A 72,089-nucleotide genomic window follows, 5' to 3' on the forward strand; every position below is an offset into this window, starting at 1 on the left:
CATGGAGGCCACTTATATCCCCCGGAGCGGGAATAATGGATACCGGGCGGCCCTTCCTCGTCGCGCCTGCTATGTGCTGGAGGGGCTGGCGCCTGTGTTCTTCCACCCAGGGCCGGGTGAGGAGGACGAAAGTGAGCAGTAATGGCAGCGGAGCCCCGCTGCAAGTTGTCCCCGTTGGGACCACCAGTACAGTTAAAAGTTGTGAATGATAAGTAATCAACAGAAGATGTAACCTGATTAGCACTTTGATTAAACCGGCCGTTGCCGGCAACCAGTCCCCGTAGGGACTTCCTGCAACCGTTGCGTAAGGGACTTCTTACGGACAAGCCCGAGAACTGGCAGGGCAACCACAAACTAGTGGGATGTAAATAAAAATGTTTTGGCTTGATACCGTTACCGCCTCCGGAGAGGCTGATTTGGGAGGATGGGCCTGGAGGAAAGGGATGGCCCAGGCCCGCCACTACCGTAACCAGTGGCGATCCTCCGGGGGTCCAGGGGTCCCCATGGATGTGGGTCCCCTGAAAGAGATCGTACCCGCTCGGGCAGCCTGGTGATGGACTGGGGCAAGGGGTGCTGCCCACTTTTTAGGAGCAGCATCAGGGCCAGGTTGTTTGGGTGGGAGAAGAGCGAAAGCCGTTACCGTTTGCAACGTTTAAGAACTGTACCTCCCGTTAAGGGAAGTTTTATACAAAATGCTTGTTTTTACTGTTTTTATATGTTTTACCCCTTTTCTACAGTAAACAACCGGTGATGGACACAAGGGGGTGGGCCAGGCGGTTGGTCCCGCCCACCAAGGAGTTCACAGTCCTGGAGGTGGGAAAAAAAAAGAGAAGTCAGATCAGTTTTGGAGAGTGAAGTGGTAGTAGAGGAGACTGACCGTGTCCGGGTGCGTGGCCTGGGCACATACAGCAAGGTTGGCAGACGGTGGTGACCGTCTGCAGGAGAGGCTGATTGGAGTGAACCGTAAGGACCGGGAACGGGCGGTGGCCCGACGGTACTGGATCTGGGAGCAAAGAGAAGCCAGCACCATTCGGCAGGGCTTACGGACCCTGACCAGGCTAGGAGTCGCCGTAAAACCGGTCAAATCCGTTAGCGAAGAGAACCTCCGGGGTTTCCCAGCAGTCAAGACCCGATTGAAGGCAACAGCTCAAACCGTGAAGGGAAATACAGTTCCCAGGGCCAGAGCCTGCGGGCAAAAGGGGCTCCCTCAGCATCCATCCAAGCTGGGGAGCGGGTTACCGGTGGGAAGCAATTGGAACCGTGAACACAACACAGGTGCAGGGAAAGGCAGTCACCACCAACCTACCGGGAGAGCTACCGCAGTCGTCTGTGGGACCCGTCCATCCAGCCGTTTATTTTACCGGAGACTTTGCATTCGTCATTGGCTGAGTGAGTACCACCGTGCCGTGTGGCACAGCGCTGCCCCCGCGACCCTGCACCTCACCGGGCCCCGTAACCCGCCTGCTATCCCTCCCTCACCGGGCCCTGGGACAACCAACCCCCCTACCCACGGAGGGGAGAAAATAACATCCAAGCTGCTCCCTGTCATCGCTCCCGGGATCCTCGTCCAGAGCAGCGGTGGTGTCACAACCTCACCACAACCGTGGGTGGCGTCACAGACAATATCCCTAAACCAAACCACCCCCTTTCACTCACGTGCGAGGAGCGCCGCTCGAGTCCCCGGGATCCGGCCCACTGCTCGAGCCACCGAGCAGCAGCAGCAGCGGCCGGACCCGAGCAGTGGGTGAGCGCAGCGTCCCCCCTTCCGCCCGCGACAATCAATACCGACAATACCTGTGGAAGGCTGCAGTCCGAGAGAGTAGTAGTCAGGCAGGGTCAAACCATTAATTGAGGAACAGGAACAGAATCGGACGGCCAGGACTTAATCAGAAAACAAGCAGAGCTGAAATGCGGATCGGGCAACGAGGTACATAAACAGCAGGCAGGAGACGTAGTCAGGAAACAAGCAGGAAATCACAAAACAGAACTGGGTGGAACAGGAACCAGAAGTTCAGAACTATGTTTGGCAGTGGTCAGCGGACAGGAGGGGCGTCTTCCCATTGGTTGTAGCTGAATGATGGTACTTCAGCTGTGAGACAACCACCACCTACAGTCAGCCAGTGGTACTGCAGATCTCAAGGTAACCCAGCCCAGTGGATGAGCGGAACCTGCGGCCACTGGCGCCGCTGGCATCAACTCCTCTCCCATCACCAGCACTATCTACAAAAAGGAACATGGTGTCACCTGGCGATCGGAGTACAAGTTGCTAGAGCGGACTCCGGTGGTGACGTAACAGCCGTGTGCAACAATGATGCAAACCTGCTGGGTGCGGCCCTTCGCCAGGGCAATGTGACACACGTGCCTTGTATGGCACACGTGTTGAGCCTGGTTGTCCAGCAATTTTTAAACCACTATACCGGCCTACATGGCCTTCTGCAGAGGGCACGCTCGCTATATGCTCACATCCACCGTTCACACCCCGCAGCTGAACAACTTGCATTGCTCCAGAAGTCTTTCGGTCTGCCGGTTCACCGCCTGAAATGCGATGTGACGACACGCAGGAATTTGAATCTGCACATGTTGCAGCGTCTGTGGCAGCACCGGCGAACCCTGCTGCAATACGTTATGACGTATAGCCTGGGCTAACGAGATCCAGAGGTGGGGCAGATCACGCTGCTGCAGTGGTCTCAGATCAAGGACCTATGCACCCTTCTTCACAGTTTACAAATTGCAACGAAGATGTGTAGCGCTGACGATGCCATTATCAGCATGACAATTCTGGTAATCTACATGCTGGAGCACACTGTAAACAGTATTCAGAGTCAGGTGGTGGGACAAGAGGAAGGGGAGGAAGGACAGGATGAGTCACATGCGGAAGGGATAACAAGATCTACAAGGTCCAGACGGTCAGCAGCACCAAGGTGGCAGGCATGGGATGATGGGGGGAGAGGGATTAACAAGGGCGCATAGTAGCAGCCAAACTGTTGAGGAAGGTGCAGGAGCCCAGCAAGAAATAAAGGACGAACTGGCGATGGGCATGGAAGACTGAGTAGATGAGGGAGAGCTTGATCACATTTCTGTTGTGCGAGGTTGGGGGGAGAGGGCAGAGGAAGGAAGCATGATTCTCACCTCGCCACCACCAACACAGCAAGGACTTGGTCCTCCTGGATGCGCAAGAACATGAGCGCCTTCTTGCTGCACTACCTACAACATGACCCTCGGATTGGCCGAATTAGAAGTAATGCTGACTACTGGGTTGCCACACTGTTAGATCCCCGGTACAAGACAAAATTTGGCGAAATAAGTCCTGCCATAGAAAGGGGCGCATGTATGCAGGAGTATCAGCAGAAGCTGGTACGCAATCTTAGATCTGCTTTTCCACTAAACACCAGTGCTGCACAGAGTGAATCTCAACGCTTTGTCATGGCTAGGAGGAAATGGTCTTTTACTTGTCCCCATCTGAGGGACCGAGGGCTGGCTGCTGTGTAGAGACAGCGTTGGTAGGGTGTCCCTGCAGAGTTGCAAATTTGGTCATATGCAAAATGAGTGGAAAAAGGCCAGATGCTGGTGGAAAGTGGAACAGGTGTGTTGGAAAGGGGAAAAAAGTTTGTGTCCGTGGGTTTGGTGGTTAAGCAACAGTAACATCTGCTGAAGAAACACCATCTGTTACGGGGGGACTGGCAGATTTGGATAAGGTGGTATATATCCTAATCGCCAGTCAGAGTCCACCGTGCTCCCAGATGGAAAAGGAGATACTGGCAACCCGAAGGTTAAGCGGAGGATACAGAGCTGGGTGGCTCTCAAACTAATATTAGCCTGAACCGAGTTAGACGACACTCAGATCTGGAGACTGTGAACCCTGTTAGCGTCACAGAGTCCACACACCCAGCCCAGGAACTCCCTGTTAACAACACAAGGGCCATTGGGTATGCTGTCCGTGTGCGTAGGGGCCACACCTGTGGACAGCAGGCGGAGCAGCAGCAGTAGCCCAGTTAATGCCACTGTGCTGCACTAGCAGGACTGGTAGGACAGGAGCTGGTCGTAACCGTTCTGCCTTAGCAAGTGTGGTGGCGTCCTGCATCGACGCCCTATCCCTGCCTACCTCTGGCCTAAAGCCGCAATGGGTTCAACACATGGAGGTGTGCTCTTTCGGAGCATAATAGAAGACTGTGCACCTCCTTGTTGGCTCCAGCCCCTTTTATAACCTGGGTCCGCCCCAAACCAGGGTGAACCACAATGCACCTCCAGGAGCCAATAGCAGAGTGCCACGTCATCAGTGACATAACCAGCTGCCTATCCAGATCCGCCACTTCAATGATGACTTCATGGCAGCCACGTCCCAAACACCTCACCAGTCATCGTCTGACGAACAATGATGAGGTGCCAAATCATAGGGGCGGGCCTCTGCGAGCCAGTCCGAAGTGGCCACATCATCAGGACACCTGATGCCCTCTGGACTATCATGGACTGCCACCTCACGGACATGGCCAGTGAGTTCCTTAACTGACCTAGCCTCTGGTGCACTAAGTGCCTGAGCATGCTCAGTAGCCTGAACAACAGCCTCAGAAAACAGACTATCAGCTTCTGCATGCTCCGTAGGCCCAACACAGGACTTAGACACAGCACGGAGTCCAAGTACCTGTGCAAAGAGGCTTTTCTCACTAAGTGTGGGAGCATGACCAGTAGCACGAACTGAGGACTTAGCCTCAGGAATGGCACAGTCATGCTGAGCATGCTCACTAGGCAAAACACTGGACTTAGGCTGTGTCTGGGGTAAATCGGCACATGCATGCGCACTAGCCGTCTCTCCACACTTAGACGTGGAGGAGAAAATTGTGACGCTCCAGGAGCGCTGATCCTGTTCGGGGATGCCACAGTGCTCTTTCAGCAGGACAACAGGTAGGTTACGTTTTACTATCTTAGTCGTGACGTCACTCTCGGTATTTGCGGTCAGGAGAATGGGTGACCGCCAGTTTAACGAGCGTCTAGGGCTGGTGGTATTTGCAGTTAGATGGTATGGCCTCCCGAGATTGAGGCTGGCCCCAGGGGCTCGAGTGTATGTGCATGGAACCACAGGTAGCATAAGAACTCACACACAGTCCAGAATGTCTTTCACGGTTTTTACTCACGTTCAGGTGTTCACTGTGAGGTAACCCGGGCGATGCTGAGACAAGTTGCAGGGAGAACCAGGTATCCTTCAGGCTGGTCCAGGGGTGACTGTCAACTCGCCTTCCTAGCCGTTCTTGTTTGAGATGACTTGAAGTACTGCGGGAATCATCCAGGGAAATCGCAACTGCCTTTTCTCCCCTTTCTGGCCCGTTTGCTGGCAGCGTGGACCAAGTAAAGATGGCTTCATGCCCTGTCTCAGTTATGGGCCCTCTCGTTGCTGCGGATGCTGTGGACTCTGTATTGGTTGGTGAGGTACATCCAGTGCCCTCACCGGCAGATTTAGCAGCTCAAATAAATGGATTTCTGCTCTAGGGACCTGTTTCCCCGTGCAGACCTGGTCTACCCAAAAGTCCCCGTACTCAACTGCCTCGCTTGAGGTGTCTTTCAGGCTGACTACTTGATAGCCGTTCTCCCCCGCTGACAGCCACTATACGTGCAGTGTCTGACTAGTGACACCGCGCACATCCTCCTTCTGTAACTGCACACTGCGCTTCCTCACTTCAGACTAGCTCACTACTCCCTCCTCTCTGTGCCTGCCTCTGGAACCTAGCAACCAGCTTCTCTACTGCACCCCATGAATGGAGGTGGAGGCCATGCCCCCTCCTGGGTCTGCCCAGGGTCCCTTCAAAGGTATTTGTGAGACCTGGTCACTATGTGTCTGTGTGTTCACACCCTATTCCAGTCTTTAGGATTACCTGTTTGCACTCACCCAGCGTGGGTGCAGTACTCAGTGGTGCCTGACCAGGTCAGGGGCACCACAGAAGCAGCCAGCTGGACAACCCGAGGCACGGCCAAAAATGGCAGCTGACGCCTGGGTGCAACTGGAACCACAGCAGGCTGCTTGCGTCTACGGCGGCACCCATTCATAACACCAACTACCAGCCAAAATAAGAGGTGTATTTCTTCCCGTGGATAATCTGATATGATCGCTTTTTTCACAGACACAACCATCGCTACCAAATGTAGATGAGGCACCAAAAGAGCAGGTGCTTCAATGGATCTCAAGTGCTCCATCAAGTGGCCTCTCCTCCACCTCAACTTCAATATCCCAAATACTTCATTCCTTTGTGGTGTGAACCCAATTGCACTTGCTTCCTAACAGCTCTCAAGTTTCCACCAGCCCTGCTGAGTATGGGGTAACAGAGATGGTTGAGTCTGCAGAGCTGTTCAGGCACACTATAGCCTGGGAATCAGAGGTCTGCTCCAAAGCTGCAGTGAGTCCAGACAAGGAAATGATGTGCACTGATGCCCAGAAGGTTTATGTGTCGGATCCAGGCCTCGATGAAGAACGTTCTGAGCATAATGTACACCCTCATTCCCAAACTATAAATTCTCCTGGTGGAGACAATGGGGAACATGCTGATGAGACTCAGATACCTGATTGGAATAAAAACTTTACTATTCAATCAGGGCATGAAGTGGTTGGCTAGCAGGAGTCAGGACGAGGGGAGTGAAAACACACAGGGTGATGATGATGTTGGAGACCCCACTTACTGTCAAACCACAGTCAGCCAGTCGATGAGGTCAGCAGAGGAGGTGGAGGAGGATGCTACTGACAACGAGGTTAGGTTGCGTCTTCCTGGACAGAGACAAACTACTGGAAGCATGTCAACAACTGAATCCTCAGCCACAACTCTGCCTCTGAGCAGAAGTCGTGGTGGCTCTGCAGGTCGCATGGGCTGTAAGCCTTGCCTAGCCTGGGGCTTTTTTTTACATCGCAAAAGATCACCCAAGTCATGTCATCTGTAAGATTTGTCACCAATCTCTAAGTAGAGGCCAAAAACTCACTACTTTGAGTACTTCGTCCATGAACTGTCACAAGGATATGAAGTGATAGCGTGAGGGTGTATTGATGAGCTTTATCCACTGTCAATGCAACATGCTTATTTGCCGCTCATTGTATGCATTGTTGCAGACTATCCACAAGGGGCTGCTGTTTTTTTGCATCTGCCTTTGACTGTTTGGTCACTATAGCAATAACAAAACGGTCTTCGGCTGTGGACTTGGAGACCGGAGGATGTGCTGTCTGTGAACTGAAGGAAAAGCTAAAGGTGTGCATTACAGCAAGTAGCCACCGCGGAAACACTTCTGTGGATTGTGAGGAGACTCGTGTTGGAGTTTGGTGAGGAGGACCATAACACCTGTGAGCAGCATCCTGTGCCGGAGACCGACACTCTTCTGGTGCTGTCCATACTGTTTACCGTGAGAGGATCGTAAGCTCTGTATTTATGGAAACTGGACAACACAGTACCCGGATATGGTAGGCTGGGCCCAGACAGTAATGCATGCACGCAACACTTTGTTTTGTTAACAAAACACATATCTGTTCTGCTTAGGCCGACTATATAGATAAGACTTGCTGCCTCTGCTCTGTCAATTTGTCAGTTACAGTTAAAATCCTAGAGGGACAGCAACACATGTTTGCATTGACTGTTGCTTTACAAGATTTCCAGGACTGTGTTGCTGGGCTGTATGGTTTGAATTACGACTGTTACCATCTGCCTTATCTGTGAAGCTTCACCTAACAAGGGTATTCAGGGGGTTAATGGTTTTTGTCTATGTTTAGGTAGATAAGTTGTAAGCTCTTGTGATGCGCCACTGGTAAGTCGTGTTCGCACACACAACAGACACACACACACACACACACAATTACTACTGCTACGCAGAGGGATTACCAGGTAGTAGGCAACTGTGTAGACAGTCCCTTGGTTAGGCAAAGGTTGGTGAGAAGGGGGTATAAATCGCCATTACGAGTGTCGCAGCCTAGAGGTGTAGGCTTTTGGACTTGTGAATAGATTTTTCTATTCTTTCAGTTTTATGCATGGTTGTTATTGTTTTTTTTGTAAAGTTAAACAATCATTTATCAACCCAACTGCCTAGAGTCCTTTTCCTAGTGCGTGATTTTGCTGTATACTGGGGAGCCCACCCTGTACACTACTTTAAATGAAGCATACGTTGCAATGGGACGTTCACTGTGCTACAATGTGGCCTAGCGGGGCAGTGCAACCAACGTCTGCCCCATCAATGGCATTTGTGTGTTCTTCATCCTCTGTGACTGTGGGGACAGCAGTCACACATGCTTTTTGACGCTGACCTTTCACCCCTTTACCCGCAACAGGCAGTGTGATTGGCAGGTCATCAGTTGTTTTTGAAGTGGAAACAGCTGCTGGTGTCGAACTCTCTCAGTCATCGAGAGAACCACCCTTGGATGAAGGCAACATTATATCCACGCCTGCACCTTCTTCACAGATTGGTTGGACTACCTGCAGTTAAAAATTGCGAAGCAAAAATGGAAAGGTGTGTAGAATGCACAGGTGCTGTAGCTAGCTTGACAGGAGAGGAACCCTAAAGCGGGCTTTACACGCTAGGATATATCTAACGAGATGTCGGCGGGGTCACGTCGTAAGTGACGCACATCCGGCATCGTTAGTGATATCGTAGCGTGTGACAGCTATGAACGAGCAGAAATACTTACCTTCTCGTTCATTGTTGACATGTCGCTCATTTTCTAAAAATCTAACGTCCGGTTGTTCAATGTTCTCGAGGCAGCACACATTGCTCCGTGTGAACACAGCTTACCTACGTCCCGCCAGCAATGCTGAAGGAAGGAGGTGGGCAGGATGTTTACGTCCCGCTCATTTCCGCCCCTCCGCTTCTATTGGCCAGCCGCTGTGTGACGTCGCTGTGACGCCAAACGTCCCTCCCCATTCAGGAAGTGAATGTTCGCCGCCCACAGCGAGGTCACTTGGAAGGTAAGTACGTGTGAAGGGGGGGTTACAGCATTGTGCGACACGGGCAACAAATTGCCCATGCCGCACAAATGATGGGGGCGGGTGCGATCGCAAATGCGATCGCACGACATATTGAAACGTGTAAAGCAGGCTTAAGTTAGTATCCCAGATAATTTTTGTATGCCCCTAAAAGTGTCAGCACTGTTTGCAATTAAAATTGCGTAGCAAAAATGGACAGGTGTGTAGAATGCACAAATGCTGTAACTAGCTTGACAGGAGAGGATGCTTCACTTTCTCTCCCTGCCAATGAAACAATGCCCCAAGGAATTGCCTGAGCTGATTTTGCCAGACGCTGTGATATAAACCCCTGCACAGCGCTGGCACAGACCTGCCTAGCAAAAATGGCTATGAACGGCTGTAATGTATCCCTGAAAAGGGTTGAAATTACGAGTAGTCCCTAATCCCTAAAGCGATGTGGAGATGGCACTTTATGTCTATAGCGCACACAGCAGCAGCAGCGGGAGCGGAAAAGGTGACTGTCACCCACCCGCAGCAGAGATAATGGCGGCGAAGGGGAAAATGGCCGTGTCTTATAGGGCAAGGACATGTGACATGCACAGCCTATGACACATGCCCTTGCTTGTCTGACAAAAATCCACTTTGCTGTGTGTGTGTCTGTGATTGGCTGACAGCCTGGCACGCCCCACTGTACGCGCGATTAGGGAAAAAAAAAAGGCAATCGCCATTCTTTCAGCACTCTGCAGCAGCACTGATCTAAACCCCGACCCCCGCACACTATACGCTGAATTTTGATAATATCATGATTCACAGTGACTCACAGTATTACAGTGAAAAGCCAGCTAGTAACTAGCTATGCTTTTTGGTGATTTGGTGATCAAGCCCTTATCGAACGCTAACCCAAACTGCCGAACTTGAAGCAAATCGTTCGAGTTCGTCGAACGACTCGAACACCCCCCAAAATGACTCGAACATGAAATTGGAGAACCGTTCGAATCGAACATCGCTCAACTCTAGTCAGGACTGAACAAAGACATAAATGTGGTATTTATTACAGTGACATGGTGGTTTAATAAATAAGAGGATGATGTTTAGTAGTTAGAGATGAGTAAGCCGCCCGAAATTCGGTTGGGGCAGAAAAGCTCGGTTCATGGGGGATGTTCAGTGGTCAGCTCGGGGGGAATTTATAGTTATCCCCTCCCCCTGTTAGAATTTGCATAAGTATTATACAATCGGTTTAATTTTTGACTTGCAGGACCTGTGCTGAGGTCATACCCATGTGACCAGAAGAGGCAGGGCCTCAACCAACAGAAAAATGTTGCTTTGTGGTATCAGCTTTGTTGGATGAGGCCCCGCCCCTTCTGCTCACATGGGTATGACCTCAGCACAGGTCCTGCAAGTCAAAAATTAAATTGATTGTATAATACTTATGCAAATTCTAACAGGGGGAGGGGATAACTATAAATACCCCCGAGCTGTCCACTGTATAGAAGCAGCCTGATAGTGCCAGTATAGCATTGGCTTTAGGTTATATATGAAAATCCTAATGATTAGTTCCCTTTAAGGCTATGTTCACACGCTGCATTTTTGCTGCTTTATTGTACTATTTTATCATGATTTTTTTGACCCTCCTAAGCTGCGGTCACTCAAGAAGCTGATGATTTTATAAACTTTACTTTCTTGGATTTAAAAACCTAAACAGCCGAGCTGACCGCTATAGGTATGTAGAGAATCGGCCTGATAGTGCCAGTATAGCACTGGTTTTAGGTTATATACTGGAGAAGCCAGAGGCGCGTGAGGCCATTTTTTTTTCTTAACTTTATTTGCAGATGTTTCTGCAGCCAAATACAGTGCAGCAACCATCCACAAGGTTTAGACACACGAGATTGTGTCATTGGCTTCCTAAGTCATATGTCTGTCTACATACAAAATGTGGACATACAGAGTCGGTGCCATTTTGTGAATGTAAAACATTCCGGAAGGTGCTGCCACCGATGCTGCTAGGCAGTTAGCTTAGCTAGGGGTTTAATAATAGGTAAGTGAGATAGATAGGAGAGCCATAGTGTAGAATAGGGACATGCAGTGAAGGGAAAGCTGTGTACCACAAATCGTCATTTCATGATAGAAATAGGGATTGGTAGTTGTCAGTGCCTGATAAGGAGTTCCCAGTGAAGGATCTAAATAGGTATTGCTACTTATTACTGCTTGCTCCCAATTAAGCACTGAAACACATTTCTAGATATTGTTAGTTAGTAGTGTTTGCTATAAAAATGCTAGTGAACTACGTGAAAAGGTCTTGGCAAAATTCATTGCCTGCTCAAAATTACCACATTGCTAGGTATTGTTAGTTAGTAGTGCCTTCTCTAAATTTGTTCGTAAACTATCTAAACATATCTTGGCAGTTTTCATTGTCTGCTCAAAATTACACAGTGAACCACATTTCTAGGAATTGTTAGTTAGTACTGCCTGCTGTAAATTTGCTAGTGAACTAGCTAAAAAGGTCTTGTCAGTTTTCATTGCTTACTCAGAATTACACAGTCAACCCCATTTCTAGGTATTGTTAGTAGTGCCTGCTGTAAATTTTCTAGTGATCTAGCTGAAAAGGTCTTGACAGTTTTCATTGCCTGGTTAAAATTACACAGTCAACCACATTTCCAGGTATTGTTAGTTAGTACTGCCTGCTGTAAATTTGCTAGTTAACGAGCTAAAAAGGTGGTGATAGAGGCCAGATGTGTCTCAATACTCTGGATTTGTTCCCTCATGGATATGATTGCTTTACGGAAGTGATCGACTGTCAGTGTTATAAGACCGGAAAAGCATGTTTTGAGGAAATATTCAAAGTTCTTACAGTAGTTGGGTTCATCTCTAAAAAGGGTAGGATAAATAGGTACCCTCAAACCCCTCAGAATCTGCGATACTTTCAAATATTCAGTTAAGGAGGTACAGTGAAATTCAATGTTCACTAGATGACGTGAATATCGCTCCAGGACCCAACTACGTACTTCCTTGAAAGAGACCCTCAGGAATTCAGTAGAAAGGTTTGACTGAGATAAGTTGCTGGATGTCTCTTCTACATTGTAGGAAAACTTATTGGAAGACATGACACTTCAGAGTTCTCGTGAAATGAAATAGACAATCAATAGGGTACTCACAGCACTTCTGACAAGATGTAGCTCCAGTAGTATCCAATCCCATACGAATCAAGTAGTAAAACTTGGCACTCAATTGAAATTGGAAAAGTAATTGTTTTTTATTCTCAAAGTAATCCAAACAAAACAAGCACAGATGTAAAACATATTAGTGACATACAATAAATATCAACATAGAAACCAAAAGTGGACAATAATGTCCAAATAAATGGAAATTGTCAAATGGGAAAAATAAACTGCAATAAGAGGCAAAAAGTAAACAATCTCACGGTGAAAACAGTTTGGCAATGTTGAAAACACATTGCGTATGTATATGTAAATTTTGTGATTGCTGGTGCACACAAAGGCTCCCCGCAATATGATTGTGGGGTGCCGATGGGTTGTCTTGCCGGACAAGGCTGCCAAGATCATTCTCCTCGCTTCATTGGAGAACATCTATTGCTCTATACATACAATACTGTTTTATTGTGGAATATAAAACAAATTATCAAACTGTCTCAGGTTTTCCTAAACAAATGAATAAAATCAAGTTAAAGAACAAAACAAAAACCCTCCACGTTGTTGCTCATAATGTTGACTTGTTGTGTCTTCATTTTGATGTGTATCATTTTCATGTTCCTTCAGCTAATAAAAATAATAATAATAATAATAATAATAATAAATAATAATAAACATTTTATTTATATAGCGCTAACATATTCCACAGGTTTTTTCAATTCAGAGGGGACATATATAGACAATAAAAAAGAACAAACATAGTGACACATAGTTTAACAGTTAGCAGTTACAGTCTATGGGGAAATAGGGGGACGCAGCAGGTAGGATGTGCTTGTAGTGTCTGGTCCGGCCATCATTATGATAAATAATTGATTTCATCAGGATGATCTGTGAATAAGAGAACATTTAAAATATATTAATCATTTTTATTTACTTATTTATTTACCATAGTGTTAACATATTCCACAGTGTTTCACAATTTCAGAGGGCACCTCCTACCTAAGATAACATGGTTATTGCAAATTCAGCTGATTGTTTTTGGTATACTACAAATTACAACTTGTCCTCACTTTCCCTAACAGCTCAATTTGTTGTTAGGCTGATTAATAAGCAAAAGATCACTGGACAAATTGAGGAAGCCAAGGAAAAGCCAAGGAGAAGATTTCTCAAGAAAAGAGACACAGCATCATCCAGCTCATCAATAGCGGTCTCTCAACCAACAAAATTACCAAAGTGCATCATGTTGGGTAAATATGAAATGAAGTCCATCCATCCATTCAGAAGCCAAGAGATGGACGTCCAGGCAAAATAGACAAGTCAACAAGTCACTCATCACAAGGTCTATCAGTTCTGGCGACAAACATGGAAGCGAAGGCGGTTCGTATGTTTCATAATAATGAGATCAGATGTCCATGCAAACACCACGTGATGTGCGTTACATAAGTATGGAATGGTTACCCAAGAAAAGGTGAAAAAGCCTCAACTTCTATATAAGCATAAGAAGCGTCGGCTCGACCTTGCAAAGCAGAATGTAAAGTGGACAGTTGAAGATTGGAAATGGGTGATTTGGAGCGATGAGACGAAAGTCAATAGACTAGGTTCTGATGGGTGCAAATGGGTCTGGAAGACATAAAGGGAAAAATGGCTAATGGATCAAGAAATTGAAGAAACTGTCATGTTCGGTGAAGAACCCCCCTAGCATCCAGACATTGCTGTAAGCTTTGGCACAAGGGTGCATCACTTAGAAGCACTCATAGGGGATCCCTGAACCCGTATGGAGGGACTACATGTGTTTATCGATGGAAGTTAATGCTGTGAACTCCATTTAAGATTGGAAGCCTCCTGAGGAACCCCATAATTCCAGGGGTAAACGCGTTGAGGCAATTCTTGTTGGGATAAGAGGTTGATGGGAGGATAAACCGCTACAAGAAACAGCAAGCATTTTTTCTCAGAAATAGAGAATGCAACTTGTTTGGTGGAGCGATATCCCAAGACATCTGCTATAGCCCAACTAATATCGACAATTTATTGAACTTTCATGATAGATGGTATTTTCCATTTAACTTTTATGTAGCCCTGTGCATTTGATGGGCCACACTCCATCGACGGACATTACCCATTGATATTTATATGTTTTTCCAATAATCCCGATTGTTCATTTTTGTATAACCCTATGGGAATAGCAAAGAGTTAATCCTGACTGCCACTTTGAGAATATATCAGTGTTGATTATTCCACTCTGATGTAGTCTTGTGCATTTGATGGGCTACATTCCATTGGTGGCTATTATCTACTGATGTATATATGTTTTACCTCTAATCCTGTTTTTTTTCTTTTTCTGCATTCATCCAATAATATAAAAAAAGCCCACAGGGGTAGCATTTCTTTGGATTTTATTGCTGTTCTGAATAAATATCAGTAGATTTCCCTCCTCCATTTTTGAGGGACGTTTGATACTTGGTGTTTATCATTGTTTAACCCTATAGGAGCAGCAAAGAGTTAACCCTGGCCATCACTTTGAGAATATATCAGTCCCTGCTCAGGGAAGATCAAGTGCGCCTGCGCAGGACGTCACTGTCAGCTAGTGTAGATGACGTAGATTGTGTCATCCACACTACCTTCAGAAGGAGGACAAAGATGGCCAAAAGAGGAGGCGCGGGACCCGGAGAAAGGAGACGCCCATCCAACCCGTCTGCTATACACTCACCGTTAGATATGAATTATGAATATCCGGTGACAGGTTCCCTTTAAATATGTGTTTATAGATTCCACTTTGGTGTATTTTAAATTTGATTATTAAAGGTTATATTTTATATTTGGAGTATGGCTTTGATTAATAGATGTTTTCAGACTCCAATATGGCCATTTTATGAGTAGATATAAAGGTTGGTGGAGGAAACCTGATTATATGGAGTTGTTTCACAGCCAAAGGTATTGGATACTTGACCAGGATCGATAGTGGTCTCAATGCTGAGCTATATGTAAGTATCCTACAAGACGAGTTACTTCATACACTCGACTACTATGAGTATGAAAAGGATGACGTAGTGTTCCAGCTGGACAATGACACAAAGCATACAGCAAGATTGGGAAAGAAATGGGTCAATGACAATAAAGTAGAGGAGCTGGATTGTCCCCACAGTCCCGAGATCTCAACTCAATCTAACAATTGGGGGTAGAGTGGAAGAAAAAGTTGTAGACATCCCCAAGAGAGCCGATCAGTATACACCAACATTGGGAACATGTAAAAGAGAAGGGGGTTAAGACATGATTGAATTTTATTGAGAGCATGTCCAGAAGGATCAGGAAGTGTTAAAAGCCAAAGGTGGATTTACAAAATACTAACAAAATAATTAAAAATGTAATTTTGATTTTTAGAAGCAAAACAGTAACAATGCAGTGACATGGCAACATCTGCATAACTAATCATATGCTAAATAGCTGCAAGTCACATTTATGTATGAGACAGCCAAGATGATTGTCTATAAAAATGAAGGTAATCTCATGCTCCAAGCTGTAGTGGATGGTGAGATATAGAGCCTGAAAGACAAAAGTGCAAAACATTGTTACCCTTTTGCTTGTCAGCGTATGTTAATTGTTGTTTAGTGTAGCACTTTGTTTACAGTTGAGGATGTAGTTAAGGTCACTAAGGGTCAGCGGACATTGAGTGGGGACCCTATTTAGTAATCTTAATGTGCTACCTCCGCAGTCAGGCAGGGACTTTGTCTGACTAGGGATCTGTTGATTACAGGCATTACATCTCTCCTGATATGTTCATCCCCTTGTGAGTGGTACGGCTGAGTCATGACAAGCGCATTCCAGAGATCCAGTGTAGCACGAGAAAAGACTTGGATAGAAATGAGCAAACCAATTCATATCTCATTGAATTTGATAGAAATTTCCCCCGTCCACAACCCCACCACCCACGAAAGAAAAAGAACAACAAATGGGATTGACTAAATCTAAATATTTGAATATTTCAGGATTCGATTCCTACCAATCCAGCAGTCCAAATGATAAAATATGTCCAATAATGGCACCCAATTTAATAAATGTCCAGTCTAATTGAGGCTTCTGCACTTGATGCCATCTTACCCGATTCTCATTCTCATACCTTCATTCTCATGGTCATCCCTTCTGAGTCCTTCCTACATTTCTATCTGTTCTTCTTCACCTATGACGAATCATATCTTTTTTAAAAAAATGTTGCCGATATTGAAATATTTTTCTAAAAAAATTGTTTTAGAAAAAATGTTAGTGCTATGGTGACTGGTACTTAACATTTGCTCTACTAATATTTTCTAAGGCCCTACCTTACTCACATCCATAAATATAGTCATCAACTCTAAAATCATTCCTGTCCTTACTGAAGAGATCCCGAAGTGTAAGAAGGACAGGACATCACAAAAAGCGATGTCTGAGATTCTACAAATAATTCTATGCATTGTATAGGTTAGATAATACTGCTATACAATACTCACACAGTGTACCTATAATGCTGACATAAAGCATAAATTACATATTGGATCTTGGGCTATCATATTTTACTTTTATTTTACGATTTTAGTTAAATTATTTGGCAATTGCCCTAACCGCAATCTAAATTCCAGCTAAATTTCAGCTGTCTGCATTAATCCATACACAACATCATCTACCCCTAGACCAGTGGACTCAAACATGCAGCCTGCAGGCCACATGTGGCCCCTGAGGCTGCTCCATGTGGCCCGCAGGCATTGAAGAACCCTTGTTTATTGTGGTTTGGCCAGGGAGCTGCTGACATCATCAGTTGGCCTTTGAGGGGCCAGCTGCTGGCATTGGTATAGCTGTGCCGAGAGCTTACCTTAGAGAGGTCGGGGAGCATATAGTCTAGCTGCAGTGGTGAGATTGTCAGCATCTCTGCCAAGGAGGAAAGGTAGGACAGTGCAGGGATGCCAGCATTACAAAGCGGACTAGGATGGGGATATTCCAACAAGAAGGGGACCAGGATGGCGACATTACTAGAATAAGGGGACCAGGATGAGGACATTACAACAAGATGGGGACCAGGATGGAGCATAAACTACAAGACGGGAACCAGGATGGGGCGTTACTACAAGAAGGGGACCAGGATGGGGTCATCACTACAAGAAGGGAACATTACTACAAGAAGAGGACTAAGATGGAGGCTATTACTAAAAGAAGGGGATCAGGAAGGGGGCATTACAACAAGATGCGGCCCAGGATGGGGCATTACTACAATAAGTGGATGAAGATGTGGGACATTATGACAAGAAGGGGACCTGTTTCGAACCGGCGCCGCCATAGCCGCAAGCAACCTGCTGCGGTTCCTGTTGCGCCCAGGCGCCGGCTGCCGTTCTTGGCCGTGGCTCGGGTCATTCAGCTGGCTGCTCCTTCCACCACGTCTAAGTGTGGAGAGGCGGCTAGTGCGCATGCGCGCGCCGATTTACTCCAGCCAGAGTCTAAGTCCGGTGTTTTGCCTAGGGAGCATGCTCAGCCTGATAGTGTCATTTCTGAGACTAAGTCCTCAGTTCAGGCTACTGAGCATGCTCCCACACTTAGCTCTAACAGCCTCTTTGCACAGGTACTTGGACTTCGTGCTGTGTCTAAGTTCTGGTATGTGCCTACTGAGCATGCTCAGGCAGATAGTCTGATTTCTGAGTCTGTTGTTCAGGCTACTGAGAATGCTCAGGCACTTAGTGCATCAGAGGCTAGGTCTGGTAAGGACCTCACTGAGCATGTATGTGAGGTGGCAGGCCCTGATAGGGCAGAGGGTGTCAGGTGTCCTGATGATGTGGCCACTCTGGACTGGCTCGCAGAGGCCCGCCAGTATGATCTGGTACCTCACCATTGGTCGTCAGACGATGACTCGTGATGTGTTTGGGGCGTAGCTGCCATGAGGTCATCAATGACGTGGCGGTTCCAGATAGGCCGCTGGTGATGTCGCTGATGATATGGCACTCTGCTATTAGACCTTGGTGGTTCCACCCTGGGTTTGGGGCGGACCCAGGTTATAAAAGGGGCTGGAGACAACATGGAGGTGCACAGTCTTCTCATATTCACTTATAATTCATGGTTGCAAAAGCTTTGTTGGAAGCGATAGGTAGGGCTAGGCAAATGGTGCCTGTCACGCCAAGATTCGTGGCTCAGCACATGAGGGTCAGGCGCCGTGCTTCCTTGTTACCGTTCCTGTTGTGCTATAGCAGTCCAGTGGCGTTAACTGGGCTGCGGCTGCTGCGTCACCTGTCCGGTTGTGCCTCCTACACACACGGACAACATAATTGCGGCGTCACCTGTCCGATAGTGCCCTCTACGCACACGGACAACACACCTGTCCAGTTGTGCCTCCTACGCGAACAGACAGCGTACCCCAGGACCCCTGTGGAGTTAACAGGGTGTTCCAGGATTGGGTGTGTGAACCTATTATCCTCCTTGGCTTCCCAGTCAACGCTACTGGTGTGATCTCTTATCTGTCTGATATATTATTGTGACCCTTCTTGGGAACAGCACTCTCCTCTTATTGGGGTATATTCATTTTTCAGTGAGATTTGCTGCAATATGTATGTCTGATATATTATTGTGACCCTTCTTGGGAACAGCACTCTCCTCTTATTGGGGTATATGCATTTTTCAGTGAGATTTGCTGCAATATGTATTGTCTGATATATTATTGTGACCCTTCTTGGGAACAGCACTCTCCTCTTATTGGGGTATATGCATTTTTCAGTGAGATTTGCTGCAATATGTATTAAACGCGCGTCGAGGTGCTGGGCGTTGTGGTTCACCAACTCGGAGTGTCACTATCACTACTAATTTCCTCGTGGTTACCCTCCTGCCATAACGGTAACCTCAATGGCCGCCCAGACATGTGGCTAGAGACTCTTTTACCTTAATAATGAATTGAAATGCAAGTATATGGTGACATATTTATATCTTAGAGTACTCAATAATTGAGGTTGCTGCTATTCAAACCAATTGGGTTTGGGCTTGTATTAGTGATCTGTACTATGGTTATATGAATGCACGAGCACTTTATGTACACTGTGAGTGTTAACCTGGGGGGTTTTTCATATGAATTTCTGACAACCAGTTGTATACAATTTGGATCCACAACGCACCAGTTTGGTTCTGCATGTTTTTATGGGGTAGGGGTTTTTATCTTCTGTGATCACCAGCACTGTATGTATTGTTACTTGTTTGAAATATGAATTATGATGTTCAGATGAAATTAAAAATAATTGGTTATTTATATAAAGTGTCTGATATATTATTGTGACCCTTCTTGGGAACAGCACTCTCCTCTTATTGGGGTATATGGTGTGATCTCTTGGCCTGACGTGGCCATTCAAGTAGTGACCAGAAACGCTAATCGAAGGACCGCTCGGCCTGACGTGTCTTACACACGTGGCCGACAGGGCGCTGTCGCAGCAGTCTTCTCGGTCAACGCTACCTGGTCACCATTCAGCCTGACATGTTCCCTTCACATGTGGTCGGAGTAGCGCCCGCTCCACCGAAACGATAACTGGGTTGTCGTCCGGTCTGACGTGTCCCTACACATGTGACCGGTTCCCAGGTCGCCTGGGTTATCTCTGAGTCGTCATCAGATCTATAGTCTCCGCCTAACTCACAGGCTGCCAGCAGCTCCATTACCATCTGGAGCACGGTGGGCCCCGACTGGCGATTGGGATATATACCCCCTGGTCCTAATCTGCCAGTCCCCCTGTAACAGGACTAACAGGACCAAGATGGGCACATATTAACAAGATAAGGGACCAGGATGGGGACTGTCACAACCCACCGGGGGGGGTCACTCAGAAATCCCCCGCGCTGGCTACCAGTACGTCACAATCGGGGGGTAACAAGTGGGGGTCACCCCTCCTTTATACCTCCCGACCGACAGACAGAGCACGTGACGCGCTCTCTAGCGCCCCTCTTATAGTCAGGCCAATTATGGAATTGCCCGACCATAAGCAAGGAGGCCGCTATACTACTTATGCCGATTATTGAAGGGTCCCCGGTGAGAGTAAGGTATATATTCCCCCGACCTCCGCGGGCGGAATATATAAAATCTCCCCGAATCTCACTGGCCTCCCCACAATAATCCTTGGCACAATTCGCTGCCACCAACCGATTTACGGTAACTATTAGCCGAACACACAGACGTGGGATTCAAGATCGAGATAACAGAACAGCCCAAGATTAATTATATAATTTAATCAGCCTAAAGCACACTAGAAACTACAATATATACAATAGGGAATCTACAGAATATACATATGTCAGAGTACAGTTACAATCAAAGCATGGGTTACAAACAGGCATACACAGTTCCAGCAGTTACCTTGTTGCGTCTGGCCACAGGGGGGCGCTGTAGACCAGGTTTCCAGGAACTCCCACAGATGTTTCCTACACGTGCCCCCAGCGAAAGAACACTGGAGAATGGCCGAAGTAGGGTTATCAACCTGGCCAAATCCAGGTCCCCTCCTACCTTAGTGACCTCAGAGGGAGCACTGCCCCACCCCTGGCTGGAGTTATGGACAAAATCCACAACATGGAATATGGCCATAACTTTGCCTGGGAGCGTCGTAGGCGGACGCCAATGCTCTCATCGTGACAGTTATGAATTTAGCTACAGAACGAGGGGACTCATGACCTGTCTGCCAGTTCCCCATTGGCTGATATCACGCCTGGGGCATTTCCCAATGTCCTGCTCCCATAAAAAGGGTGTGCCGGCATCGTCTGCATGCGGAGACACCATTTTTATGGTTGCCATATTTATCGGAAATATGGCTTGCGAGATATGAACCATTTTTTACTGGAGTCGTTCTGTCTGGCTATTTCCATAGCCTTGCTAACTAGCTAGCAGCTCCTACTACAGGGTGACGGCAGGGAGTCATCCTGTGTCCATTGTTCCCACACCACCTCATCTCCATATCACAGGACATGGCCATGGAGGTGTAAGTGGAACACTGAGAACAAGAAGGGAGGGGGCACTGCCAGGGAGTGGTGAGGGATTATGACTGGAGTCATAATTCACCTTCATATCCCGGGATTTGCCTCACACCTCCCCCCTTTTGAGGGCGCTAGGGGGCAGCACACTCCGGTGTTCCCCCGTGCGCCCGTCCGCGACCTCTCCTTGTCGGGACAGCCCGTCTGCGTTACCGTGGTCACGGCCCCTTTTGTGGCGAATGGTGAAGTTGTATTGCTGGAGCGCAAGGCTCCATCGCAACAATCGCCCATTCGTCCCAGAGACGGTGTGCAACCAGCTGAGGGGATTGTGGTCCGTCTCCACGATGAAGTGGCGCCCGTATAGATAGGGTTGCAGACGCTGCAGGGCCCACACTATGGCCAGGCACTCCTTCTCCATCGTGGAATAGGCAACTTCCCTTGGTAACAGCTTCCTGCTCAGGTACAAGACTGGGTGCTCTTGGCTCGCAGAGTCCACCTGGCTGAGCACCGCACCGAGGCCGAAGTCACTGGCGTCGGTCTGTACTACAAACGGCCGCGTGAAGTCGGCTGCCTGTAGCACGGGCGGGCTGGACAGGGCGTCCTTTAGGGCCCGGAAGGCTGTCTCGCAGTCCATTGTCCAATCGACTGCAGAGGGCAGCTTCTTCTTGGTGAGGTCCGTCAAGGGCTTTGCCAGGCTACTATAGCATGGAACAAACCTCCTATAGTACCCAGCGGTCCCCAAGAAGGACATCACTTGCTTCTTGGTCCTGGGGGTGGGCCAGGATGCGATGGCTTCCACTTTCTCAGGCTCGGGCTTCAGTGTTCTCCCACCTACCCGGTGACCGAGGTACTGGACCTCGCTCATGGCCAGCTGACACTTTCCCGGCTTGATGGTCAAACCTGCCCGGTGGATCCGCCTGAGCACCTGTGCTAGATGCTCTAGGTGGTCCTCCCAGGTGGGACTGAAGACGGCAATGTCATCCAGGTACGCGGCCGCGTACCCTTCAAGTCCCTTGAGCAGGGTGTTGACCATCCGCTGGAAAGTGGCAGGGGCATTCCTCATCCCGAATGGCATCACCGTGGACTCGTACAGTCCAAATGGGGTAATAAAGGCAGAGCGTTCCCTGGCCTTGCGAGTCAGGGGGATCTGCCAATATCCCCGGCTCAGATCCATGATGGTCAGGTACTGAGCCCCGGCCAACTGATCGAGCAGGTCATCGATGCGTGGCATTGGGTACGCATCGGCGACCGTGACCGCATTGAGCCCCCTGTAGTCCACGCAGAACCGAGTGGTTCGGTCCTTCTTAGGGACAAGGACTACAGGCGAGGCCCAAGCGCTGTTGGATGCCTGGATCACCCCCAGCTTCAGCATCTCGTCAATCTCCTGGCGCATGTGTTGCTGCACCTCCAGGGAGACCCGATATGCTGAACGCCGGATCGGGGGATGATCCCCAGTGTCCACGTGATGGACAGCCAAGTCAGTCCTTCCGGGCTGGTTGGTAAACAACCCCCGGAAGGGGAGGAGGGTGGCCCACAGCTGGGACCGTTGGTCTTCCAAGAGCTGGTGGCCAACCTCCACATCCTCAATGGATCCGCCTGCCCTAACCTGGGCTAGCATATCCAAGAGGGTTTCCGCTTCTCCCTCCTCGGGCAGGTTGCACACGGGGAGCGCACATGCCTCCCGCTCATGATGTGCCTTCATCATGTTCACATGGAAGGGCTTCCGCCTTCCACGGGCAGGGTCCAGGGTGACCAGGTACGTCACAGGGTTGAGCTGCTGGTACACGAGGTATGGGCCTTCCCAGGCTGCCTGAAGCTTGTCCTGTGGTACGGGGACCAGTACCCACACCTTTTGACCCACTTGGTAGGTCCTCTCACAAGCGTTCTGGTCGTACCAACGCTTCTGATCGGCCTGGGCTTGAGCCATATTGTCGTGTACCAGTTGCGTCAAGGCCTGCATTTTGTCCCGGAAGCGCATGACATACTCGATAACCGACACTCCAGGGGTGGCCAAATCCCCTTCCCAAGCCTCTTTCACCAGAGCCAGGGGGCCCCGCACACGTCGCCCGTACAGGAGCTCAAACGGTGAGAATCCTGTTGAGGCCTGTGGAACCTCCCGGTAAGCAAATAACAGGTGTGGGAGATACCGCTCCCAGTCACGCCCATGGGAGTCGACCAACATCTTAAGCATCTGCTTTAAGGTGCCATTGAACCGCTCGCACAGGCCATTAGTCTGTGGATGGTACGGGCTGGCCACCAGATGTCGCACCTGGACTTGCTTACAGAGGGCCTCCATCAGCTGGGACATGAATTGGGTCCCCCGGTCAGTGAGCATTTCCTGGGGAAAACCCACTCGGGAGAAAATCTCCAGCAATGCGGTGGCCACCTTGTCAGCCCGAATGGACGACAAGGCCACTGCTTCTGGGTACCGGGTGGCATAGTCCACTACCGTCAGTAGGAAGCGTTTCCCGGAGCTGCTGGGGATGGCCAGCGGGCCGACCAGATCCACAGCCACCCTCCTGAAAGGCTCATCGATGATTGGCAGAGATACTAGTGGGGCTTTGGGGCGTGGCCCCGCCTTCCCCACTCTCTGACAGGTTTCACACGAACGGCAGTAGGCAGCCACATCGGCCCCCATTTTTGGCCAGTAGAAATGCTGGTTTAACCTGGCCTTGGTCTTAGCGATCCCTAGGTGTCCGGCCATCGGAATCTCATGTGCGATCCGCAACAACTCCGTCCGGAACGGATAGGGTACCACCAACTGTCGGTCCCTGGGCCACGCCTCCGGTGAACCCTGCTGGACCGTGGCCCGGTACAGCCGTCCTTGGTCCCAGACCACTCGCTCCGGGTCCGAGTCCGAGGGAGGCTGTGCCGCCTGCTCCTTAAGAGCTTTCAGGCTGTCGTCAGCTTCTAACGCTGCCTGAAACCCCTGACTAGATGTGGCCAGAATCGACGAGACTGTCACATCTTCAGTCAGTACCCCGGGACCTGTGTCCTGGCCTCCACCTGACTCGGCTGCCACTTGGTCAGAAGGGGAAGAGCTATCGGACCTCCGGGAGGCCCCTTGGCTTCCAGCACTCCCACTGCGGGTGACAGCGGCCACAGCCGCTGCGACCGTGGGTCGTGCCTGCTCCTCCTCCGTTCCTGACCAAGTCGCCGGTTCAGGCAGACCTACCTGGCTTCCTGACACCCCGGTTGTGGGGGAACCATGCACCGAGATCTTACCTGGGAGCACTTCCGCTCCTGGACCGGCCCCAATCTCACCTGCCTGTTCCCCTCCTGCAGCAACAGAACCCCGCTGCGAAATCTCTGGGGACCCCACATTTGCTGTGGTAGCCCCCACCCCACACACTGGTCCTCCCCCTGCAGCACCCTGCTCTCTGCTTATCCCTGCAGAGGGCAACAGATCCCAGCTCACAGGCTGATTACTTGTAGAGGCATTGTCACACCTTTCTCTGACCCCCTCCCCTGTCACAGCTGCAGCTGAGTGTGTGTCTATGGTGTCTATGCAAGCAGAAATATCAGAGTTCACTCCCCCCTCTCTCACATCATTCATAGATAACACATTAACATTGTCAGGAGTCATGTCAGTACTGGCTGAAGGTTCAGCCCTTGGTTGGGGCCCAAACTGGGAGGTTATCTGCCCCAAATCTGTCCCAAGTAGCACGTTTGCAGGGATCCGATCAGTTACCCCCACCTCCCTCACCCCTCGCCCTGCGCCCCAGTCCACATAAATGTCAGCAACAGGCAGCGCCGGGTCAGTGCCTCCAATCCCGGAGACAGCGAGGGTTTTTCCAGGGATCAAGTCTTGGGGGGACACCATCTCAGGCCGCACCAGAGTCACCTCCGAGGCGCTGTCTCGCAGTCCTATGGTCACAGACCGGCCGACGGTGACAGGTTGGAAGCTGTCCAGGGACCTACCACCACCCCCACCCACACAATACACCTTGGGCGGCCCTTGGGACGGGGACGGAGCCGGGGCCTTGGGACGCTGAGGGCACATGGCCTTGAAGTGTCCAGGTAGGTTGCACTGGTGGCACCGTCTTGGTTCTGCCACGGGCCTGGAGAGGGGAGTTGAGGGGGACACCCCCTGCAGTCTAGGGGCAGGTGGGGCAGTCGCAGAATTCATCTTACCCCCTCTCCAGGTGCTGCTGGTGGCCGCTCTCCTGGCCTCAGGGGCCCGGTTGTTGGTGTAGTCATCGGCAAGGGCAGCTGTAGCCGTGGACCCCTTTGGCTTCTGGTCTCGGATGAACTGGCGGAGATCCTCAGGGCAGTTCCACAAGAGTTGCTCCGTGATGAACAAGTCCAGGATCTCCGGTCCGGTGGAAAGCTGCAGGCCTTGGGTCCAGTGGTCGGCAGCTCGGGCAAGTGCCCGCCTGTGGTCAGCCCAGGAGTCCTTTGGTCCCTTCTGTAGGCTCCGGAACTTCTTGCGGTAGGACTCCGGGGTGAGGTTGTACTGTTGGATCAGGGCCCGCTTGATGGTGTCGTAGCCCTGATCTGCCTCAGCAGGCAAGTCCCCAAGGACATCCAGGGCCTTACCCCTTAAACGGGGGGTCAGGTATTTGGCCCACTGGTCCTTGTCCAGATGGTGCTGCAAGCAAGTCCGTTCAAAAGCAGTCAAGAAAGAGTCCAAGTCTCCATCCTTCTCCAGCACTGGGAAGTCCTCAACACGGACCTTTGGAAGTTTGGTGTCTCGAAGGTCACGTGTGGCTGATGAGGGCCGGAGCTGAGCTAGCTGCAGCTGGTAGTCACGGTCTGCCTGTCGCTCTCGCTCTCGCTCTTCACGCGCTGCCTGCCGCTCTCGCTCCGCAGCCTCACGCTCTGCGTGCCGCTCCGCAGCCTCAGCGTCACGCGCTGCCTGCTGCTCTGCCCTGCGCTCTGCCAGGAGTTCCTTGTAGCCCTTCTGGTCTCCAGCCTGGAGAAGGGCCATAGCCATTTGAAGAAGGCTATCCGAGCCTCCCAGGCTCGGTGGAATGGCACGTGGTGATCTGCGGCACGCTGCAGAGCTAGGCGATTCACTGTCCCTTTCAGAGCGGAGGGCTGGCATCTGGCTCGTTGAGGAACCTTGGGTGAGCTCCTCCTCATCTTGTCCAGCAGTGCCAGGTTGCGCAATGTCCTCGGCAGAACGGTTTTCTGGCGTCGAGCTCCTGGAGGACTCGTGGGCAACCTCCTCATTGCTGTCCACAGCACCGTCCTCCCTCTCTTCGGCTCCTGCCTTAGCATTGGCCAGTTGCATAGCTCTGCTCCTGGTGCCATCAGCCATTCTTGCAGACTTTTGGTCACTGACACAGAACTGACACCTGATGCCTCCACACACCTTACAGTATCTGCACTCTGACACTCTAGTGTTGAGCTGGTCTGAAGACCCCAGCAGCCACAGCTGCTGCAGGCAGTCTTTAGTGTCTGGGAGTATGGGTCTCACACTCACACACACTATTATCTCGATCCCACCGCTGCCACCAATATGTCACAACCCACCGGGGGGGGTCACTCAGAAATCCCCCGCGCTGGCTACCAGTACGTCACAATCGGGGGGTAACAAGTGGGGGTCACCCCTCCTTTATACCTCCCGACCGACAGACAGAGCACGTGACGCGCTCTCTAGCGCCCCTCTTATAGTCAGGCCAATTATGGAATTGCCCGACCATAAGCAAGGAGGCCGCTATACTACTTATGCCGATTATTGAAGGGTCCCCGGTGAGAGTAAGGTATATATTCCCCCGACCTCCGCGGGCGGAATATATAAAATCTCCCCGAATCTCACTGGCCTCCCCACAATAATCCTTGGCACAATTCGCTGCCACCAACCGATTTACGGTAACTATTAGCCGAACACACAGACGTGGGATTCAAGATCGAGATAACAGAACAGCCCAAGATTAATTATATAATTTAATCAGCCTAAAGCACACTAGAAACTACAATATATACAATAGGGAATCTACAGAATATACATATGTCAGAGTACAGTTACAATCAAAGCATGGGTTACAAACAGGCATACACAGTTCCAGCAGTTACCTTGTTGCGTCTGGCCACAGGGGGGCGCTGTAGACCAGGTTTCCAGGAACTCCCACAGATGTTTCCTACACGTGCCCCCAGCGAAAGAACACTGGAGAATGGCCGAAGTAGGGTTATCAACCTGGCCAAATCCAGGTCCCCTCCTACCTTAGTGACCTCAGAGGGAGCACTGCCCCACCCCTGGCTGGAGTTATGGACAAAATCCACAACATGGAATATGGCCATAACTTTGCCTGGGAGCGTCGTAGGCGGACGCCAATGCTCTCATCGTGACAGTTATGAATTTAGCTACAGAACGAGGGGACTCATGACCTGTCTGCCAGTTCCCCATTGGCTGATATCACGCCTGGGGCATTTCCCAATGTCCTGCTCCCATAAAAAGGGTGTGCCGGCATCGTCTGCATGCGGAGACACCATTTTTATGGTTGCCATATTTATCGGAAATATGGCTTGCGAGATATGAACCATTTTTTACTGGAGTCGTTCTGTCTGGCTATTTCCATAGCCTTGCTAACTAGCTAGCAGCTCCTACTACAGGGTGACGGCAGGGAGTCATCCTGTGTCCATTGTTCCCACACCACCTCATCTCCATATCACAGGACATGGCCATGGAGGTGTAAGTGGAACACTGAGAACAAGAAGGGAGGGGGCACTGCCAGGGAGTGATGAGGGATTATGACTGGAGTCATAATTCACCTTCATATCCCGGGATTTGCCTCACAGGGACATTACTACAAATTACTATATGGTGCTAACTGTAAAATGATAATATGATCAAGAAGAGGATAACATACAAAGTAAAACAAAAGCAAAAGAATTTCAAAAGAAGGCATAAAAAACATTTTTAGCACTAAAAATACACTAAAATTAACAAAGTGCATTTTTGTTATCACCTCAACCGCAATGACCCAAGCTATAAAACTGTATGATAACACATCCGATGAATGCAATTTAAAAAAATAAAATAAGCAAAAAGTTATCAAAAAGAGTAATCAAAAGGTGTATTGAAAAAAATGTTTTCCCTTAAAATGTCACTTTGTCCTGCAAAGAATGAGGCCCCAAAGTTCACATTTTTTCCATGTGTGGTCCATAAACCTAGCTGTGTTTGAGACCTGTGCCCTAGACCATTATTGACTGCAGTACCCATTCTGCTCTTGCAATAACTTCATGCTTTTCCTGACTCCCTCTTCCCTCTCTCTAACATAACAATGTCTCCTATCCTGGTATATATGTCCCCTATTCTGGTTCTTTGCCAGTTCTATATGTTCCCATCTTGGCTTATATGTCCCCCATCCTGGTTTAAGTCTTCCTCTTCCTGGATCCCTTGATGGTATGTGTGTCCCTTTCCTGGACCCTTCCTGGTATACAGTATATGTCTCCCATCCTTGTGTATATGTCCCCCATCCTGGTATATATGTCCCTCATCCTGGTCCCCTTCCTGCTATATATGTCCCCATCCTGGTTTATATCTTCCTCTTCCTGGGTCACTTCATGATATGTATGCTCCCCTCATCCTGGTATATATGTTCCCATCCTGGTTTATATCTTTTTGGGACCCATCTTGGTATATATTTCCCCTTCCTGCTACATATGTCCCCCATACTGGAATATATGTCTTTTTATCCTGGTATATATGTCCCCCTAATCCTGGTACATATGTTCCCATTTTGGGCCCAACCTGGTATATATGTCCCCCCATCCTGGTACATATGTTCTTATTTTGTGCCCATCCTGGTATATATGACCCCCATCCTGGAATATACAGTATGTGCCCATCCTCTTATATACAGTATGTTCCCATCCTGACATATATCACTTCCTGTTGCATACGTCCCCCATCTGGTATATAGGGCCCCCATCCTGGTAAAGATGTGCCCCCATCCTGGTATATATGTCAGCCATCCTGGTATATATGGCCCCTATCATGGAAATCATACTGGTACATATAGTACATATAAAATGAAATAGAGAAAGGAAGAAGACATACTGTATGCTGTATCCATGAAGAAACATAGGTCTGCATAGGTGTTGATTACACAAAATACTTGATATGGCTGGAGATTTTTATTTATGCCTGCTCTTCTGGTAAATAAAATTGTGAAGGTTGCAGCTGATGAGCAGCCACTAATTGACTGCAGCAGTTCCTGACAGTTGATCATATGCCGCATAAGCACTTAACAGCTGCAGCCAATCAATGGTCTTGGTAGAATCAATGCTGAAGACAATGATTGACCACAGCGGTCACATATTTAGTTTGTATGTGATCACCAGTCATCACAGCAGTTATGTCAGTTAACTGCCAGCTAAGCTTAGATCAGAGGATTTGAGACGAGATCGGGAGGTGTTTATAGTGTTTTCTTTTATTTGTATGTTGCACCTTGGGGTCACTCAGAAGAGGTTGTCCAATAGGTAACCAACTTTTTTAAGGGATGCACTGAAAGACAGGAAATATGAAGAAGCCATGGGCAAGAAATGTTCTCTTGGGCGCCAAAGTAGGTGTTACATCTTGTGCCCCATCATTCCTAGTCACTGAAGGTCGGCATGATATCTGCTGGATGGACAACCATTCCTCTCCCCTCGTTATTGTCATCTAGAGATGGACGTACCTGATTCAGTTCTTCTTGATGAGTTCTTACAACAGAAATAACACAATGCCAATAGAAAAGTCACCACAGGTGGTAAGATGAATGCAAGGCATATTTCATTATTTCGTCTGTTTTTTATATCTGTAATGAACAAAAGCAGAAAGTAGAATGTAATGAAGCAATTCCAGCATAATAAAAATCTAAAGTTCTGAAAGTTCTGTGCTGGAATTTGATAGACACGTAAGCAATCATCTGCTTTCAATGTTGACTGAAATCTCTCTCAGCAGCACCTTATCTTTCCTCAGCACAAAAGGATTGGGGTGTATAAATGTTAAAAGCCCCATCCATTACTCAATATCATCTGTCGGGAGAGGATCCGGAGAACTGGTGAATTCTGCAAAAATTGGCAAAATTAGCCAAAAGCAATCTATTTTCCCTCCCTGTGAACAATTATTAGGCAGTGAGTATTCTGCTCATATCATCATTTTTAGTCAAATTTCCCCCCTTCGATCTCTATAAATGTGAATGCTGATTGGTTTAAGTAGCTCAGGTGATAAGAGAAGTCATCTTGTTTCCTCAGGAAAAATGGGCTAAAAAAAGATTTAACTGAGTCTGAAAATTTAAAAATTGGCTCAAGTCTTAGATAGGGACACAGCATGCTTGAACTTGCTCATATATTGGTGCGCCATCACAGAACCATCAAACGTTGTGTTGCAAATAGTGTAGAGGACTGCCAAATATGCTGTGAGAAAAAACACGACATTAATGGCCACAAATGTGGGATGAATCCAAACTAAAGCAACCAGAAAGCCATTATCCTCCAGTGCTGTCATATTCCAGAACTGAAACCTCCCTGGAGGCTCAGAAATACGAGGTTTTCAAGGTAAGGAGCCTGAAAGCTAACCACCACTGAACAAGACACAGAAGTGGAAACAACAAAATTGGGCCAAGAAATATCTGAAGACAGATTGTTCACAGGTTTTATCGACTGAAGAAATGTGAGTAACTCTTCACGGACCAGATGGAAGGGCCCAGGGCTGGATCAGTAATGGGTACGGACCTCCCTTTCAACTCAGACATTAGCATGGTGGAGCTGAGGTCCTGCTATGGGTTGGTATTAGTAAAGATGATCTAGTTGGGCCTTTTTGGGTTGAATATGGACTTGAAATCAACTCCCAAACCTTCTGCCAGATTTTAGAAGAAACTTTCTTCCTACAGTAGTGAGACATGAATAAGTCTGCATCCTTCAAGAAAACCATGATTTTTATGCAGGACAATGCTCCATCGCAACATCAAAGTCTGCCTCTAATGTTTAAAATATGGAGACTTTTAGTTGGGTCTCCAAGTTGTGTTTTATCTATAGTGGCAGGGGGTCTTTGAGCAAGAGGCCTACACCTGTCACTCATCCACCTACCTCTTGATTTGAAAAAAAATAAATGCTGGGCCACACCCTGTGTGGTGCATGGCCCTTGCTAGACTGCGGTGAAAAGACACTATGGGTACTCTGGGGCAGTTGATGAAACTGTCCTGTTGTCTGTCCCTAATTATTGGAAATATGGAAGCTCTTAGTTGCGTCTCCAAGTTGTGTCTTGTCAGTAATAGCAGGGGTCTCAGAACAAGATATCTACACCTATCATACATCCAATATTTCTTATGTCAATAGTCTAGAACGTTCATGGCTGTGCCACAACAATGTGTCTCCACTGTAAAACAGTTTGAGCTGTTTAGGTAGCTTTGGCCCCCTAAAGGTGTTGTTTATGCTTTTTCTTTTCCTCCCATTGAATTTAATGGCTTCGGCTAGGTTTGTTGAACACAGTTGAGCTCAGCAATTCCGAATTAATCCTTGGCCAGTTCGGTCATCTCTATTAGATACACTCTTGGTGACCAATATTTCACAGGTTTCTAGCTACGTACATTATTTACAACTCCTGTAGCCAGGCAGTTCAATTAACACTTCTTTTTTTTAAAGAGGATTGTTGTTTTTCATAAATATGTATTTTTTTTTCTACTTGGCATAAATGTTGCAGTTCTCCTTAATCTATTGTTGCATTTATTTCATTCCTGCGCCTCTCTATCCCAGAAATATAGCCTTTTTTCCTCTGTACTTAAATCATCTGTTTTAGCCAACTAGGTGTGGTCATCAAATAGATGACAACAGAGAAAAGTTGAGGACCACGCCCACTTGTGTAAATTTACATACAGGGAAGATAGGGCCATATCCGAGCAACAAAATGGCACAGGGACAAAAAAGATCTCCAGATTCAGGAGAACAAGGGTATATATAGGAGGTTAAAAAATACATATTTATGGCAAGTGGCAGATCGCCTTCACCTAACCTGCATGACCAATAGTTATCCATTTATAGGATCAAACATGCAATCATTAAAGTTTTGAGCCAAAACCAAACGCGGAGAAAAAATAAAAAAATAGGAAAATGAAGGTAAAAGTATAGCGACTTACTAGAGCTAGTGCTTGTTACATCAGGCTGGGTATAGACAGTTGGGTATGAAGTTGTGGGCTCCTCCTTGGGAGTCAGATTTTCTAAGTTAAGAACAAAAGAGAGGTCTGAATAGCGGATATTGATGCCCTATGATCTTCAGTAGTAGACAAAATCATCAGCAGTCCTCCATACTGGTTCATAGGGTGGGATTTCAAGGAGATAAAACATACATTTTAATACTTTTCATGACACAACTTCTTTAAAGAGGACTCATAACTTACCAATAATATGTATTTTTTTAACCTGGTGTCAATGTCGGTGATCTCCTGAATCCAGCAATGTTTTTCATTTGTTCTTACACCTCTCCATTCCTGAGATATGGCCCCTTCTTCCCTGTATTTAAATCTGGACCTGTTATCCAAGTGGGCGTGGCTTTTCTGTGGGTGTGTTCTTATTAACCACACCCACATGTATGAAAAGTCTAGATTTATATAAGGCCTCTGTCACACGTACATGCTGTACGTGTTTGGCAGTTTTCTCACGTACCGGAGACACGTACACACGTAGACCAAGGTATTCCTATGGCTTTGGACACACGTAAGTATTTGCGCACGGAACGTGTGTCCGTTCCGTACTTACGTGTGTCCGTGTGTTTGTCACGGGAACACGTTTCTCTCCGGCATCACGGGTGTCACACATAAAGCAAACGGACAACACGGATGTGTTCCGTGTGACACACATCGGAGAAAAGACGTGTCTGTGAGAAAAAAAAACAAACCTTTACTCACCTTCTCCAGCCCTCCTGTCTCTGCCGCTGCTGTCACTTGCTGCCGACCGCCGCTCATTATGCTCATTGAATATTCACTTCACTGCGGCCGGAAGCAGCAGCATCTAGGAGTCTGCAGGACCGGAGACCGAAGATCAGCACCACGGACAGCAACGCCAGGGACTGGTGAGCAGAAAGTTCCCGTTCTCCGTGTGTTTTCACGGATTACACACGGCGAACACATGTGTGCCATACACACGGCACACCGAGGGCAATACGCACCTTTGACACGTCTGTGAAAAACGTGTGTGGTTTTTCACGGACATGTGAGAGACGCCTAAAGGGAAGAAAGGGTCATATCTCAGGATCAGAGAGGCACAGGAAGAAAATAAAAACATCGCCGGATTCAAGAGAACAGCAGCATTTATATTAAGCTACAAAAAAACATATTTATGGAAAATAACAATTCACTTTTACCTAACCTGTAAGACTAGTATCTGTCCACGTATGGGATCAAAAATGCAATTATTACAGTTTTTCGAGTCAAAGCCTCAAGTAGATAAAAATAAAAGTAAGAAGTTGGAGGTAAAATTATTTCAACTTAATAGAGCTGGTGGATGTTGCTTTGGGTTTGGTATACACACTTGTATAAGAAGTTGTTGGCTCCTTCTCCTTGGGAGCCAGATTTGCTAGGTTAAGAAAAAGAGAGGTCACAATCTCAGATATTCATGCTCTTATGGCTCGGGTTAGGGCTACTCTCAGGATCTCAGGCCATGATGTTTAAACATTTGTCCTTGCCATCTGCTTTTACCCGTTAAAGAGTTAACTGTCAGTGCATTTATGCAGTTTCAAATTCTTCTAATTCATGAGATTAAAGAACCATTGCAGAAAAAGCAGGATTTGAAGCTAGCACAATTTTTGTGCAATTACAGAATATATTTTTTTCATGGTATCCATCTTGTCTTATAATGTTATGATGTCATGGGGAATAAGGAACACTAATGGGCGGGGAAGTTTCACATTTCTATTCATGCCCCTACTGTTCTTATTGGTGCATAGTTCCGAAGGACCTTGTTCTTTGTCTGTAACCCTATTTAAACTGGTCCCATGTACTAATAAAGCAAAAATCCTCAGTACACCATACAAGGCTGAGTGCTGATAACTTCTACAGCGCTCATAAAACAAATCTTATTAATGTCACGAGGGTCGCTTATGGTTGAGAGACTCGTCACAACTCTGGGGCTAGAGATTCACATTGCCCTGTGATTTGAAATGGTTTTTACTTTCTGATTGCGTAGCAAGGGTTAACGTAATTTTCCTTGCTAGTAGCTAGTTCACAACAAATGCAGCCAGTTTGTGACATCTCCCATCTTCTATAAATAGTCCCATGATCCATCACCTGATGCCGGTAATACAATTTCATTCTGTTTCTGACTACCTTGGAGGCAGGATGTTTTCTAGGAACTGCTGTAGTTCGGCTGCTGGAGCCTTTGCGGTGCTACTGTTTGGAGCCATATTGCCTGCAGCCTTGGTGTTTTGCTGCAGCCATGTAGTTTATTTACACAATGGGGAAAAAAGTATTTAGTCTGCCACCAATTCTGCAAGTTCTCCCACTTACAAAGATGAGAGTGGCTTGTAATTGACATCTTAGGTAGACCACAGCCATGAGAGACAAAATGAGAAAACAAATCCAGAAAATTACCTTGTCTGATTTGGCAAGATTTTGTTTTGGTTTTTTTTGTTGTTTTTTTTAAATTATGGTGGAAAATAAGTTATTGGTCAATAACAAAGTTCATCTCAATATTTTGTTCTATATCCTTTGTTGGCAATAACAGAGGTCAAACATTTTCTGTAAGTCTTCATAAGGTTGGCACACACTGTTGGTGGTATGTTGGCCTATTCCTCCATGCAGATCTCCTCTAGAGCAGTGATGTTTTGGGCCTGTCACGGAGCAACACAGACTTTCAACTCCCTCCAAAGGTTTTCTATGGGGTTGAGATCTGGAGACTGGCTAGGCCACTCCAGGACCTTCATATGCTTCTTATAAAGCTACTCCTTCATTGCCCTGGCGGTGTGCTTGGGATCATTATCATGTTCAAAGACCCAGCCACGTTTCATCTTCAATGCCCTTGCTGATTGAAGGAGGTTTGCACTCAAAATCTCACGATACATGGCCCCATTCATTGTTTCATGTACACAGATCAGTCGTCCTGGTCCCTTTGCAGAGAAACAGCCCCAAAACATGATGTTGCCTCCCCCATGCTTCACAGTAGGTATGGTGTTCTTAGAATGCAACTCAGCATTCTGTCTCCTCCAAATACGATGAGTTGTGTTTCTACCAAAGCGTTCTACATTGGTTTCATCAGACCATATGACATTCTCACAATACTCTTCTGAATAATCCAAATGCTGTCTAGCAAACTTCAGATAGGCCCGGACATTAACCGGCTTAAGCAAGGGAAAACGTCTGGCACTACAGGATCTGAGTCCCTGGCGGTGTAGTGTAATCCTGATGGCAGCCTTTGTTATGGTGGTCCCAGCTCTATGCAGGTCATTCATTAGGTTCCCCCATGTGGTTCTGGGACTTTTGCTGACTGTTCTTGTGATCATTTTGACCCCACGGGTGGAGATTTTGAGCGGAGCCCCAGATAGAGGGAGATTATCAGTGGTCTTGTATGTCTTCCATTTTCTTATTATTGCTCCCACAGTTGATTTCATCACACCAAGCTGCTTGCCTATTGCAGATTCAGTCTTCCCAGCCTGGTGCAGGGCTATAATTTTGTTTCTAGTGTCCTTCGACAGCTCTTTGGTCTTCACCACTGTAGAGTTTGGAGTGTGACTGTTTGAGGTTGTGGACTGGTGTCTTTTATACTGATAAGTTCAAACAGGTGCCATTACTACAGGTAATGAGTGGAGGACAGAGGAGCCTCTTAAAGAAGTTACAGGTTTGTGAGAGCCAGAAATCTTGCATATTTTTAGGTGACTAAATACTTATTTTCCACCATAATTTGCAAAAAAAAATATTGCCAAATCAGTCAAGGTAATTTTCTGTACTTTTTTTTCTCATTTTATCTCTCATAGTTGTGGTCACTTATGATGTCAATTACAGGTCGACCTTATCTTTTTAAGTGGGAGAACTTGCACAATTGGTGGCTGACTAAATACTTTTTTTCCCCACTGATATCTTTTTTGTCTATGTTCCCCTGTATGCCGTTACTGTAGTGGTGACAACCAGTGTAATCACCGGTCTTGTCACTATCCAGGGTGAGTGGAGGGCCAGACTAGGCATGTGACAGCGATGAGAAGAAGGACTCATATAGGGACATCAGGGGAGCTTAGGGACCAGACAGGGACAAGACACAAGTTAGTGTCATAAGGTGTCTCATCCCTTGCTCCTTATAGTCAGAGTCCTCCTGTTACGGTTGCTGCGAGCACTGGAGACTATGTCCAGATTTCTTGCTACTGCACATGTGCGAGCGCTGGAGACTAAGTCCAGATTTCTTGCTACTGCACATGTGCGAGCGCTGGAGACTAAGTCCAGATTTCTTGCTACTGCACATGTGCGAGCGCTGGAGACTAAGTCCAGATTTCTTGCTACTGCACATGTGCGAGCGCCGGAGACTAAGTCCAATCTTGGAGCCATTGCACATGTGCGGGTGACATCATCGCTGACACGAGGTCACATGTCTCTGACACCTTCTATGCCGATTGGTCGCTGGTCATGTGCTTGTGACGTCTTGCTCGGTGATAGGCCAGCATGACGTCACTCCTGTCGTTCTGGCAGCGGATTGGCTCTGGTGTCCTCCATCTTGGATGAGGCACAGAGTCTATATAAGACCCTGACACACGCCGCATGGTGCTCAGTCCTCTTGGTTCATGCATATGAGTAGACGCTCTGTGCGCGTTCCTCTAGGCATTCCTCTGTCTATGCTAGGTGAGCGCTACCGGCAGGGTAGCGTTCTTATACCTTACAGCTTCGGCTGCTGTCCGTATCCTTACCTCTTAGGGGAGCGGACATAGGCAGGTGCCTGAGGCACATGGTCTGGCTGGGCCTTGTGATTCTACTCGTAGGTGGACGTTGCCGCTAGGGTAACGTTCCTTATACTGCATCTGGCAGTTGTTCGTATCCTCGCACACTAGGGGAGCGAACAGAGGTAGGAGCTTTGTGCGGCTTACGCTGCTGTTCGTCTCTTTTGCACCACTAGAAGAGCGGACCTAGGCAGGTGCCATATCTAGTGGTTCGTGTCCTCGCACACTAGTGGAGCGAACGCAGGTAGGAGCTTTGTGCGGCTTACGCTGCTGTTCGTCTCTTTTGCACCACTAGAAGAGCGGACCTAGGTAGGTGCCATTTCGCACACATTGCCTTTGTCTCTGTGATTATTAACAGAGATCATTCCACACACCCTCCAAGTAAGGGAGGAATTGCTTTACTTTCTTATTATATCCTTCTGTGAGTTAACAGAGGTATTGCACTCTGCCATAGTCTGCAGCAAAGTCTTTGCACGGTGGACCCTGACTGTCTGATACTCCTTTCGGTTATTATCAGACAGCCCCCCGTAACACCTCCTCTCTTTTTACATCCTCATTGTTACTAGTCTATTTTGCAATGCGCCTCACAGTTGTTGGTCCATGCTCATCTGTCATGGCATGTTGCGGACACCCGCCAGTCCGAGCTAGACAGCTAATTTGGGGTTTAAGTGTCATACAAGGAGTGTATTTTTCTCACAATTTGTATATATGCGTGATATTATTATCTGTAACCTGGTTATTACATTTGTGATAAAAAAAATCTACTGGCCACATTTGTATGCCTGACGAAAGAGCTGTAGCAGCTGGTTAATGCCGAATATGAGTTTTCACTGCAACTATTAAATAATGGTATATAACCTCCAAATCGTAAGGTAAGTAAGTTAATGCCGGATAAGAATCAAACCATAAATAAAGCTCAGGCTTGCCTGACCATAAGGCTCTGTGCACACAGTGCTTTTTTTCGCGGCGTTTTTGCGCGTTTTTCGGGTGCGTTTTTGGCCTCAAAACTGCATGACTTTGCTTCCCCAGCAAAGTCTATGAGTTTTCATTTTTGCTGTTCGCACACAACCTTTTTTTTAAGCTGCGTTTTTGAGCTTAAAAAAAAATGGACATGTCAATTCTTTCCCGCGTGTTTCTGCGTTTTCCCCCCATGCAATGCATTGAAAAAACGCAGAAAAACGCAAAGATCAAAACCGCAGAAAAACGCAGCGTCAAAAAAACGCAGCGAGTGCACATAGCCTAAGAGTGTACCTGATAAAAAGTTCCAAATGGATAATACAAGAACATAAATCCAGCACTTCTAAAAAAAAAAAATGAACTTTTAGTTCTTCAAGTTAAAAAATAAAGTAAAAAAGAGGGATGTTAAAAATAGAGTGGGTTACGTATTTCAAAGTTATGATTAAGAGGCATTTATCCTCGAAACGCCTAAACCGTTTATTGCAATGTCTCTCTTTTTTACTTTATTTTTTTAACTTTAAGTATGGTAATAGAAGGTAAGTTTTTAGAAGTGCTGGATTTATTTTCCTGGATTAACTTCTACAAGTGTTTAATGTTTTACATAGTTTGGCCATAAATATATTATGAATTGACTCCATTGTCAGCAGCACGAATTTCAATGTCTGTGTTCTGCGCAGTGTATTTCTATTCCTATAGATTTAGAAATGTTTCCGATCGTGGTCACATGGTCAGATACATGGAAGAAGACCACTAGAAAATCAAGAAGTCCTCTCACAATCACAGACTGTGATAACACAGGCTAAACAGGATCTATGATCTTCTGTAGTAGACAAAATCATCTGCAGCTCTCCATGCTGGCTCATAGAGTAGGATTTCAAGAAGACCAACCGTAAATCCTATTAGTCTCCATGACACAACTTCTTTAAAGAGGACTCATCATTTTCCATAAACATGTATTTTTTTAACCTGGTGTAAATGCCTCTGTTCTCCTGAATCTGGCGATGTTATTCTTTTGTTTGCGCGCCTCTCTGTTCCTGAGATACGCCTGTCTGTTCCCTGTATTTAAATCTGGTCTTGTTCTAGAAGTGGGTGTGGCTCATCAGTGGGTGTCTTCTTGTAAACCACACCTACATGCATGAAAGCCTAGAGAAAGAGGAGGCCATATCTCAGGAACAGAGAGACCCAGGAACACAAGAAAAACATCGCTGGATTCAGGAGAACAGCAGTTTTTACACCAAGTAAACAAAAATTTCGTATTTGTTACATGACTGGCCACCTTTAACTAACCTGTATAATCAACCATAGTCTACAGCTAGGATCACATATTCAATTTTTTTTTGAGCCAAACCCCAGAGTGGATAAAATGAAAATAGGTACATGAATGTAAAGGTATAATTTCTTACCAGGGCTGGTGGGTAATAATTCAGGCTGGCTAGAGGTGATTGGGTAGGAAGTGGTAGGCTCTCGTTCACTGGGAGTGAGATTCTCTAAGTAAAGGAAAAGAAAGGTTAGGATGGCAGAGTGATGCCCTAATGGCTCCACTAAGGGCATTTAATATGGCATGATTGTCTTTACCTTTTTATGGCATCATATTATGGAGGCATGGCCTCTTTAAAGCAATATCTCCAAAATATAACAATATGGTACCAATTGGTAACTGGGCCGTATATTTACAGGGATGCTGTGTCACGGGTGAATGCTGGCCGTTGCCCGGTTCCATGACCCTGGGGACGCTTTTTAATGGGGAGTATTTACAGGGGAGTTTAAAGTCATTGGTGTGACGCCATCTGCGGGTTGCGGTTAAGATAGTGGAACCGCTGCTGCTGAGTTAGTTATCCCCTAGGGCTTGTGGTAGTGGCAGCTGTGGTGGTAGGCTCTCCGCAGGTAGGGCTGAGCCCTGGGGGATGTATGGTGGAGACTTTCGCTGAAGAAGGGAGGACACACCATGGATTATCAGTTAACAGTCTTTACTCACTGTAGACCCTTGGACGGCTGGTTCAGGTCCCTGTATTTTCAGTGCCATTTTATGACTCGGTTGCTCTGTCCCCGGCACCCTTAGTGTGGTTGGGTGCCCGTACCTTGGAGCTGGTTTGAGGCCCGACTTTCTCTTTGTTGGCAGTCTCCTTGTCCGTACGGAGGGCAGTGTGGACCCTGTAGGTCCGGTCTGTGTCCTGATCCCTGATCCTCCAGTTACTGCTGATGCCCCCGGATCTGTGGGTCAGTGAGGTCCATGAAGGTTCCCTCACTGTGCAGGCATTTTCCCAGCTGTGTGAAACTGACACCTGACCTAGGGCCCTGTGCCTCGTCGGAGCTCTGCTCCCACTGGTACTCGGGTGTACCTGCTCTGGCGACCACTCTTCTGTGCTCCCAGGTCATCGTTACTTGACCCAGCCCTAGGCACCTCACTCTCCTCTCATCTCGACTGATTACTGTCCCCTCCCACCAGGCTGTCTAGTCCCCTGGACTGTCTCCGCCCTTTGGGTGGCCATCCCTTTGTGTGTGACTAGCCAATTACCCCTGTTGTGGAGTGGAAACTGGGATTTTGGTGTGTGCAGGTGTCACTGGTGTTCCAGGTCCCTGGGGGTAGGCATTGCATCCCGGTGGGGATGCAGTACCTAGTAGTGCCCTGAGTGGTTCAGGAGCGCTACATTCCCCCTTGGTGAAACACAGCACATCCTTGGGCTGTAAAAGAGAATAAAGGGGTTTATTGAACATAAGAATTGTAACATAACATTCTTGCCTCGAAGGGGAGGCATTTTTTTAATGTTGCAGTGAACATTTGCCCCCATCAACCCACCACCCAAACGTCCTGGACCCAGAACCCTCTAGGAAGAAGGTCAACTATCTTCTTGGTGACCAGGTCTCGGCCTACTCCACCGCAGCCCTTTCCTCCAATCTTTCTCTCCTTGGTGGCGGTATCAGTGTCCTGAAGGTAAAGGTATACTCAAGGGTGCACAACTGGTGTAACATATTTACATTGTGAGAGATTGGGTCATTCCTAGTCCAATGACCAGGGATCCAATTTTATATTAACTTCTCCGGTATTATGCAGGGTCATGTAACTTCTTCAACATTTTTAACATTATTTGCAGTACAGCAATATACAATGAAACTACCACAGTGTAGGGAAGGGGACATCCAGATCTATTGGTCCACTTAGGCCAGAACTTGGGATCTGTGTGAAGTGGTCTCGCACACCTCTGCTGCCTCCTGGTGGCAGCTGGGGAACTGGTTCTGTTGCAGTAGCGGGAGCTGGGATCTCCGCAGCGGTCTCCACTGGCACATAAGGTTGCATCTGGGAACCGGTCTCAGCTCCGGGGATCTGGACATCTACTGGACACACAGGAGCAACGCACCATGGCCCACAGCATCGCCGCCAGGTTGGGAATGGAACAACGGCTGGTTCAAACATAGGTCCCTCGTACTCTGGCGCCCAGATCATGGGTACCGTGTATCTCGTTAGCACAACACGGAGAAACTTGCCCTTCGCAGGTGGGACCCAAACCAACTCGGAGATCGAGCCTGCCGGACACAAACAATCCACTTCCCGATTCCCATCCGTGGGTACACACCCAGTCTGGTCACCGGTAACTCCTCTGTCGGTTGAGGGGTCTCCCAAGGCTGCATCTGGTGACACTGCCTGGTCTGGCCTGGTCTGGCCATGGGGGAAGGCGTTGCGGTCTGGTCTGGCCGTGGACGGAGGGGTGGTACAGGTTCCACTGCCATGGGGACTAGTGGGGCCAGGGAGGCCTGTACTCTTACCGGCTCCTGGTGCTGCTCTTCATACAGGGCCCCTTCTTCTTGGTCGAGCACAGTCACTACCATTCCCATCATCTTCGAATGCCAGTTTTCAATCTTTTGGATCATCCGTACCTGCATCCGGAGGCACAGCCACCTCAACTCCTCTTCGAGCCAGGGTTAGGTTCTGCGGCCAGGCCACATCTGTCTCCGGTCTGGGGAAGCAGACATCCTGTCTTTTGCAAGTTCACTGGTCTCACAATCCAGAACTGCCATCCCTCCATTGCACCAGGGTGCATTCTACCGGCACCTCTTCCGGCTTCCTGCAGTTAGTTTCACTCTTGCATTCTACACACTCCCATGGGCGGAGTCAGTTTTTCAAGCGCTTTTGCCACAGTGATGGCGCAGCCAGTTTTTTACAAAGATAAAAATGGATGTAGTTTTTGCACAAAATAGTCCATAACGCACACGTCACCTGGGTTGATGGGTCTAGTCCATATCCTGTTCATGATGCCAGGAAAAAGCTGTGTCACCCAGGGCTATGGGGTACTCGGTCCTGGGCCGTATATTTACGGGGATGCTGTGTCACAGATGAATGCTGGCTGTTGCCCGGTTTCGTGACCCTGGGGATGCTTTTTAAAGGGGAATATTTACATGGGAGTTTATGGTCATTGGTGTGACGCCACCTGTGGGTTGCGGGTAAGATAGTGGAACCGCTGCTGCTGAGTTCGTTATCCATAGGGCTTGTGTTAGTGGCAGCTGTGGTAGTAAGCCCTCCGCAGGTATGGCTGAACCCCGGGGGATGTATGGTGGAGATTTTCGCCAAAGAAGGAAGCCACACCATGGATTATCAGTTAACAGTCTTTACTCACTGTGGACCCTTGGACGGCTAGTTCAGGTCTTTGTATTTGCAGTGCCAGTTTGATGACTCAGTTGCTCTGTCCCCGGCACCCTCAGTGTGGTTGGGTTCCCGTAGGTTGGAGCTGGTTTGGGGCCCGAATGTCCCTTTGTTGGCAGTTTCCTTGTCCGTACGGTGGGCAGTGTGGACCCTGTAGGGCTGGTCTGTGTCCTGATCCCTGATCCTCCCGTTATTAATTCTTTAAGTTAAAAAAATAAAGTAAAAAAGAGGGATGTTACAAATATAGCGGTTTATGTGTTTCAAGGTTATGATTAAGAGGCATTTATCCTCGAAACGCGTAAAACGCTACTTGCAATGTCTTTTTTTTTTTACTTTATTTTTATAACTTTAAGTAATAAAAAGTAATTTTTTTTAGAAGTGCTGGATTTATTTTCGTGGATTAACTTCTACAAGTGTTTCATGTTTTACATAGTTTGGCCATAAATATATAATGAATTGACTCCATTGTCAGCAGCACGAATTTCAATGTCTGTGTTCTGCGCAGTGTATTTCTATTCCTATAGATTTAGAAATGTTTCCGATCGTGGTCAGATGGCCTGATACATGGAAGAAGACCACTAGAAAATCAAAGAGTCCTCTCGCGATCCCAGACTGTGATAACACAGGCTAAACAGGATCTATGATCTTCTGTAGTAGACAAAATCATCTGCAGCTCTCCATGCTGGCTAATAGAGTAGGATTTCAAGAAGATCAACTGTAAATCCTATTAGTCTTCATGACACAACTTCTTTAAAGAGGACTCATCATTTTCCATAAATATGTAAGTTTTGAACCTGGTGTAAATGCCTCTGTTCTCCTGAATCCGGCCATGTTATTCTTTTGTTTGCACACCTCTCTGTTCCTGAGATACGCCCATCTATTCCCTGTATTTAAATCTGGTCTTGCTCTAGAAGTGGGTGTGGCTCATCAGTGGTGTCTTCTTGTAAACCACACCTACATGCATGAAAGCCTAGAGGAAGAGGAGGCCATATCTCAGGAACAGGGAGACCCAGGAACACAAGAAAAACATCGCCGGATTCAGGAAAACAGCAGTTTTTACACCAAGTAAACAAAAATGTCATATTTATGTTACATGACTGGCCACCTTTAATGAACCTGTATAATCAACCACAGTCTATGGCTAGGATCACATATTCAATTTTGTATGAGACAAACCCAGGAGTGGATAAAATGAAAATAGGTACATGAATGTAAAGGTATAATTTCTTACCAGGGCTGGTCGGTAATAATTCAGGCTGGCTAGAGGTGATTGGGTAGGAAGTGGTCGGCTCTCGTTCACTGGGAGTGAGATTCCCTAAGTAAAGGAAAAGAAAGGTTAGGTTGGCAGAGTTGTGAACTTTTGAGTTTCAGGCTCCATATCTCACCATCTACTACAGCATTGAGCGTGAGACAACATTCATTTTATAGACAATCATCTTGGCTATCTCATACATAAATTTGACTTGCAACTATTTAGCATATTATGAGTTAAGCAGATTCTTGTCATGTCACTGCATTGTTACTGTTTTGCTCCTAAAAAACAAAATTTAATATTGTATAATTTTGTTCTTCTTTTGTAAATCTACCCTTGGCTTTCAACACTGCCTGAATTCTTTCTGTATTGTCTCTCTATGATATTCAAGTAAATCTGACCCCAGGTCTCTTCTACACATTCTCAGTGTTGGTGCATACTGGGTGACTCACTTGGGAAAGTGTACAGTTTTTTCTTCAGGTTTTTGATTGGGTTGAGGTCTGGTGACTGTGGAGGCCAATACAGCCCCTCTCCTTCATTGTCATTGATCCATTTTTTCACCAATCTCAATGTATGCTTTAGGTCGGTGTACTGCTGTTACAATAAGTCGCCCTTTTCATGCCCATTGTATCTGAGTGTATGATATAACTCATCTTGTAGGATACTCACATATAGCTCAACATTGAGACCATCATTGATCCTGGTCAAGCATCTAATGCCTTTGGCTGTGAAACAACCCGATATTATTAGATTTCCTCCACCAAACTTGACAGTTCCTTCAGTTTCTCGATCCATTAGCCCCTTTTTCCCCTTTTTCCCTTGTTTCTTCCAGACACATTTGCACTCATCAGAGCCATTTGTTAACTTTCATCTCATCGCTCCAAATCACCTGTTGCCAATCTTCGACTGTCCACTTTTCGTACTTTTTTGCAATCTTGAGCTGACCCTTCTTATGATATTGAAGTTGAAGCTTCTTCACCTTTTTTCGGGCCACCATTCCAGACTTGTGTAGTGTGTATCATATGGTGCTTGCATGGACGTCTGTGATCTCACTATTATGAAGTATAAGAGCCGCCTCCACTGCTGTGTTTGTTGCCCCAGAACTGATAGACCTTGTGATGAGCCGACTTGTTGACTTCAATATTTTGCCTGGACGTCCACCTCTTGGTTTTTTAATAGATGGACGGACTTCATTTCATATTCTTTCCACTGTCATGATGCAATTTAGAAATTTGCTTGGCCGTCAAACGGCTCTCTATGAGCTGGATAATGATTTTTTTCTCTTTTCTTGGGAAATCTTCTTCCAATACACAGAAAAACAGGGCCCCAAGACAGTATTTTCCACAGTTTCCAATCTTTAACCAACAAAAGAGTTCCCAGTATATTTTCAGACATGGATCACAAATCCCTATAAATAATGGCAACCCAGATAAAGGTGCAACTGAATACACAAATGACTAAACCTAAATATAATAAAAAATATTTGCCCATGGAAAGTTGTGGTATATTCGACCCACTCTTGGGTCGATTTCCACATGTTTTTCTTGTGTTCCTGCTCCTCCCCATTCCTGAGACATGGCCTCCGCTTCCCTATATATAAAGCTGGTATTTTAGCCAATTGGGCAGGATCCTCAAGAATACTCCCTAACAGAACCCTTGCTGGCCAAAAGACTAGATTTAGTTACAAGGAAGAGGGGGCCGTACCTTAAGATTGGAGAGGTGCCGAAGCAAAAACAGCAATTCCAGATTCACAAAAGCAGCGTCCAGATAAAAACAAATTACATATTTATTTATTGCAAGTGCCAGGATCCCTTTAATTACTTTACAAGACCACAATTATCTTAAGAGTATGTAAAAAAAATTAAAAATTGAAGGAGAAAGTTTAGTGTTTTACCAGAGTTGGTAGGTAATCCTTCAGACTGGGCATATGAGCTTGGGGAGGAAGTGGTGGGTTCCTTTTCCGCGGGAGACAGATTTCCTGGGTTAAGAAAAAGAGAAGTCAGGATGGTAGAGTGATGCCCCTATGGCTCAGGTTAGGCCTACTCTCTTAGGAACACAAAACACATTTTTTTTATATGGCATGGCTGCCTTAGCCTCCATATGGCACCATACGTTTGAAAGCATGGCCCTTTGAAGTGATAGTGCCAAAATATGACAACTTGGCTGAAAATGATTTATGTTTCTGCATGGATCAAAGAGAAATATATGCCTCTAGATGAAATCATAGCAAAGGTACAAACTATATGTTATAACCCAGATAATGCACCAGGGTGACAATATATACAATTTTTTTTTCACTGGAAAATGCAAACAGTTGGTTAGAGCAGTCATTTGTTAAACCATTTACCCAACGGTCTCCATAGAAGACAGTTTACCTGAAATATTAGTCTTTGCAACAATTTTTTCTACCTAATAAAGCATTAACTTAAAGCACATTTGTGCACTATATATAGTACGTGCTTACATATGGATTTAGAAATGCCCCCAGGGTCAGACTCGAATACTCAGTAGACCACTAGAACACCAAAGAGTCCTCTGGTGAGCTCAGACTCTGATAAAAGAAGAATAACATGAGGTTTATAATAGACAATATCATCTACACATCTCCATACTGGTTCAAACAGTAGGGTTTAAAAAGATTGTACATACTGTATGTCCTATTAATCTTTAAATGGGACCTGTCACTTGTCCTAAATATGTCACTTTGAAAGTTGTTGTAAATGGAGGCCCTTTCCTGACTCCGGCGAGGTCTTTCTTTTTTTCCTGTGCCTCTCTGTTCCAGAGATATGGCCCCATCTTGAATGTGGATTTTTGATAAGTGGGTGTAGACTTCAAACAGATGACATCATATAAGACCACACCCACTGGGTAACAAGACTAGCTTTATATACTGAGAAAGTGAGGCCGTATATAAGGAAAGAGAGGCACAGCAAATAAAGAAAGCCATTTTTGGATTAAGGAGAATGGTGGCATTCATACCAGGCTCAAATATTACATATGTATGGCAAGTGACGGATTCCCTTTAAGTAATTTATATACTTATTGGGAAAAAGAGCTATTGCATACAGATTTAAGATAACCCTGAATCTTGAAAGTCCACAGATCTGACATCTGAAGGCTAGAAACAAAATCAGTATTATTCACACTTCTCTACAGACTAAATTAACATTATAATCAGTGATCATAAGTATTATGAATACATACCGTGGACTGTGAGGTTAAAACTCATCGTTTTCACTGTATTATTAGGAAAAGTAACATCAGCGATGTAGATTCCTTGATGTTCTTTTGTCAGATTATCGATCTCCAGGACGGCTCCATTATCATATTGACTATAGCCGTTGTGGTCGTCAACGAATCTGCCATTCCTAATTGTTGCAATGAGATTTTCTGTTCCATTGATTTCAAATTTCCAGGATACTTCTTTCAGGTCATTTGAACTGAAAGACGTTGTCAAGTTCAGGGGCAAATGTAGATCCCCGGGCACGTCATGTAGAGGCTCTGCTGTAACAAATGAAACAGGGTCATTTTCATTTTGGGATCTATGATACAGGATGTTGCCAAAAAATAGACTTGTGGGGTCTATTTCCTTTAAACAGCTGGAATTATGGGTGGGACAAGCTGTATTGTTGTCTTTTGCAGTGGTTTTATAATGGGCATTGATCCCTAAAATTAGATAACTGTTAAATGGGCACTCACTGTTGTTCAATCTTCACTATTAATACCTGCCCCTTCTATTTACTGAAAAATATTTGCTTTTTTTCCCTTAATACAATCTCACTGTATGGGATATTGTTAACATTTAACCTTTAATAAATCATAATAAAAATATTTGACCAAGATGCCAATTAATACTTAGTACCTAATGACAATTTCCTAAAAAACAGAAACTAATATTAATAAAACAAAAACAAACAGAAACCCTGCATCTCAGTATACTTATTATACTAATGTGGCACACATATTTGAAGGCATCTTTACAAAACTTTTGCCTAACAGTATTTCATTATATACCTCATATTACCACCAATCCTGAATTCAGCAGTTGTCAGAGTTGTCACAGACTAGGGACCTTGTGCTATCCCTTATCCCAGAGGTAGGCTTGATGGTAGCCAGGTTTGGACCACCAGTGTGACCCTAATTCCTGTCCAAACCCTGATCTAGCACCCCCCAGAAGAGGGCCAGGACTGGAGAAGCAAATCCCGCAAATACCACAGACAGGGGAAAAACAAAACTCATGCACACTGCAATCAGACATGAGGGAAAAACAAGGAGGAAATAAACACAGGGAGGAAATAAACTAACAATGGGGATATTTCCACCCCACACAGGAAAGCAGACAATAGATCACCAAGCTCTGGATAACTACAATAGGGACTTCAATCGCTGAAGCAATGCTGAGCTATATTCGGCCATAAGCAACCGGATCTAGTACCTTATAAAGAGTGAAAGTGGGTGTAAGTGGTTATTAACAGCCTGAGATCCTAACAGCAGTTCACAAGCCAGCAGGAATTAACTCCTGCTGGACTGGAGAGCAGTGAAGCTAAAACAGCCTACAGCCCAGGCTCAGCAACAAAGAGACCTCCGTTTGTTTGTCATACTCTGTGGTGTGAATAGAGTCCAACGCCACCATGACACCTAGCGAGTGCAAAGCTAAAGACCGCATGACAGTAGTGCAGCTTTTTTATTTCCACTAATCAGTACTTACTACTAGCAATGCCTCAAATATAACAATGCTGCATTCATAAGGGTACTTTACACGCTGCGATATCGGTAACGAATTATCGTCAGGGTCACGACGGTAGTGACGCACATCCGGCGCCGTTACCGACATCGCAGCGTGTAACACCAAGGAGTGACTATCAACGATCACAAAATCCTTCAAAAACGGTGATCTTTGACACATCGCTCATTTCCTTCATATCGCTGCTGCCACAGGTACGATGTTGTTTGTTGTTCCTGCAGCATCACACATCGCTATGTGTGACACCGCAGGAGCAACAAACATCTCCTTACCTGCGTCCACCAGCAATGCGGAAGGAAGGAGGTAGGCGGGATGTTACGTCCCGCTCATCTCCGCCCCTCCACTTCTATTGGCCAGCCACTCAGTGATGCTGCTGTGGCGCCCTGGACAAGCCAGGACGTCACAGGTACTGCAACAACACACCCCACACCCCGGTTAGGCACATCAGTCACACACGCAAATCCTTGTTGCCTCCCTCCAGGGGCTGATGTCCACACCAGGTGGGGTGGAGCCAGGCGGTTGGCCCTACCCACTGAGGAGTTCACAGTCCTGGAGGCGGGAAAAGGAGTCAGAGTAGTGGAGAGAGTAGTTTTGGAGTGGAGTGGAGAGAGGAGTGAAGTGATAGTGGAGGAGCAAAAGGAGACTGACTGTGTCCGGGTACGTGGCCCGGGCACCTAAGAGCAAGGTTGGCAGACGGTGGTGACCGTCTGCAGGAGCGGCCGATTGACGCGTAACCGTAAGGACCGGGGACGGGCGGTGGCCCGCCGGTACCGAACCGGGGAGCGAAGAGAAGCCAGCACCATTCGGCAGGGCCTACGGACCCCGACCAGGCTTGGAGTCGTCGTTAAACCGGTCAAATCCGTCAGCGACGGGAGCCTCCGGGGTTTCCCAGCAGCAAAGACCCGACTGAAGGCAACCGCTCAACCGTGAAGGGAAATACAGCTACCGCCACAGCTAGAGTTCCCAGGGCCAGAGCCTGCGGGCAAAAGGGGCTCCTCTGGCAAATACACCGCTGGGGAGCGGGTTACCGGTGGGAAGCCATCGGAGCCGAAAACACATCACAGGTGCAGGGAGAGGCAGTCACCGCCAACCTACCGGGAGTGACCACCGCGGCCGCCTGCGGGACCCATCCGTCCAGCCGTTTGTTTTACCGGAGACTCCATGTACGTTATTGGCTGAGTGAGTACTACCGTGCTGTCTGGCACTGCGCTGTCCCCCCCCCGCAACCCTGCACCTCGCCAAACCCCGTTACCCACTCTCCAGTCACCATCACCGGGCCCCGGGACCACCAAAATCCCCTACCCACGGAGGGGAGAGAAACATCTCGGCTGCTCCCTGTCATTGCTCCCAGGATCCCCGTCCAGAGCAGCGGTGGTGTCCCCAACCGCACCACAAACCATGGGTGGCGTCATGGACCGACTTCCCAAACCCCAAAAACTATTCCCCTTTCACTCACGGGCGAGGAGCGCCGCTCGAGTCCCCGGATCCAGCCCACCGCTTGAGCCACCGAGCAGCAGCAGCGGCGGACCCGAGCGTGGTGAGCGCGGCGTCCCCTCCTCGCCCGCGACACTGCAGTGACTTCGCTATGATGCTGAACGCTCCTCCCCCTTGAAGGAGGGTTTGTTCGCCGGTCACAGCGACGTCGCTGCACAGGTATGTGCGTGTGACGCTGCCGTAGCGATAATGTTCGCTATGGCAGCGATCACCACATATCGCGGCAACGACGGGGGCGGGTGCTATCGGTCGCGACATCGCTAGCAATCGCCAAAGCACCCTATAGATGTGTTAACAAGAACACTAAATAACCCATATAATATTGCAACTAGCCCAATGTCATAAAATATCATACAGGATATTCTACATTAAATGGTAGTCTTCAGATAGGAATTTATAATATTAACATTAACAGACCAGAATGTCAGTGGCACCATGGTATAATGATGCACATTTGTCAGGGGGTGTAAGGGGATAACAGGGGACCAGTGCTCCAGACTGACCCTCAGTCTAGGAGGCCCTAGCTGTCCCTAATCCCAGAGATACTTCTAGTGGTGAAGATGTCTGCGCCGCCATCCTTGCCCTGCTCCTAGCAAGCTCTGATCTAATACCCAGTCTCTTCCACCACAGGGAAGGACTGGGACAGAAGTGGTTGAACCCATAGATATAGACAAACAGGGAAACCAAAAACTCTATCACACAGCACGCACACACAGAGATAAATGACAAAATGGGATAAGGGGGGAATAAAGAGCAGGGAGGAAATAACAAGAAGATTTCCACAGCACACCAAGTAGCACACAATAATTCACCAGCAACTGGAAAACAACAGCACATGGACCAATTTCGCAAAAGCTATAGTCTGCATGAGCAGACAAGCTCCACTATCTTAAAAAGGCAGGGAGTAACTGTTATAGGTCTTCCACATGTGATCCAAGAGGTAACCATCAGGAGAGCAGAGATGAACTCCTGCAAGCCCAGTCACTAATGAGCACACAGCTGGTCGACGTCCGAGCCTGTCTTTGCAACTCAGAAGCCCCAGAGAAAGCAAAGTGTGGAGTGTCATTCTGCAGTGAGAATAGCGCCAATGGCACTTGGCGAGTTTAGAGCCAAACACAGCATTCCTTTGGGACACATGCCTGGCGTCCTGCCTCCGTCTATGCATATGTACACAGTCTTTTACTGTACTTATAATACCTGGGGTGTTAGGGTACCTTCACACTTAGCGATGCAGCAGCGATCCGACCAGCGATCTGACCTGGTCAGGATCGCTGCTGCATCGCTACATGGTCGCTGGTGAGCTGTCAAACAGGCAGATCTCACCAGCGACCAGTGAACAGCCCCCAGCCAGCAGCGACGTGCAAGCGACGCTGCGCTTGCACGGAGCTGCCGTCTGGAAGCTGCGGAGACTGGTAACTAAGGTAAACATCGGGTATGGTTACCCGATGTTTACATTAGTTACCAGCGCACAGCTGTGTGTGCAGGGAGCAGGGAGCCGCGCACACTGAGCGCTGGCTCCTTGCTCTCCTACCATAGCTACAGTACACATCGGGTTAATTAACCCGATGTGTAATGCAGCTACATGTGCAGAGAGCAGGGAGCCGCGCACACTGCTTAGCGCTGGCTCCTTGCTCTCCTAGCTGCTGTACACATCGGGTTAATTAACCCGATGTGTACAGCAGCTACATGTGCAGAGAGCCGGAGCCGGCAGCACAGGCAGCGTGAGAGCTGCAGATGCTGGTAACTAAGGTAAATATCGGGTAACCACCTTGGTTACCCGATGTTTATCTTGGATACAGCTTACCTCAGCTGTCAGACGCCGGCTCCTGCTCCCTGCTCGCTTCATTTGTCGCTCTCTTGCTGTCACACACAGCGATCTGTGTGTCACAGCGGGAGAGCGGCTTTGAAGAAAACGAACCAGGGCTGTGTGTAACGAGCAGCGATCTCGCAGCAGGGGCCAGATCGCTGCTCATTGTCACACACAGCGAGATCGCTAATGAGGTCACTGCTGCGTCACAAAAAGCGTGACTCAGCAGCGATCTCGGCAGCGATCTCGCTGTGTGTGAAGCACCCCTTAGAGCTAAGTGCACCCCTTTCACTGCAACATTAACAATACGTGATTAGATTAGTAACTGCCTAGAGCTAGTGAAGGCCATGAGCAAACAGTGAATTGCCTCAGCTCATTATCATGCTAATAGACTCGAAGGCTGCTGTAATCAAATGGAGTTTAAATGAATGAAAGCCGGAGCAGATATTTCATATATTGAATGCCTAGTGTGACTTAGTATAGTGTTCACTAGACATTTAGATTAGCCACCTAAATATGTGTTCAGTATTACTATTATAATATTTTATTATAATATGAAAACCTGTTAGGCGACAAATTATTTTATGTTAATATTCATTTTATGTCTTATTATTAAAATGATAAAAACTAAATAATATAATGATGGTTGTAAAAAGCAGTAAATCATAACACTTATTTATTGAGCTCTTGTACTTTGATCATCAGCTTCTCCAAAAATAGTACAATGTCCCCACAGCCCCAAAACACTAAACTGGAACCCAAACCCCCTGCACACAGTATGACACCCTTACAGCTCCTAAGCACAGTGTGATGGCCCCTACAGCTCCCAATAGGCAGTATGATGTCCCTATAGCTCCTAAACACAGTGTGATGGCCCCAGAGCGCCCAACACACAGTAAACCGGACCCCAAAGGCGCCAACACACAGTATATTGCAACTACAGCTCCCAAACAGTGTGATGGCCCCCACAGTGCCCAACACACAGTAAACTGGACCCAAAAGGTGTCAACACACAGTATAATGCATCTACAGCTCCAAAAAAACGCAGTGTGATGACCACCACAGCTGCCAACACACAGTAAACTGGACTCCAAAGCCACCAACACACACTATGATGTCACTACAGGTCTCAACCACAGAGTGATGGTGTGATGCTCTACACTGTGTGGTGTAGTGTGGTGCTAGTCACTAGGTGGTGCTAGATACTACTTGCGTACAGTGTGAACAAAGAGGTAGTTAAACAAGTCGAGATCAGGACCAGGAGGACATGACAGGACACAGGGAGCAGGCAGAGATGAGATCAAAATACAGGCTGGGGGTCAGGATTACATGAGAGTACGTATAGGATACAGGGAGCAGGAGGAGACGTGGTCAGGAGAAAGTCCGAGGTCAGAAGCCAGGAGGTAATGACAAAGTCAGGGGGGTGGGCAAAGCAGGATTAACTACAGTCCAGGATCGAGAAGCTGAGATCAGATAACTGTACACAAATGGGAGCAAATAGCACTTACTGTGGAACCAGGAAATATGACTGGCGACCTTTCGGCCACCATGCTCCCTAATGAAGCAGAGCAATCACCCTGAATAAGAAGAATCTGAGAAAGCCCCTCCTAGCATCAGCGTAAGACCCTGTGCTGAGAAACAACCCGTCCACATGAGCTCAAAACAGCAGAGCACAAGATGCTCCGTACATTGGAACTGTGACAGATGGCCCCCACCATCCCCTATACACAGTAGGATGCCCCTACAGCTCCTAAACACAGTGTGATGGCCCTCAAAGTACCTAACACACTTTGGACCCCAAATGTGCCAACAAACAGTATGATACCCTTACAGCTCTCAAACAGAGTGTGATGGCCACAGAGCACCCAACACACTGTATACTGCACCCCAAAGCTGTCAACACACAGTATGATGCCTCTACAGCTTCAAAACACAATGTGATTTCTCCCACAGCCCCCAACACACAGTATGAGCCGACACAGACCCCTACAAAATTATGATACAACATACAGTATTATGGCCTATACAAAGTTTGATTACCACCACACTCGCCCACAAAGTATGATCCTCATTAGCCTTATAAACAGTATATTGGCTCAAACAGCTCGCCACAGAGTATGATGGCCCCAAAACCCCCCATAACTATGATCTCACACACAGAATGATGAGTCTATATAGATCTGAGCCAAAACAGATTTTCCACTCAGTGTGATGTATCTGCTGTCACCCGTACACTCCCCTTGCTCATTGAATCACCGTGAAGCAGCACAAGACGTCCAGCTATGGATAACTGTTTTATGGAAAGAAGGCCTTAATCTCAGCAGCTACATGATAACTGACGGGAAACAGATGTCTCCAAAATGGGGAAAATCAAAGAACAAAGAATATTAGTAAGTTGTTAAACTTTGGGAAAGTTTTAGCTACAAGGAAAAGCTTCAGGAAGACAAACCACACTGACACTGAAGACACAGGCAGGTCTGTTCCACAAGAGTCTGTCACTCACAATCAGTGGGGTACACAGGTAGCACTCACCTGCAGAAGACCTATACGCCGCTAGTAACATCAGGAGCCCCATTGTGCTGCGTGTCCACATGCTGGAAATATTAGCACATTGCTTCCTCCGTCAGAGTCTTCTCCTCCCACATTTCCAGAACATGGAGGCGGAACAAGTTCTCAGATTTTTAACTCTCTAACTTTGTACGAAAATACAGAAGAAAGACTAAATATTCCAGCTGTCCTGGGTCTAATATCCGGTGGCAAAGTGCTGGCGCAGGGGTGACAAATTTGTCTAGGATACCGCACCCCTCCCATCCTATACTAGACACTACTGGATGGATGACTTCATGGATGGATGGATGGATGGAGAAAGATGGATGGATGGAGAAAGAAGGATGGATGGATGGAGAAAGATGGATGGATGGATGGAGAAAGATGGATGGATGGATGGATGGACGGAGAAAGATGGAGAAAGATGGATGGATGGAGAAAGATGGATGGAGAAAGATGGATGGATGGATGGATGGATGGATGGATGGAGAAAGATGGATGGATGGATGGACGGAGAAAGATGGATGGATGGATGGATGGAGAAAGATGGATGGATGGATGGATGGATGGAGAAAGATGGATGGATGGATGGATGGAGAAAGATGGATGGATGGATGGATGGATGGATGGAGAGAGTATGATTATCGACAAAGCAGATCTGCTGTTTCACTTTCTGGGCTGCTTGTGTGGCGCCCCTGACCTGGTCAGGCACCACAGAGTATTGCACCCATGCGGGGACAATGCTTCCAGGTAATCTCCAAAGGCCAGGATGAGGTGCACACACAAACATATAGTGACCAGGCCTCCCACATTACCAGAGGGGACCCTTGGGTAGCCAGAAGAGGTTAACTTTCAATTCCCAGCTAGGGGGTGTGTTCAGAGGCTGGTTGCTAGGAAGCAGGGCAGAGAGAGAGAGGAAGAGGGGAGTCTGGAGGAAGAAGTTGAAGTGTGTGGAAGGGAGCAGAGGAGCTCTCGTGTCAGACAGGTCCTGAGGAGTGCAGTAGCTGAAAGCGGGGGAGAAAGGAGTACCGTGGGTCGGCCTGAAAATCATCCAGAGAGAAGGGTGGCTGAGTACGGAGATCCCGGTATCCGAGCACACAAGGGGAACTAGATCCCCAGTACAGGCAGCAGATCATCCAGAGCTGCTTAACCTACAGGTGGGGGGGGTACTTCATGCCCTCACCACGACTACACAGAGCTTGAGCCAAGCAGCAATCACCAGGCCCATAAGGGGACAGGGCCAGAAGCCATCCCACCAAGGCCACGCTGCCGGCAGACGAGCCAGAAAGAGGGGAGCAGGGTGGTAACAGCTTCCCTGGAGGGGTCCTACCACGCTTCAAGCAAAGGATCCTCCTAAAACAGAAAGAGTGCAAGGAAGGCGAGTGGACAGCTACCCTCAGAACGGCCTCCTGGAATTCCTGGTTCAACCTGGTTATCACAGTGTCGCCCGGGCATCTCACCGTGACCTCCAAACAGTGAGTAAACACGTTGAAAGACTTCTTGGACTGTGTTTGAGTCATTCTGCGACCTGTGGTCCCACACACATACACCGGGGCCTGGGGCTTGCCTCACTCTCAGGGGGCTAATATACTGACTGCACCCACCATCAGCCCCAGGCATCCCCTTAATCTGCAGTGGCGGTCCCCGCTGACCGCAATACTGAGAGTGGCGTCACGACAATCCTAAAAGAAGGTTCCCTACCTGTGACCAGACTGTTCCATCCACGTGGAGTCCCTGAAGGTATTGCACCGACACATACTAGCGGGGCTTCACACTTGCTGTAGTTTTGATAAAATCACTGATTAATCAGCAGTAGATTATAATTACAGGACTACTTGGAGTGCTGCAGGTATCCAGCATATTGATGAGCTCTGTATAACTGCTAGATCTGCAGCAGAGAAAATATTGCTTTTTTGAAAATGACAGCAAACAGATCAGTAAGTGACACATCCCTGGAATCAGGGTCTCTGACTTTACATTATGATGCTCTCAGATGGGGAAGCAAAAACCTGGTGACAGTGTGATGCCCTGGACCCCCAGGGGTCACAGTACACTAACAACACACACACACCCCTCCCCTGGGTAGGTGACACCAGTCAATCAAATCCTTGTTGCCACCCTCCAGGCTTGATGTCCACACCAGGTGGGGTGGAGCCAGGCAGTTGACCCCACCCACCGAGGAGTTCATAGGCCTGGAGGCGGGAAAAGACAGTAGATCGTGGTAGGCAGTGGAAGTGAGAGGAGTGAAAACTGTTGGTGTCTGGGTTGGAGCCCAGGCACGTTCAGCAAGGTCGGTAGACGGTGGTGGCCGTCTTCAGGAGTTGGTGTAGGTCAGCGGAACCGTAGGACTGGGGTCGGGCGGTGGCCCGCCGGTACCGAACCGAGGAGCAGATTGAAGCCAAGCACCAAGGCAGGGTACTAAGACCCCGACTGGGCTAGGAGCCGAAAAGGTCAAATTATCTGATTGCGGTCTGGACCTCAGGGGTTCATTCCCACCTAAGTCCCATCAGAAGGCAACAGCCCAACCCGTCCGGATAAGTGCCACCGCCAAGGGCCAGCGCCTGCGGGCAAACGGGCTCTCCCGACATGTACACCCCGGGGAGCGGACTACCCGTGGGAAGCCATAGGAGTTAAATACACTTACACAGGTGCAGGAAAACGACAGCCACCATCAACCCGTCCGGGGAGAGTGAGAACACCGCAGCCGGCTGTGGGCCCCGTCATCCAGCCGTTTGGTTTACCAGAGACTCTGTCCTTCTGTGTCTGAGTGAGTACAACAGTGCCATCCGGCACCGCGCTGCACCGCAACGTTGCACCCGCGCCCATGCTGCCTCCCCGCCTCGGCACCTGCACTTATACCCTCCTCCCTACTCTCCAACTGGGGCCCCGGGACCAACAGCCCCTACCCATGGAGGGGTAAACACCTTAGCTAGTCTCCACCATCGCTCCCGGGATCCCCCGTCACCAGCAGCAGTGGTGCCCACCATCACCACAACCCGTGGGTGGCGTCACGACCGACATCCCAAATACCCACCACAAACCTCCCCTTTTCACTCGTGGGTGAGGAGGCGCTGCTCGAGCCCCGGGTCCAGCCCCGTGCTCGAGCCACCGAGGAGCAGAAGCACTGGACCCGAGCGCCAGCGATTCCAGACGAGCGGCGTTCCCACCCCTCCGCCCGCGACAACTTGTCGTCATGAACAGGATCCTACCCATCTGCTTACCAGTAGAAGTGCACCTTGCAGTCCCCGCCGGCGGTGTCCGGCTGAAAAAATTGAAAATCCGCCATCTTGGGCGCGAAAGTTCCCGCTCAAGTCGTCTTCCACGAGCAGGGAAGGCGCGAAGGTGAAGACCTGCCCCCAGGGAAAGGAGGTGCTAGAGAGAACCAAGGGGGGGCGAGTGAAGGCCTGCCTCATGTAACCAAGGGGATAAAGGGCAGGGATGCCAGGACTCTGCCTTTCATCCGGTTCCTGGAAGCACACGCGCAAGATGTCTGTCCTGTCCGGTAACCCTGAGATCCCGGAGCCCACGCCACGAACAGTGGCGTGGGTGGAGGCCCGGACAGCGCAGATGTGCTGCCATATGCAGGCCCAAGTCCGGTTCCTGATGGAGCAATGGGTGGCCGAAATAGAGGCGGTGGCAGTGGCCGTGTGGAGACGCGAGACGGAGGCATTGCTGGAGGAGCGGGTAGGCGACCCACACGCCTGTGTCCCGGAGGGACCGGTCGCTGCGGCTGAGGGGCGATGTCTGTGCCCGTTCACCCTGCTGTCTCCCCAGCCACCCGTATCGGTTGTCGCTGCCCCGCCAATCGGTCCGCTGCCCCCAACACCGGCAGCGGAGTCTAAAGGCCACTTTACACACAGAGATAAGTCTGCGGCAGATCTGTGGTTGCAGTGAAATTGTGGACAATCAGTGCCAGGTTTGTGGCTGTGTACAAATGGAACAATATGTCCATGATTTCACTGCAACCACAGATCTGCCAAAGATTTATCTCTGTGTGTAAAGTGGCCTTAACTCGCCCGCCCCAGAGGACAAGCCTGTAGGCGCTGCCCGTGGACGACCCTATGAACAACCTGCACCGATCCCGTTACCGTGGAAGGTTCCTCGGGAGGTGTCCGTCCGTGAGGTGAAGCCGCCGGTCCCGGAAGTGACCACGCCTAAGAGAGTCCCGGCCCCGGCAGTCCAACCGGCCACGGAAGTAGTGGAGGCCGCCAGCAGGAGGGCCCAGCAGGTGAGGCCTGTCATCCCAGAACCCCACGCCTCGGCTGAGGAAGCGCCAGGTCGCCGATATAAGGCAGCATCCCAGGCCGCGTCACCGCAGGACTTCCCAGCGAGGGTATCGGTTGTAGCCGGTACGGGGGAGATCCGGCGGGGCCCGACCAGCACGCAGCAGGGGTACGCAGGTGCTCCCTTTTGGGATCGGCAGCCGAGCCAGCTGGGCTGCGAGATTGCCGCCAGGGAGCAGCAGAGAGCTGAAGTGCTGGCCCGCTGTTACGTCACCGCCGGAGTCTGCTCCAGCAACTTCTGCTCCGATCGCCAGGCGACGCCGTGTTCCTGCCGTGGATGGTGCTGGTGATGGGAGAGGAGTCGATGCCAGCAGCACCGGTGGGCACAGGCTCCGATCATCCACTGGGCTGGGTTATCTTGGGATCTGCAGTACCGCTGGCTGACTGTAGGTGGCGGGTGTCTCCCAGCTGAAGTACCATCATTCAGCTACAGCTAATGGGAAGATACCACACCCTTCTTATTCCCCCTCCTGTCTGCTGGACTCTGCCAGAGATAGTTCTGATTCTGGCTGATGTGCTGTTTGTTTTGTGATTCCTGTGCGCTGACTTGCTTGTTGTTGACTACCCTTCTGCCTGCTGTTTTGTACCTTGCTGTCCGACCCGGATCTGACCACTGCTATGTTTTCTGTTTATGCCTTTGCCTGCCGATTCTGTCCCTGTTCTGCTGTTCCTGGTTTGACCCTGCCTGACGACTACTCTCATCGGACTGCAGCCTTCCACGGGTAGAGATCTCCAGGGCCTTGTGTAATTCCAAATCCCTGTATAGGGGTTAAAGGGTTTCAGGGTTCTGGGGTCCTGCTTGGTGAGGGGCTTCCCTTTAGTCTGTCCATTACATCCTACCTGAGTCTGTTTATCCAGGCAGGCGTTACATTATCTCTGGCCCACTAAACAAAAAAAAAATGGATTCTCTCCATGCTATGCTGAATCAGGTGCACACCCTTTCTGGCCTGGTACATGGACTTACACAGCAAGTGCAGGATCTCAGGTCTGCTCAGGTTCAAGCCCCTACAGCACCGACCTCCGCGTGTCCAGAGTCCCGTCGACTGCAAGGGAACAGATCACGTTATGGAGCCGATCGTGGAGGGCCTGGATCTCTGAGGCAATCGTTTCCAAGGCAGCAACCGCACCTGAGCGGGCTCCAGGATACCCGCTCAGGTGCCCAGGTACTTCCTGCAGACCCTATGAGGTTAATGTTACCTGTCTCATTGTCTCACCAGGGAAAATCTGTATGGCTGCAGGCCTTTGTTGATTGTGGCTCTGCTGCTAATTTTATAGACACTATTGTAGCAAAAGAGCTGGGTTTGTGACTCGCCCACCCCAGGGCTATGGGACACCCGGTGCCGGGCCGGACTAGTCCGGTGGTGGTCAGTGGTGGCTGGGCCTGGCTCCGTGGCCCTGGTGGGTGTCAGTTGTATATGTGGCTTGCTTGTTAATGGTTGTGTTCGTGACGCCACCTGTGGTATGCGGCTAATAAGCCGCCGCTGCTGTGTGAGGCCACCGGGATGATGTGATGACAGCTATGGTGATACTGCTCCCCACAGGTGGAGCAATGCCCGGGGCACAGTTGGTGCTTGTGAGTGTCTATGCAGCTGAAATAACAGAGACCACTTCAAGGGTGCAGTTCCAGTTCTTTACTCACAGTTCTTGTCAGGACAGCAGGACCCTTGGACTGCTGGAACCTCTGTCAGGGACCTCCGCCTTCTGGGTGATTCAGAGTGTGAAATCCGGTACCCTTCTCTCAGTGTCTCCTTCTCTGCTGTCTTCACTAGCCTTGCCTTAGTTAAGATGGACTTGGCTTGGCCTCCACTACAGCCTCCATGCTGGGGGGTCACCTGTCGGCTGATTTCCCCTTTTCTGGACGTCTGCTATGGGTTCTGGCCCTGGGAGCTTACAACGTCCCCGGGCCTCGGTTTTTACTGTTTGGAGATTGTCTTTGCACTCCTCCAGTCTCTAGGGACCGTCCCCTGTCGCAGCTGGATCCCTCCACCGATGTCACCGTGGAATGGGCTACCGCAGCCTGCACCACCCGTGGCACTTCTAGGGCCCTGTGTCCTTGGTACCCCTAGGCCTGCTCGTGGTAACTGCTAGGACTACCCGCGGCCCTGCGACCCCTTCTGTCTTCTTTTTCCTTCTCCTCCTTGCTTGCCTCCAGCAGGCCTCCTCCTCCCTCCTTTATCTCGTTCTTCTCCTCCAACTACATGCTCACTCTTTATTCTCTCACTCCCCGAGGTAACTGACTAAACTTGACCTTCCTATCTGTGTCTGCACTCTTGTGGCTCCTCCCACCCCCCAGTTGCTAAGCTGTAACCTATAGGAGCAGGGATGGGTCTTACGGCCCCTCCCAGCATGCAGCATGGGAGGGTTGCCTGCCACTTTCCCTGGTCCTAGTATGTGCCTAACAATGGGTGTAGTGTGGATTTACCAGGGGACCGGAGTTCACTCTCTTCCTCTCCCAGAATGGGGCATCACACCGCTGGTGGGGTGCAATGACCTGTGGCGACGGAAGCCTCAGGGGCGCCACACTCCCCCACAGCAAATCCCAGCACGTCCTCGGGCTGAAAAACAACAAAAACATGTGGAGAAACTGCAAAACATTTTTGTATGCAATAACATAAAACAATTAACATTTCTTCCCTTTATGGGAGGCACATATCATGAACGTTGCGAACTTCTTATAAAGAAAAACTCTAAGTGTGCACTTCCAGTCCATTGCACGGTTTGGGCACATCCCCCATAATTCTGGTAGGGGGCACAACAGGTGCAACTAATTACATTTCTGGCTACAACAAGTCCAGTAGCCTGGCAGTTCGTTTCTTTCAAGCAAACACTATTGGGACAAAATCAACCAGCCATTAAGTCCAATGGCCTGGTTACATAAGACACATAAACCACACACCAGCCACTAAGTCCAGTGGCCTGGTATGACATGACACATACACTTCCACCGGGGCCCACATTCCAGTTCAGTGGCCCGGTACACATAACATGGGGGGTGACGTCTTCAAAAAGCATCAGGGGCAGTACAGTAGGAAAGGGTGTCATCTTCGAAAAGAATCAGGGGCAAAACACGAGGGACTTCTTCAAAAAGAATAAGGGGCTATGTACAGTTCGGCAGCTCTTCATCTTCCTTACTCTCGAGGGTAGATGTCAGGGTCCCACTCCGGCATGGCTCCTGGCAGCAGGTACGCTGACGATATCATCGTCTGGGTCCCTTGAGCACTGGTCCCTGACCTTCTGCGCTGTCCTGCAGCCTGGATTGGAGTGGGGCTGCCTGTAGGCGTTGCACGGCGCTGCTGCAGAGGGCTGCTTGTCTGCAGGGGGCTGTTGCTGTGGTCTCTAGGGCCCTGCTTTGGCCGGGCACCCTGCATCACACGCGCCATGGAGATCCTGGTCTGCGTCTCCTGGGTAACTGTTGTAGGCCTGCTGCAATGTTCTGCGGCCTGGGTCTGTCTTGAGGTGGCGCTGCTGCTTGGAGAGATGCTGCGCTCTTGTGCTGTGCGGCGCCACTCTGGCTCTTCTGGGGCCGCTTCTTCCTGCACAATGTGCACATGCAGCGCATACCACCCGCGGTCCCCCATCAGCCGGACATACTCAACCACATCACCCGGCTTGGCATCGCACCCTGGGTGGCCTCTGGGCAGGTGCTCCTCAATGTCTCTCCGGGCCACAAACACATCCTTGCCCAGGCCGGGCTCCCGGATGAAGCCCCAGCCACCTTTCTGCTGGAAATCAACTACGGTGCCCCGTCTTACTGGGCACTCGGTCCCCTTCAGGGCCTTCCTGACCTCTTCCTTGGAGGCCAGATTGGCGACTTCTCGGGTCCTTCTTTTCTCTTCCCGGAGTTCCCGCTCCCGCTGGTACTCGACCACCAGCCTCCGGCATGTCAGCTCGTAGGCCAGGGGAGTTTCCTTGGGGCGCAGCGGCCGCTGCAGTCCCCTGGTTTCTATGGGCGCCGCGTCCCAATTCACTCCCGGGGATGCCATTCCCAGGAGGCTCACAGGGGGACTCGGCAGGGGGCCCACTAGTTGCTCAGGGTTCACCCCACCCCAGGCTCCGTCTGCGGGGGTCTCAGGCAGGCCTCCGGTGCCCCACCGAGCGTCCGCTGGGTAGGCCGGGAAGGCCAGGGGGTCAGTGAAGGGGCTAAGCGGGGGTTCATGGCGGGGCCCTGGGTCCGGACTGGACGGGGTTTCTGGTTGCTCACCCTGCGCTTGCTCCGCGGCATCCATCCACCGTTCCAGATCCTCCGGCACCCTCGGTGTCTCTCTCCGCCGGTCTGCCTCCACCTCCATGCTGCTCAGCCTCCGAGCCAGAACTCTCATCTCTTCCTGGAGCAGGTCCAGCTTGCAATCCTCGCTGCCGGTCCCTGGTGCACTTCTCTGCAGCTCCTCCGTCATGCTTCCGACCTGGGGAATGCCGCCTGGAACACTGCTCGAGTGCTCGACCACGCCACTCGGCTGCACCCTTTCCCTTCTTGGAGGCGGGGCCGGAGGCTGCACTAGTAGCTGGCGCCAGACTGGCGCCCAGCCCATCACGGCCGGCATCACTCCGCTTGCGATAAGGTACATTTTCTTTATCTGCTGGTCTGGCTTGTAAACTCTTTCTGCCAGCCGGCCAGCTTATTTGGTCGCCGCTTCTTTTTCTTCCGCTTTCTATGGCGGGCACCGCTTCGCGCGCTTTTCTTGGACAAGGGGGCGGGGCTTCTCTTCGCGCCCTTTCTTCTTGCACGCACCCCTTCTTCCCGCTCTCAGCAGCGCTAATGGCGGCGGTTTCTCAGTAAAGTACACAGTCTGTCACACGGTTCTTCAGGCGCACAGTACCCGGTTGGACCGGGCACGAAATCCTGTTCGTGACGCCAAAAGTTGACTCGCCCACCCCAGGGCTATGGGACACCCGGTGCCGGGCCGGACTAGTCCGGTGGTGGTCAGTGGTGGCTGGGCCCGGCTCCGTGGCCCTGGTGGGTGTCAGTTGTATATGTGGCTTGCTTGTTAATGGTTGTGTTCGTGACGCCACCTGTGGTATGCGGCTAATAAGCCGCCGCTGCTGTGTGAGGCCACCGGGATGATGTGATGACAGCTATGGTGATACTGCTCCCCACAGGTGGAGCAATGCCCGGGGCACAGTTGGTGCTTGTGAGTGTCTATGCAGCTGAAATAACAGAGACCACTTCAAGGGTGCAGTTCCAGTTCTTTACTCACAGTTCTTGTCAGGACAGCAGGACCCTTGGACTGCTGGAACCTCTGTCAGGGACCTCCGCCTTCTGGGTGATTCAGAGTGTGAAATCCGGTACCCTTCTCTCAGTGTCTCCTTCTCTGCTGTCTTCACTAGCCTTGCCTTAGTTAAGATGGACTTGGCTTGGCCTCCACTACAGCCTCCAGGCTGGGGGGTCACCTGTCGGCTGATTTCCCCTTTTCTGGACGTCTGCTATGGGTTCTGGCCCTGGGAGCTTACAACGTCCCCGGGCCTCGGTTTTTACTGTTTGGAGATTGTCTTTGCACTCCTCCAGTCTCTAGGGACCGTCCCCTGTCGCAGCTGGATCCCTCCACCGATGTCACCGTGGAACGGGCTACCGCAGCCTGCACCACCCATGGCACTTCTAGGGCCCTGTGTCCTTGGTACCCCTAGGCCTGCTCGTGGTAACTGCTAGGACTACCCGCGGCCCTGCGACCCCTTCTGTCTTCTTTTTCCTTCTCCTCCTTGCTTGCCTCCAGCAGGCCTCCTCCTCCCTCCTTTATCTCGTTCTTCTCCTCCAACTACATGCTCACTCTTTACTCTCTCACTCCCCGAGGTAACTGTCTAAACTTGACCTTCCTATCTGTGTCTGCACTCTTGTGGCTCCTCCCACCCCCCAGTTGCTAAGCTGTAACCTATAGGAGCAGGGATGGGTCTTAGGGCCCCTCCCAGCATGCAGCATGGGAGGGTTGCCTGCCACTTTCCCTGGTCCTAGTATGTGCCTAACAATGGGTGTAGTGTGGATTTACCAGGGGACCGGAGTTCACTCTCTTCCTCTCCCAGAATGGGGCATCACACCGCTGGTGGGGTGCAATGACCTGTGGCGATGGAAGCCTCAGGGGCGCCACATTTGACTTTGCTCAGGTTAAATGCACCTATTAGAATATCTGCTATCGATAGTACACCTCTCACCCAGGGTGTGGTTACTTTTGTAACTCCAGAGATCTCCATGCTTGTTGGTGCTCTGCATGTAGAATCTGCGTCATTTTTTGTTCTTGAGAACCTGATGTCAGCGGTGGTTTTGGGCATGCCTTGGCTGCGTAAGCATAACCCCGTCATAGACTGGCATCAGGGTGAGATTGTGCGATGGAGCCCTCAGTGTCAGGAGACGTGCATGTCTTTATCTGTGAACCTGACTAGAGCTGAACCTATCTTCATACCTCATGCATTCAGGGAATTTGCTGATGTGTTTTCTGTATCTGAATCTGAAAAATTACCTCCGCACAGAGATTATGACTGTCCCATAGATTTGGTCCCCAATTCCCGACTCCCAAAGGGTAAAATGTATAATCTTTCTGGTCCGGAGCGTCAGGCCATGAAAGATTATATAGCAGAGAGGGTTCATCAGGCCATCCAGGTCACCAGTCGGCGCTGTATTCTTTTTTTGTTGATAAGAAAGATGGTGGCCTCAGACCTTGTATTGACTACCGTGAACTGAATGCTATTACTGTAAAGAAGCAGTACCCTCTGCCACTCATCCCCGATCTGTTTAACCAGCTCATAGGAGCCCGGTGGTTCACCAAGCTTGATCTTAGGGGAGCATATAACCTTATCCGTATCAGAGAAGGGGATGAGTGGAAAACTGCATTTAATACTTCAGAGGGACATTATGAGTACCTAGTAATGCCTTTTGGATTAAGTAATGCGCCGGCTGTGTTCCAGGACTTTGTTAATGACATTCTCAGAGATATCTGTGGTCAATATGTGGTGGTCTATCTGGATGACATACTGATTTATTCTCCTGATGCTACGTCACATTTCCAACATGTATGCACTGTACTCCAGAGACTCAGGGAGAACTCCCTATTTGCTAAATATGAGAAATGTTTTTGTTTTTTTTTTTTTTTGAGGCAGAGGTTAATTTCCTGGGTTATATATTGTCCGCAGAAGGCTTCCGCATGGATCCCTCTAAGCTTCAACCAATTAAGGAGTGGGTACAACCCAAGTCTCTGAAAGTCTTGCAGCATTTCCTTGGGTTTGCTAATTATTACCGCAAATTTATTAGAGATTTTTCCAAAATTGCCAAACCCCTCACCGATTTGACTAAAAAGGGGGCTGATGTGGTTAATTGGAAGCCAGAGGCGATCCATGCCTTCTCAAAATTAAAAGGATGTTTCTCCTCAGACCCAATTCTGGTTCAGCCTGACCTTATGCGTCCGTTTATTGTGGAAGTTGATGCATCCGAGGTTGGAGTGGGAGCGGTGCTATCACAAGGTACTCCGTCTCTCACTCAGCTTCGTCCTTGTGCCTTCTTTTCCCGCAAGTTTTCTCCCACAGAGAGAAATTATGACATTGGTAATCGTGAGCTGTTGGCAATTAAATGGGCCTTCGAGGAATGGCGCCACTTCCTTGAAGGCGCCAAACATAAGGTCACAGACCATAAGAACCTCACTTATCTGGAATCTGCTAAGAGACTCAATCCTAGGCAAGCTAGGTGGGCATTGTTCATCTCCAGATTTGATTTTGTAGTAACATTCCGGCCCGGTACCAAGAACACCAGAGCTGATGCACTTTCCCGTAGCTTCTGTCCCTCTCAGTCCGAAGACTCTGAACCAGTGCATATTCTAGCTAAAGGCATTATTATGTCATCGGTTTCCTTAGATTTGATAGAAGAGGTCCATAGTACCCAAGACTAGTGATGAGCGAGTACTAAAAAGCTCGGGTGCTCGAGGCTCGGGCCGAGCATCCCAAGATACTCGTGTACTCGGCCCGAGCACCGAGCCCAATGTTATCCTATGGGAGACCCGAGTATTTTTCTGAAATGAACCCCGGCAGCATGTAGAAACCCTAAAAATGTCACAAAAGTCTCAGAAGAGTGCTCAAATGACATGGCATCAGCATGGGGAAGACCCCTTGAAGCATTTATCACTCAAAAGTCACAGCTGTGAACAATTTTGTCCGCGTTTTACGCCATTTTTACGGACTCACCAGAAAACCTTCCAAAATGACACCAAAATGAATTTTCATGGCGGAAATGTTAAGGGCACATACCCAATAGTGAGATAGAGCTGGTGTATGTTACTTTTTGAGATTAATACATGAAAGATTTTACGTAAAACATTGTGTGGCACTCCGATGTCCAAAACGCACGTTTTGTGCTTTTTACTAGCGATGTCGGTCATTTTTTTTTTTTTTTCATTCTATCTCCCGTCGGTCGGTCTCGCTCTGTCGGTCTCTCTCTGTCTTGTCTGTCCCTCTCTCACAGTCTGTCGGTCATTCTCCCCCCTCTCTCTTAAGCCCACTTTACACGTTGCAATTAGTTGTACAATCACATTTGCGATGTGACACGCCCAGGTTGCATACGGGATCTTATGAGATTGCACGTAGGTCGTTCATTTGCTGTCACACGTGCGTTAGTAGTCTATGTTAAATTGATCAATTTTGTGTGCGATCCTTTAGATCATGTGTTCTGTGACGTATGCATTGGGCACCTTTTTTTTTTTTTTTTTTTTTATTTATTGACTTGACAAGCGTGTGTAATGTGTAGGGATGTGTTTTTACTATGTCATCTGCCATTCAGCTCTGCTACATGGCCGCTAACAGCAGCCACAGACAGCCATGTAGCAGAGCTGAATGGCCGATGACAGCAGACACCGACAAAGCCGCACTGTCAGAATGAACTCGGGTGAACTTCCCCCGACTTCATTGTCATGCTGCGGCTCTGTCTGTGTCGCGTCCTGATTAGCGGTCACCTGTGAAGGATTCACCGGTGACCGCTAAAACTCCTGAGTAACTGAATTGAGCAGCCCTCTCTCATATACTCACCGATCCCCGGCGCTGCACGGCATTCACACTGCTCCGGCAGCTTTTACTTTTTTGAAAAAGCCGGCCGCCCATTAAACAATCTCATATTCCCTGCTTTCCCCGCCCACCAGCGCCTATGATTGGTTACAGTGAGACACGCCCCCACTCTGAGTGACAGGTGTCACACTGCACCCAATCACAGCAGCCGGTGGGCGTGTCTATACTGTGTAGTGAAATAAATAATTAAATAATTAAAAAAAACGGCGTGCGTTCCCCCCCAATTTTAATACCAGCCAGATAAAGCCATACGGCTGAAGGCTGGTATTCTCAGGATGGGGAGCTCCACGTTATGGGGAGCCCCCCAGCCTAACAATATCAGCCAACAGCCGCCCAGAATTGCCGCATACATTATATGCGACAGTTCTGGGACTGTACCCGGCTCTTCCCGATTTACCCTGGTGCGTTGGCAATTCGGGGTAATAAGGAGTTATTGGCAGCCCATAGCTGCCAATAAGTCCTAGATTAATCATGTCAGGCGTCTATGAGACACCCTCCATGATTTATCTGTAAATTACAGTAAATAAACACACACCCGAAAAAATCCTTAATTAGAAATAAAAAACACAAACATATACCCTGGTTCACCACTTTAATCAGCCCCAAAAAGCCCTCCATGTCCGGCGTAATCCAGGATGCTCCAGCGTCGCATCCAGCGCTGCTGCATGGAGGTGACCGGAGCTGCAGCAGACACAGCCGCTCCGGTCACCTCCACGCAGCTAATGAAGACAGCCGCGCGATCAGCTGAGCTGTCACTGAGGTTACCCGCTGTCACTGGATCCAGCAGTGGCTGCGGGTAACCTCAGTGACAGCTCAGCTGATCGCGCTACTCACCGCTGCTTCTCTCACCTCCATGCAGCAACTGAGGTGAGTAGCGCGATCAGCTGAGCTGTCACTGAGGTTACCCGCGGCCACCGCTGGATCCAGTGACAGCGGGTAACCTCAGTGACAGCTCAGCTGATCGCGTGGCTGTCTTCAGTAGCTGTGTGGAGGTGACAGGAGCGGCGGTGTGTTCTGCAGCTTCGGTCACCTCCATGCAGCAGCACTGGATGCGACGCTGGAGCATCCTGGATTACGCCGGACATGGAGGGCTTTTTGGGGCTGATTAAAGTGGTGAACCAGGGTATATGTTTGTGTTTTTTATTTCTAATAAAGGATTTTTACGGGTGTGTGTTTATTTGCTGTAATTTACAGATAAATCATGGAGGGTGTCTCATAGACGCCTGACATGATTAATCTAGGACTTATTGGCAGCTATGGGCTGCCATTAACTCCTTATTACCCCGATTTGCCAACGCACCAGGGTAAATCGGGAAGAGCCGGGTACAGTCCCAGAACTGTCGCATATAATGTATGCGGCAATTCTGGGCGGCTGTTGGCTGATATTGTTAGGCTGGGGGGCTCCCCATAACGTGGAGCTCCCCATCCTGAGAATACCAGCCTTCAGCCGTATGGCTTTATCTGGCTGGTTTTAAAATTGGGGGGGACTGCACGCCGTTTTTTTTTTTAATTATTTAATTATTTATTTCACTACACAGTATAGACACGCCCACCGGCTGCTGTGATTGGGTGCAGTGTGACACCTGTCACTCAGAGTGGGGGCGTGTCTCACTGTAACCAATCATTGGCGCCGGTGGACGGGGAAAGCAGGGAATACGAGATTGTTTAATGGGCGGCCGGCTTTTTCAAAACAGTAAAAGCCGCCGGAGCAGTGTGAACGCCGTGCAGCGCCGGGGATCGGGGATCGGTGAGTATATGAGAGAGGGGGATAGACTGACATGGACAGAGAGTGAGGGACAGAGATAGTGACCGACTGACAGAGATTAGTGCATGACAGACATTGTGAGGCGCTTCAGAACGCAGCTTTTCAGCTGCGCTCTGAAGCGGACCTTTTTAAAGCTGCGGTGCAGAGCGCACACCTGCGCACATAGCATCAGACACCAAAATCGTATGAGGGATGTCACACGTTACAATTGACTAGGTTCGTGCAACAAAACGCTCAATTCTAGACAAAGATACGGTGTGTTTGCGATCAACGGTTTTGCGTTCAATCCTGATCGCACGTAGCTGTCACACGCAGATACCTCACTAACGATGCCGGATGTGCGTCACTTACCACTTTACCCCAACGACGGATTGTGAGACATATTGAAGCGTGTGTAGCGGGCTTTACTTACCGTTCCCCGATCGCTGCCGCGGCGCTGCACTGCTGTTCACTAAACTCCGGCGACTTTTCCTCTTTTGAAAAAGCCGGCCGCTCATTAAACAATCTCGTATTCCCTACTTTTCGGCGCCTATGATTGGTTGCAGTGAGACACGCCCCCACGCTGAGTGACAGGTGTCTCACTGCACCCAAACACAGCAGCCGGTGTGTGTGTGTATACTGTGCAGTGAAATAAATAATTAAATAATTAAAAAAAAACCGGCGTGCGGTCCCCCCAATTTTAAAACCAGCCAGATAAAGCCATACGGCTGAAGGCTGGTATTCTCAGGATGGGGAGCTCCACGTTATGGGGAGTCCCCCAGCCTAACAATATCAGCCAGCAGCCGCCCAGAATTGCCGCATACATTATATGCGACAGTTCTGGGACTATACCCGGCTCTTCCCGATTTGCCATGGTGCGTTGGCAAATCGGGGTAATAAGGAGTTATTGGCAGCCCATAGCTGCCACTAAATCCTAGATTAATCATGTCAGGCGTCTCCCCGAGATACCTTCCATGATTAATCTGTAAATTACAGTTAAAAAACACACACACCCAAAAAATCCTTTATTAGAAATAAAAAACACTAACAAAGTCCCTCATCACCAATTTATTAACCCCGACAAACCCTCCATGTCCGGCGTAATCCACGGACCTCCAGCGTCGCGTCCAGCTGTGCTGCATGAAGGTGACAGGAGCTGCAGAATACACCGCCGCTCCGGTCAGCTTCACACAGCAACTGAGGTGAGTATCGCGATCAGCTGAGCTGTCACTGAGGTTACCTGGATCCAGCGGTGGATGCAGCGGTGGCCGCGGGTAACCTCAGTGACCGCTCAGCTGATCGCGCTACTCACCGCCGCTCCGGTCACCTCCACGCAGCAACTGAGGTGAGTATAGCGATCAGCTGCTGTCACTGAGGTTACCCGCGGCCACCGCTGGATCGAGCGGTGGCCGTGAGTTACCTGACTGACAGCAGCTGATCGCGCTACTCACCTCAGTTGCTGTGTGAAGCTGACAGAAGCGGCGGTGTATTCTGCAGCTCATGTCACCTGAATGTAGCAGAGCTGGATGCGACGCTGGAGGACTGTGGAGTACGCCGGACATGGAGGGTTTGTCGGGGTTAATAAATTGGTGATGAGGGACTTTGTTATTGTTTTTTATTTCTAATAAAGGATTTTTTCAGGTGTGTGTGTTTTTTTTAACTGTATTTACAGATTAATCATGGAAGGTGTCTTATAGACGCCTGACATGATTAATCTAGGATTTAGTGGCAGCTATGGGCTGCCATTAACTCCTTACTACCCCGATTTGCCAACGCACTAGGGTAAATCGGGAAGAGCCGGGTACAGTCCCAGAACTGTCGCATCTAATGTATGCGGCAATTCTGGGCGGCTGCTGACTGATATTGTTAGGCTGGGGGGCTCCCCATAACATGAGGCTCCCCATCCTGAGAATACCAGCCTTCAGCCATATGGCTTTATCTGGCTGGTATTAAAATTGGGGGGACCGCACGCCGTTTTTTTTAATTATTTATTTATTTATTTTACTGCACAGTATAGACACGCCCACCGGCTGCTGTGATTGGGTGCAGTGAGACACCTGTCACTCAGCGTGGGGGCGTGTCTCACTGCAACCAATCATAGGCGCCTGTGGGCGTGGAAGCAGGGAATATGAGATGGCTGTGTACAGAGCACAGCGCGCCCGCCGGTATAAAGGCTCGGTCACGCTGTGCAGGCCGGCCAATCACTGCAATTCCACAACTAACAGGGCTGTGGCATTGCAGTGGTCTGCCAGCCAATCCCTGCATGAGGGCTGGCTCTCAAAAGAGCGCCAACATGCAGGGATGAAGACCACGAGTCCAGCACGAGTATCGCGAAATTACTCGGTACCCGCCGAGTAGCCCGAGTACAGTGATACTCGTGCGAGTACTGAGTAGTAACAAGCATACTCGCTCATCACTACCCAAGACCAAGCTCCTGAAACCACTCCTGTCCATAAACTTTGTCGCCCCCTCACTTCGCCTACGGGTACTTCAGGAATCCCACAATTCTGTGCTGGCAGGTCACCCTGGTATCGGCAATACCCTCCATTAGTAACCAGGCATTTTTGGTGGCCAACCGTAGCGAAAGATTGTAAGGAATATGTACTGGCTTGTGAAACCTGTGCTCGAGCCAAGGCACCTCGTACCCGCCCTGCCGGATTTCTCCAGTCCCTACCTACCCCAGTAAGCCCTTGGACACATCTCTCCATGGACTTCATCACTAACCTTCCACCCTCAGAAGGGAA

General features: G+C 48.8%; 1 long non-coding RNA gene across 1 annotated transcript; it reads right to left on the bottom strand.

Moving 5' to 3' along the window:
- Nucleotides 1-16,205: 16,205 nt before the first annotated feature.
- LOC142258461 (uncharacterized) lies at nt 16,206-45,666 on the bottom strand. The gene is made up of 6 exons (XR_012727781.1): nt 45,591-45,666; nt 43,676-43,759; nt 39,212-39,295; nt 32,077-32,157; nt 29,638-29,757; nt 16,206-16,238 (listed from the first exon to the last, which is right to left on the bottom strand). It is a non-coding gene; the product is annotated as an uncharacterized LOC142258461 (long non-coding RNA).
- Nucleotides 45,667-72,089: the final 26,423 nt, after the last annotated feature.

Source organism: Anomaloglossus baeobatrachus, chromosome 12 (genome assembly GCF_048569485.1).
Source record: "Anomaloglossus baeobatrachus isolate aAnoBae1 chromosome 12, aAnoBae1.hap1, whole genome shotgun sequence".
NCBI classification, from domain to species: Eukaryota; Metazoa; Chordata; class Amphibia; order Anura; family Aromobatidae; genus Anomaloglossus; species Anomaloglossus baeobatrachus.